At 46.7% G+C, this 64357-nt stretch overlaps 4 protein-coding genes and 1 long non-coding RNA gene across 8 annotated transcripts; 3 read left to right on the forward strand and 2 right to left on the reverse strand.

Moving 5' to 3' along the window:
- Nucleotides 1-1992: 1992 nt before the first annotated feature.
- Nucleotides 1993-30122, forward strand: POU2AF1 (POU class 2 homeobox associating factor 1). 3 transcript variants are annotated; one of them, XM_054223191.1, is made up of 11 exons: nucleotides 1993-2125; nucleotides 13406-13533; nucleotides 14238-14280; nucleotides 14371-14642; nucleotides 16092-16363; nucleotides 19553-19658; nucleotides 20277-20423; nucleotides 23207-23373; nucleotides 23724-23840; nucleotides 27629-27793; nucleotides 28222-30122. In XM_054223191.1, exons 1-8 carry the CDS (start codon nucleotides 2110-2112, stop codon nucleotides 23276-23278), a joined length of 1056 nt encoding a protein of 351 aa, XP_054079166.1. In that variant the 5' UTR covers nucleotides 1993-2109; the 3' UTR covers nucleotides 23279-23373; nucleotides 23724-23840; nucleotides 27629-27793; nucleotides 28222-30122. The 3 variants fall into 3 exon arrangements, with proteins under 3 accessions (XP_054079166.1, XP_054079168.1, XP_054079167.1); XM_054223192.1 differs by lacking the exon at nucleotides 13406-13533 and having other exon boundaries at nucleotides 2024-2125; XM_054223193.1 differs by lacking the exons at nucleotides 19553-19658; nucleotides 20277-20423; nucleotides 23207-23373; ... (1 more) ...; nucleotides 27629-27793; nucleotides 28222-30122 and having other exon boundaries at nucleotides 16092-18803.
- A 3354-nt stretch (nucleotides 30123-33476) lies between these two features.
- Nucleotides 33477-42231, reverse strand: POU2AF3 (POU class 2 homeobox associating factor 3). The gene is made up of 5 exons (XM_054223267.1): nucleotides 42138-42231; nucleotides 39891-39985; nucleotides 37479-37530; nucleotides 35712-35938; nucleotides 33477-35195 (listed from the first exon to the last, which is right to left on the reverse strand). The coding sequence occupies exons 1-5, from the start codon at nucleotides 42142-42144 to the stop codon at nucleotides 34857-34859; spliced, it is 720 nt and encodes a 239-aa protein (XP_054079242.1). The 5' UTR covers nucleotides 42145-42231; the 3' UTR covers nucleotides 33477-34856.
- Nucleotides 36493-40498, forward strand: LOC128918711 (uncharacterized). The gene is made up of 3 exons (XR_008469669.1): nucleotides 36493-37602; nucleotides 37982-38598; nucleotides 39662-40498. It is a non-coding gene; the product is annotated as an uncharacterized LOC128918711 (long non-coding RNA).
- A 3737-nt stretch (nucleotides 42232-45968) lies between the features above and the next one.
- On the reverse strand, nucleotides 45969-55097 carry POU2AF2 (POU class 2 homeobox associating factor 2). Its single transcript, XM_054223274.1, has 6 exons — nucleotides 55088-55097; nucleotides 53255-53315; nucleotides 52282-52441; nucleotides 48036-48078; nucleotides 46986-47284; nucleotides 45969-46361 (listed from the first exon to the last, which is right to left on the reverse strand). The coding sequence occupies exons 1-6, from the start codon at nucleotides 55095-55097 to the stop codon at nucleotides 45969-45971; spliced, it is 966 nt and encodes a 321-aa protein (XP_054079249.1).
- A 2968-nt stretch (nucleotides 55098-58065) lies between these two features.
- Nucleotides 58066-63227, forward strand: HINFP (histone H4 transcription factor). Of its 2 annotated transcripts, XM_054223052.1 has the most exons (9): nucleotides 58066-58438; nucleotides 58641-58867; nucleotides 59062-59173; nucleotides 59468-59620; nucleotides 60226-60303; nucleotides 60395-60515; nucleotides 60627-60765; nucleotides 61063-61187; nucleotides 61879-63227. In XM_054223052.1, the coding sequence occupies exons 1-9, from the start codon at nucleotides 58276-58278 to the stop codon at nucleotides 62399-62401; spliced, it is 1641 nt and encodes a 546-aa protein (XP_054079027.1). In that variant the 5' UTR covers nucleotides 58066-58275; the 3' UTR covers nucleotides 62402-63227. The 2 variants fall into 2 exon arrangements, with proteins under 2 accessions (XP_054079027.1, XP_054079028.1); XM_054223053.1 differs by lacking the exon at nucleotides 59062-59173 and having other exon boundaries at nucleotides 60231-60303.
- The last annotated feature ends 1130 nt before the right edge of the window (nucleotides 63228-64357 follow it).

Below are 64357 nucleotides of genomic sequence, written 5' to 3' on the forward strand. Positions count from 1 at the left end.
ATACTGTGCTTCTGCTACTCTGCAGAGCAGAAATGTACACAGTGTGTGTTCTCATACTTAAAATAAGGTCTTATTCCTGGCAGAAACCTGCCTAAAAACTAAAAACCATGCTGTTTTCCAGTAGCTCTGTGATGTCAGAATTCAGGTATTTCCAGAAGAAAACTGCAACAGAATAGAGTTCTAAAAACTCTCTGACATTGTCTGATGCTGATTTAAGTAAAACTCCAGGAACTTCTCCCAGTATTTCCTGAGATTGCCTTGTGCTGTAAGCTTGAAGAAAATTTAAATATATGATCCGGCCCTGGCTTTCAAAGGACATAATTTGTCAGGAAGAAACTTCCTGTGCATTACAAGCATTTGTCTTAATTCTACAAATTTAAGAGGTTTCTAAAATTAAGTTCCATTAGTTTAAGGAGAAATATAGTAATGCTTTAATGTTGGAGATAGGAGAGTCCACAAAGTCTTCCTGCTTTGGTGTAACTGAAATGCTACTGAAGCCAGTTTCAATATTCTTCCTCTCTTCATCTGGCTGTTTTGGGCTATGAGTTCGACCCTAGCTTACCTGTCCATCTATGAAGTATTAGCTAACAGATCGCCTGCTATTACTAAGCACTTCAACAGCACAGAGGATATTATTCTGTGTGGCTGGAAGTAAGCATTAACGCAGATATGCAAAATGTGGCTAAACAATGCCCTCATGCTTGAGAACTGAGGTGGTGGGTGCTATTTTGGAGGGCAGCAACGTGGAGGTACACATTCCTTATTTCTTTTCACTGTGCTTGCTTTGGGATTTGCTTCTTTGTGGGTTTTTTTTGGCAACTCTTTGAACTAGAGGGAATACAATTAAGCATTCATCTTCATTTGATTAATCTGGGGTTTTCCATTAAATATAATGCTAATGGTATGTTGCAAAATGGTTCACAAAATGGACCTACTCCCAAGAGGTATTTGGCATCCCTTAAGGGAGGAAATTCTTTTAATAGACTCCTGGCCAAAGAACTGACCAGATCCTGCCTTGTTGTTATTATGGGAAGAGAAATTTGTGCCATGGCAATTCAGTGATTAAAAACTGAACAGGAAGATAGGAACGCCAGAATCCTAAACTCACTGTGCAGCCTCCACCAAATATTTCTCTGGGAATGAAGCTCCGAAGTCAGTGTTACTTGTGAAAATTCATCATGATGGTCTGATTTTTAGAGGAAAGAATGTTAAGAGGTTATGTTCATGCAATGGTGTGAATAGGTAAGATGTAATGGTGCTGTTATTAATGATAAGAACTTATATGAACGCCTACGGTAAGTATCTCTCAGCCTTCTTTTGGCTTTGCAAGCTATTTTTGAAGGGCTGTCTCTTCTTTAGTAGGAAGTGTTGTATTTTGATAAAAACAAAACAGAAAAAGGGTTTCTTTTTTAAATGAAGGACGTCCTCGTTTAATGAGGCTTGAAGTGTTTACAGGTGTTTCCTCATAAGTTCAAATTTAGTGGCCCCAGGGAGTTGAGATTCTCATAAGGCAGGAGCAAACACTCAAGTTTTGTATTTTAAGTGTTGCACATTTAAAGGGCCAGGCAGACATGGCGTGTGGGCTGGTTCAGTCTAGCTGAAGTGTTTGGAGACAATAGTTAGGCCATCTGGAGCAGCAGAACGCTGTCTTATGTGAAACCAGACCATCATTAGTGCCACAGAAAGTAAAAATCTTACTAAAAGAACCTGTGATTTTTTTCCTGCTTTACGACATTTTGACCTAATTTGTAAATCTATGGTAAAAGCTCCTGCGTGTCAGGTTCCAGGTTTGATTGTTTGTTCAAATACATTTTGGTGATATCGAATGCCTTTCTGTGCATAATATCTTCCAGAGTTCAGTGCTCTTGGAGGAACCGTATAGCATTATGAAGAATAACATAGAGCAAGGGAAAATATAGAAGTGGTTGTGGTTGGAGGATGTGATGACATCACAGGGTTCAGCGGGAACATGGGGCTTTTAAAAAGCTGAAAGAAACATCCTGACAGTCAGTTATCACATCCCCGTAAAGGAGTCAAACACACGTTAGCTATTAAAAAGCCAAGCAATCTTCATCAAAGAGAAAAAAGGACTCCGTCCTGACACAGAATATGCACTGGCAAAAATGTAAGTGAGCTCCGATTTGTTTTTCATAACTGCGATAAAAGCTGAAGATTGTAATCTTATTACGCTAAGTAAACATTAGCATAGCATGGGAGACTACTCATGAAGAGATGCATGGCTCAAGAGAGGCAAATGATAAGGCATGATGCTAATTTTCCAATAGGGATATTAACACAGGGCCGCATTGCTGCTTTGTTGGCATTCATCACTATGAATCAAGTGGAAGACTATGATTCATAAAAACAATAACAGGATGCAGGTATTATATCAAAGGTTACGGTGGTTACATACCAGAAAATTTTCCTTTTTAAAAGTGAAACCTGTGAGAAATCTTATTTCTGTGCCTTTTTTGATACGTAATTTTTTCAACTAATAAAAAAGATAAGGAACAAAGCAGTTGAGGGCAATACAGTTATGACTTTACAGGAAATCAGTTTTCTTGTTTTCAAGATAATTTCACTCCTCTTGGCCCACCTTTGCTCAAATAGTTTACTGATCATAATACAGGTAGGTGTTTGCTTCTTGAAAGATTTTCGTTCTCACTCTTATGGATCTGTAGACGATGCTCATTTTTGCAGCTATGCTGCCATCCTTTGCATTTCACCATGCTGTTCTGTTAACCTGGAATAATACAATATACCTGAATGGAGGAAGCTAATTTCTTAAACGTTTGCCAGTGACTTATCTCATACAGAACTAACATTAATCTTTTATATAATAGTCTGTAGGTTGCTCAGAGGTTAGTTTTCTATGCATACGCCTTTCTGACCTTAGTAGCAATTAAGTCTGTTTTCTCTGTCACACATTTCTCCGGCTTTTTTTCAGTTGAACACTTTGGAAGCTCAAATTTATATTTGTGAAATCATACTGTAGACTGTAACAAGAAGGTCTGACTGCTTATTAAATCGTGTTTCAATTTGTCTGACAAGTATTAAGCAGCAAGCAAGCTGGAGCAGTGTGGCAACACACCTTCTTTCCCCCTTTATCTTGTGCTGTTTTCAGAATCAGCAGGTATATGATGCGGAGCATACTGCAAGTTGATTAGATTCAAATTTTGAATCTAATCTTCCATCTCAGAAGTCCACTGATGGTTTGTTTGTTGGGGGTTTTTTTCCCTGCAATGACAAAGCAATACTAACAACCTGATGTTTTAAGTGGAACAAAATGGGTAACCAAACTGGTATTTTTCCTTTGCGTTTTTTCTTTGACACATGCACCGCTTTCAAAGGTAAGCAGGAATTACAAGTCTGTGTGAGAAGAGAACAAAACCTATCTCTTGATGTCCACCATTGCCTGTTGATAGTTTCTAGACATGACAACTTCTGTCCAATACCTGCCCCTCCATGCCCCCCTGAGCTTCTCAAGATTTGAATCTCCTTGTTAAAACAGTGCTTCCTGGCTGTTCTGAAAGCCTGCATGACGCATAGTAACTGCCTTGATTTGACTTCTGTTGCTGAGGAAGTGCTTTTCACACCGGTCAGATGGAATAGCCAGTGGAGTGGCCAGACTTCTCTCTGACTCCTGGTCTGGTTGCCAGAGCAGCCTGGCATTATGCTTACTAAGACATGGAAGGGGCTGAGGGGAAATTTCTGTAGGTGGCTCCTGGCTGAGTCTGTGCTTGCTGTCGGCATTTGCTGTCTTTGTCTGCTGTGTCCTTGCATGGTTAGGGTTCCTTTTTCCAACATGGAACTGTTATCTTATTAACCCTGCTTCTTTTCTACACCATTACAGTAATGAATTATGTACTTTGGCTTTGAAGGTAGACAGGAAGAGTATTCTGATGACTGGGATGCAGGCGTCTTGGGTGCTATTGCCTGCTCTACTGGAGACCCTCTGTACAACTGTAGGTAGGTTCTCAGGTCAGTATAGGTGTTCAGGTGCCAGGTCCCAAAGGCTTCAGTGGAAGTTAGACTTCTTAGTATCTCTGTGAGTCTCCATTTGGTGTCTCTGGTGCACCTATATTTCCTGTTAGTGTGACCAGCTGTGGCCTCAAGTTTCCTGCACCATCTGGTTCAAACCACCGGTGACCATATGGATGTCCCAGTGCCCACATGTGAGTCATTGGCTTGCTCTAAAGTATAAATTGATGCAGAGGCAGTATGGGTGACCAGGGAACTTGGTGTGTGCTTTCATGAGCCCTAGGCTAATGAGCGCATAAAAGCCCTGCTCTGCTCTGCTCCGCTCCTTACCTAGGAAATAGGAGGAGCTTTCCTCTGCCATGCAGAGAGTTTCAGTACAGTTAAAATCAAAATGAGTTACTCTGGTATTCTGGCAAAAGGGCATCCTGGATAGATGGGCAATAAGTCTGTGGGGAGCTTCTGAGGGGTGGGTGAAGCTGTTGCCCAAGTATGGGAGAAAGCATCCCATATTTGGTGCAGAGACAGATGGCTCTAATTCTGACAAGAGCAACTGTTTTGTTTTGCACACCTGTGGTACTGTGCTGCCAGACAGCTGGGTAATGATACCTAGGCTGACACCGACCCATGCACTCCCAGGAATGGATGTCAGGCTTTGACATTTCTCACCCTGCAGGTAAATTACTTCCCTGTGGTCTAAGCAGTTGTATTATGGAGTAACCAGACTAGAGAGACATATAACCATGTACTGGGGCAAATGTAAAAGAGACCTTTCTCTCGCTTGGGATCTGTCAGAGACAGCAGGGATTCCACAATAACTGAGCCAGAAGGAAGACAAAGGGAGTGCTGGTGAAAGTCAACTGCAGTCAGGCATTTAATTTCCTAAGGCTTCTTTCCAAATTTCATAGTATGGACCTGGTTTCTGGAGGAGACTGGATTAAAAAATAAGACAATTACTAAGTCCAGCTTTACACGCTTAAACAGCAGGATGACTTGGGAATATGAGGATGCAGGTAGATTATGTACCATTATGTTGATGGAGGAAGCAAAGGGCCTACTGGATGCTAAAGCATTCTTACCTTTCTGGTGCAGTAACTTGCCTTGACTTGCGTTAAAATTGTTTTTTAGCAAAATAGGAGGTTTTAGAAGGAATGGTATCGTTTACATACTTTTTCCACAGCTATAAAAATAAAACCCAACAGCGCTGGAAAAACAACCAAAGAACAAAAAACTCTCCTGAACTGAAATCCCAAGAGTGACACAAGAACGCATTTAAATAGGTGTGACCTCACCAGAGGGCATTTCTCATGGGCACCTCCTGAAGGGTAATTTCCCACTTCTTCAGGGGACCCTTCTGTGGAAAGCCTTGCAGGAACAGAAGGAAAGCTAACAGACCTTGCCCTCAGCTGCTATGGTCAGAGGCTCTTGTCCTCCAGGGAGTCTCGCATGGCTGGCCCTGCGCACTGGAAATCATTCCCTCGGGGTCACAGCACAGTGCATTTCTTTGCAGGAGTGGGGCCCTGAGCTTCCGCTGAGCAAAACCCCAGAGAGTGTCTCAGCCTGAAAGCATCCCCTCCCACGGCAGAAGCAAAGTGACTGATTGGGGCTTCCCGGCTTTTGGCAGGATTCTGCTGAATGGAAGCAGGCCCGCTCTGCAGCCCAGCAGCCCCTCAGGGATGGGAAATTTCTAATGGGCAGCACCAGCTACTTTCCTCTTATGTGTCTTTATCCAGACAGTTACCTCGTGTACGTTGAAAACAAAATGAGCGTACCTTTCATGCAAATGGTTTCTGTTATGAGAGGGTATGCAAGCAGGTTGAAATTCTGCAAGAGTTTCACGTGTAGGTGATGCTTTTGGCTAGGTCAAAATGCTTTGGACACTCAACTCCTGTTGCAGTCCAATGTGACTTCTGCACATAAGGCAGACATTCAGCTATTTAGCTATTTCACAGGCTGCTTGGCTTCCCATGCAACTGAGACATGTGAATTTGCACCTTTGAAAACCTCTTCCCGAAGGCTTTTTAAGTGCATAAAGCCTTTTCTACCCACAACAGATGTGGGCCTCTCTACAGCCTTTCTGAAAGTATCAGATAATGAGTCTGAGAGGTGAAACTGCAATATGCTGCACCTTGTGAGTTTTAATTTTGGTAAAGCCCCACTGGGAAAGATGGATAGTATGAAAGTTGAGCCCATCCATGCTTTACAGAGCAGGTGCAAAGCTCTACGAATGACCACATAAGCAATTCAATGGAAAGCTTGCATTACTAAAATGGAAAGAGTATTATGGGCTGGGAGAAATTAGGAGGTGCGGGTGAGACCTATGGTTAAGACACTTTCTGTCTATCTCAGCTTCCCCTTTGTAATAGGGGTTCTCTTGTTCTGAAACATATAATTTTTAGTAGCCCTCGTGGCTACATGGCCAGTGCATCCAACTCTTATTTGGCACTTGGAAACTTTGCTTTTTTCTTTCTTTTTCTTTTTTTGGTGAGAATAATCAAAGCAGCAAGGATTACTATCCAGCCTTTCATGTTGTTTCCCAAGTGTCTTCAGATCTCCGCTTGATTTTGTTTCTGTCCATGTGGAAAAATACTTTGTTTGCCAATCTGCAGCGCCTTCCCAGTGATGGAACAGAATGTGGGTTCTGCACAGTGCTCTCCTAAATTCCACTCATTTAGACCATCTGGAGGTGGGAAGGAGAGCTTTTTTAAAAGGACAGTAGTCAAAAGCATACTGTGTCCCCAAGAATGGCGCAGGCAGGGTACAAGGGCACATGGACCTGCTAGAATCCAAGGCTAATTTGATTCTTGGCAATCTTCCAATGCAGATAAACACCAGAAAATAAAGATACTGGGCATAATTCTGAAATATACTGCTGTCAAACTACTATCTTTCACTGACTTTTGTAGTTATAGTGCTATATAAGAAAGCAGAAAGAGACCTAGTCAAATGCTGCACTGAGTTGTTGGTAAGCAAGCAAAATATGTAGTCTATTGATTTAATTATGCTCAGAACGCTCCTGAGTTCATTTCCTTATGCTGAGCAATGAACCATTGCTCGGCTCTTTTGCTCATGCTCTGACTTCTTCTATTTATTGTAGAGCAGATTCTCTGCCCAGATGTTTGCTTAGTGCTTTGCATTTAACTAAATCTTTATTGAAATACCCACCTGTAGTGCGACAAACAGTACAGACAATAATCCACTCCAGTTTTCCTTGTCAGAGTTGTCTACAAAAAATAATGGTCTTCAAAGGAGATTTGGGATGTGTCAAATGCATAAAAAGAGCTGCACATTCAGCCCTTCAAATTGGCCTTGACATGTAAACCTGGGGCCTTGAGACATATCGTTTCAGATGGAAAGGCTATTGACAAGATAATGAAGCAAGCAATAGCCAAATGGAATACAGATAAACCTTTTCCGAGTTGTTTCATTATTTATTTGGCAATGCTGTACCCATGATTTTGTGTCTGAGCACATTATGGCAGGTTATTCATTCTTGGCGCCAGCCAGAGAATGTATTAGTCAGGTCTGTATTAGTCAGTTTAGGCCAGGTACTAGGGACCTGGTACTTACTAGCCACCCAAGCATGTTACCACCAACACAACTCGCTAAGAGGATCTTGGTAGAAATAGCTGATTTTTTGTTTCTGAGGGCATGAGTTGCAGATGGGTCACTTCGGAGTGTTTCACTTTTGACTGATCGGTTGGATCAGTTAAAAAAGGGACGCACCCTGGACGATGCTGAGGGCTAGGGATGAAGTTGAAATGAATAACTTTTCTCCTGAGTGATTCCCTGTCATATTACTATCTGCGATCTTGGACAGTTAAATGAATTTCAGTGCTTTGTTTCCCTCCCCTTGACTTACCACAAAGCAGAGACACAGAAAGATCACTTTGTTTTTTCACTCTTAGAAACATATTGAGAAAAACTGTGTAAGGACAGAGCTCATCATTTCTGGTTGTGACTGGGGAACCCTCAATCTGCAATGCACTTCAAGCCTCCCACCCAAGCTCCCTATGCTTGAGGGAGCACAGAGACCTGAACAAATATTACACTATTTACTGCCTTGCGTAAATGGGTACTGGTGTTGTGATTACAGTCAAAGCATCCAAGCTCTGGCTGTTGCCATGAGAATGGCTGCAGTTGGATTTCCTTTTCCAGAACCACCTAAATACCTCTGTGGAGACTGGCAGGTTGTTGTCGTAAGAGTGGTACAAACACGAGAAAGCCAAAAGGAATAAGGAGTGTTTTTTCTCCTGGTTGCATAGATTTGTAAAGTTCTGAGTTTTCAAGGGGAATCTAATTGCCTAAGGAATGCAGACCCTCCTTTGCAGGGATTTCTAAAACCACTGAAAAGTGCTTTTGACAGTTCTACTAAAGCATTTATCCTTAGGCAGCTGAATAATTTCAGAGATCTACCAATTCCCTCAACTTTATACAGGGATCCTGGCAGAGCTAAGAATTGGACTTAGATTTCTTCATCTTTCCTTGCTGATCCACTGCTATGAATGGCTGGGTAGACTGGATGTAAATACAAGGGAAGCTGATTAAATAATTCTCATACAAAGAATTGCCTGCCTAGCTGTTAAGAGCTATATTTTATCAATGTGCTTTTCACAGTTATCCATGATGTACTGTGGAGTATTATCAATATCGCAGAAGCAGTCATTTCAGTTCTGATGGCAGCTCTGATCACATGATTCATTTCCAAAGCAGCAACAAACCCAAAATAATTTTACTAGCTTTAATACTTTAAAAAAAAAATATTTTTGAAGGGTTCTGTATCTGAAGTCAATGTAAAATGCAGACAACCATTATGAAAGATTTAATCCCCTGCTAAATGGACATTGATGTCTTATTGTAAAAAGGATTTTATTAGACTGTAAACATCCAAGTAATGTATACAAAGCTAGGCCACTTTTTTCTTTTTATTAGCCAAAGTTCACTGTGTATAATAAAAATGTCAGCAGCTGCCTAATGTAATTTGGTCTTCAGTATCCAACCCAGAAACTCACTAGTTTGTTAATTCAAATCAAAATTCCTCTTCTTATCCAAGAGTTATTGTTTGCTTTTTGGTGTTACTGCAAATAAGAAAAACTTTTCTATTGTGTTTCTTGTCAATTTTTTATTATACTTGGAGGTGAAAGAGGAAAAGAGAAAAATATTTACACTGTTAATGCTGATCAAGTGATAAGCTTATCACATGCCAGTGTGTGAGCAAAAAAACTAGTAAATCTTCTGAAACAGTGACAAGCATGTCATTTGCTGTTGCAGGCAGGCAGTCGTGCAAACTTAAAGATTAGCAGTGTATTTCAAACTGAAAATTGGCCTGATGGGAAATCGTTCTGACTTGTTTCAAGGGATGAAGGTTTAAACTGATCTGCAGTTCATGTGTGTGTGAAGGTTGGTGGTGCTAATATGAAGTTTAGTGATCTGAAACTTGACACGCTTCAATGCTTGCAGTCTTCCAACAGCTGTTTTGCCATTATCTTCCCTCCAATATCTGCAATGGTTAAATAAAAATGTAGCGGAAGATGCATTTTGAAGTTGCTTGGTTTGATTGCTTGGCAATGTCTTGGTATGCTTTCCCTGTCTGATCTTTTACTCAGACCAGCATTTCATGGATGTTATTAAGAAGCAGGCATCTTTAAAAAGATTGTGTCTGCATATAGATACTGTACTGACAAATATCTGGGGATGACAAATACCATGCAGAAATGGGATACTGTTGACTGTTGCACTAGATACTGAGGACATCTCTCAGTTAGGTTCTCCAAAGCACAAACAACTGAAGGCTGGGGTTTATAGGATTACTACCCAACACATTAGTCTGCTCAGCGCTTTGTTCGCCTTGGGCAAAGAGTTGTGTGAAGTGTGTTCCTGAAGCTCTTGTCAGCCTGTGAGCTGGGGTTGGAGCTGCTCCCCAAAAGCCAACAGCAAGATCCCCATTGTCTATGCCTGCTATGTTCAGCACAACTTGGACTCAGCAGAAAAAATTATATTTTTTCCTAGGTGTGAACCAATTGGCAGAAGGATAACCAGTGTGGAGAGATGAGTGTGTTGACCTTAACAGCAGCACTAATGGAGTTGTCAAATCTTTATCCAGAGTCCACTGAAATTGGCAACCTTCAACTCTCTCTGTGCAGTCTGGACGCTTTCAGGCTGAGGTGCAAAGTGGTCTGGAATCAAACATCATTATTGACTTTGTTCCGTTGTCACTTCATACTTAGAGTTAGTAGAACTGCTGCATTTGGTACCTTTTTATTAGCTGTAGTGTTATCCAGCCACTTTGAAAGATTACTCAAAAGTCTTCAATGTTTATGCTAGGCTTTTGTCGATATTTAACAAATACAGTAAGTGATAACATTGATGAAAGGAACCTGAGCGTATACACACATCATGGATTTGTAAGGCTGCCTGACAAAAGTATTGCAATGAGCTAAAATATATTTATGCATAGGAACTATTGCAAAGCTTCCTACAGGTTGGATTAGATTCCTTCTCTTCTTTCTTGGCTTCTGATGCTTCATACGGCTCCAACTTTGGAGAGCTGTTGCAAATCAAGATCCAGTGCCCATTAAGGAACAGCATATGGCTGTTCCACAGTCCTTGAATTGTATGAGACAAGCTGGAACACAGTAGGCACTTGAGCGCTGGAACACACGCACTGCTGTTGCTTTTATTTGTTTGAACGGAATTTGGGCATGCAAACCTTGGTGCATTTGCAGCTCATGAATTAAAAATATAATTGAAACTTGGTCCAAGGCAGGCTTCATAGTTTATTAGGACAACCCTGGTATAAGGAGTAGGAGGCTACTAAATGCAGGTGCTTCCTTTACAAGGATATTTTAATTGTTATTATTTCTCAAAATGCTTTTATTTTTAAATGATCATATTTCTTTTGCTTTATGAGGAATTGTACACTGAAGCCAAAAGTCATTTTGCTGTGGTTCATCTGTAATGCTCAGACCTGGTACACACTTGAACAGTGGAAAAGCAGCTGTGCTATATTATTTTTATTTCTGGAGGTCAGCTTGGGGGAACTGAAATATGTTCTGCAGACTTTGGGTTTTTTTCTTCTTTTTTTTTTTTTTTGGGGGGGGGTTATTCTGCTTACACCGGAAACTGTGAATAGGTATATTTGTCAGCTTTTACAGTAAATTTCTTCTTTCCCATCCCCCAAACCTGGAGTTAGAAACTGACATCCTTCCCCACCCTAATTCTGCCAGGCGGCCCTTTGAAATCAGTGTGATGACTCGGCGGTAAGATACTACTGGAGAGGTACAGTTCTGTCTCTCATGCAATCTGTAGCAGAGCTCCTATTTGCTTTGGTGGAGTTGATGTTTTCACTCAACATAAAGAACAGCAGCAATGTCTGACTCTGAAGAGCTTTTCAGTGAAGTACAGATAAATAAGTTTCAAATGTAAATAAATATAAGACCAAGAAAGCACCTTTGTGATGGTCTTTATTTTGGACCTCCGGTCTAGCATTCAGCTCCTTTTCAGAGATCTCAGCTCAAACCACAGCACTTTTTAGTACTGTCTATTGTTTGCACTCAGATAAATTAATACCAATTACATTTAAAAAGTAAAAGGTGAATTATGTTAAAACCCCTGTGGATGCTTGTATGCAGAATTAAAGTGACCTTAATTCTCTGGGTTAACTGCATTTCCAAAGCCACAGGATTCATGAGAATGCAACCCAATTTAAAGTCCCACAAAGAATGTCCACAATGGAAACTTATCAAGTAGCATATTTACAAATCAAAGTGCAGTAAAAAGGGGCAGGTAACCACTACTGCAATCAGTGGCTTTACAAATATCGGGCCTCCACGAGCTTTGATATATCCTATGGTTTTGTTCTGCTATCAATTGCCTCCAAATACTTCATGTAAAATATGGGTTGATAATATTGGCTTCTGAGAAGAACTGTGCTTTCCTCTACTTTCACTTGTCACAAGGCTTTGTGATAGGCCTTTTTAGTTGGCCGTAAGCTTTACTTTTCAAAACGGAGCAGAGTTTATGGGTATAAACTCTGAGACGTGTTGTCAATATAACTGTCTGCAATACTGTGTCATGTCCCAGCTCACCAAGTTATAAACATCCTGGCCAGGCTATGAGCAAAGCTCTGTTTGGAAGAGAAACGTGATTCTGGTCCAGGATGGCACTTAAGTATACCTGCCTGTTCTCAAAAGCTGAGGTATGCATGTCAAACTAGTGATGAGTTAAATGGCTTTCCAAATGAGGATGCTTTTCTAATTTGGGTTGCATTTATAGCTTGTGTCTAAGTACAGAATACAGTGTATTTCTCTGGAATATCTAATCTCTATTTTTTTATATATCTACCGGCCAGCAATTATGTTATGTCATAGGCTGAATATCTACTAACCAATCTGTATTATGTGCCTGTTGGATATACTCAGTCTGATTTGTCCTTCAGGTGGGTGTAAATCGCTGCACTGCAGATCAGTGGCACTGAAGGAACAGAAAGCAGATACACACAAGTGAAGTCAAGAGGAATAAAATAAACACGCTATTTTTGTGAGAAGCCTGGAGAAAACAGAATTTCAGCCTCAGGGATTAAGGAGGAAAAAAAAAGTAGATCACAATTGACACACTGAAACTTCATTGAAGGCAGCAGAATGAAAGGCTTAGTCTAGAGACAGTTTGAGGAGAATCAGCATACTTAGTGCCTCTCTCTGCTTTTGTTTTTTGTCTACCTGGCTGCTAAGTTTTGAAGAGGGAAGCCCTTTTTCGCCTCCCCTCAGAGTGTGTGGCTCACCATAGGGAGGTGGAGGTCTGTTGATAGCTATTGCTTTTAGGAATGGAGTATTATCCTCTGCATAACAGCAGCAACCCCTTTTCCTTGTACTACATCCTCCCTGGCTTTCATAAATGTCTAGAGCAATATGCCTATTTATTCAACAGAACACGTTCATTACGCCCTGTGCCTGACAGGACGTGGCTTCTGCTGTTTATACCTGCCAGCACGGCAGGGAAACCACCAGCTCTGGCTTCCAGACCATCCTGACTGGAAAGCCTGCGGAAGCTCTTGTGCTGTGAATTATCTACGAATGCTCTTTTGAAAAGAAAAAAAAAAAAAGGAAAAAAAAACGTTTCTCAGTATTGCTGCAGCTATTTAACAGCTGGGGGGAATTGCAATCATACTTATTTCAGATTAGGTTGTCCTTGTGATCAATCTGTGTGATCACAGCATCCAAGCAGCAAAGGCAGAGAGAAAGCCTGTGCCATCTGATGTCATGTATGGGCCAAAAGACATCATTAGTTAAGGAACAAAATGTTTATGAGTCCAGGCTCCAGACACGTTGACTAGTAGAGCCTGCAGACAAGCAGGCTGCTGTGCAGATTTTGTCTCAGAGCAAATGGCAGGAAAGGAAAATAAATGTCACCTGCATTTTTTTGTTCTCAGCTTCTGCTCCAGAACAGCAGCCACAGCCTCGCCCCTATCAAGGTGTCCGTGTGAAAGAGCCAGTGAAGGAGCTATTGAAAAGGAAACGGGGAAATGTTCATAATGCTGCTGCAACGGCAGCTACAACGGTAGGAGAAAAAACAAACACAGGCAGAAAACTCTTCCTCGGTAGCTAAATGATTGACCAGCCCTGGCACCAGCTGGCAAATACTGGATGTTGCTGGCAAGAAATCCTTGTTTCTCTAAAGCATTTTGTAGGCAATGCAGCCTCATTCTACTTGGAGATACCATTAAATATATCTTTACTTTAGGTGGAGTGCCTTTCGGGTGCGGAGCACCTTCAATCACCATTGATTTAATGGAATTGTGAAAGTGCTTTGCACTTGGCAGGATCTAACTCCTAGGAACAGAAAGTGGCTTGGAAGTTAAGCAGCTTGCTCAAGAGAACAAAAAGCGATCAACCAGAGCCATCCTTGGCTATCTGCTTCTTGGTTTCAGCCTACCTGTATCTGTCCTCCCAGGAGGAAACAGACTGACTGGCTCCTCTCTGAAGAGGAATTCCCTCTGCAGCACAAGTTTAAATACTGTTTAAGGCGCCCTTGAGCTGAAGGGACATGTGGACTGTGGCTGGGGTTATGTGTAGTGGCTGCCAGCCTCGGTTCTCCTGGGCCCTCTGTAGAGGCAGGTGGGAACATTCAGGCACCAACATTGAAGTAGTAGCTGATAATCTGCTGAGAATAGCTAATATGTTCTGTCTCTCAGTGCTTCTCAGAGGGGATTGAATTTAATGCTTACAGTCTTAATCCCTGGATGTTTTTCTTCTCTCTTCTAGGTCGTTTTGCCCCATCAGCCGCTTCCTTCCTATTCACCAATGGGTAATGTTTCCCTGACTTTCTAAGTGTTTGTCAGCCCTGCTGCAGGGAAGGCTATGCTGAACCAGGTTTTAATCCTCTCCTGTTTTTTAGGCCAGCCTTGCATTGATACGGATGTTGCTGCCTCTGCCGTGCCTGTCACAGATGAAGGAGCGCTCTGTTCTGGCTGGATCTCCCAGCCCTCTCCCACATCCTTACAGCCTTTAACTCAGTGGACTACTTACCCTGATTATGTGTCTCATGAAGCAGCCAGCTGTCCATACACAGCAGATATGTATGTTCAACCTATGTGTCCCAGTTACACACTGGTTGGACCTTCATCTGTTCTGACTTATACTTCTCAACCGCTGATCACCAATTTTGCAGTAAGTCAAAAATACCTAGGTATAAATGACAGCAAATTCCCCACTTCCTAGGAAGAGCCATAGGGAGTACTGGATGTAATTGGCATATTTTATTTAATTTCTATAATGTTGTGTGTCTTTGCATCCATGCTACGCAGTTGTTCTAGCACTGAACCTGTCTACACTGTGCTGGACATTAGTATGGTTTGAGGAGGACAAAGCGTTGTGGTTGCGCTGAAATCAGGCATGCTTCACTGCCATTTCCCCAGCTCTCTGTGCTCCTCCAGACTTTCCATGTTATTAACTCATATGCTGTTATTTGCTGTTGTCCTGGGAAATGAGTCATCTCTCATCAAGTCATCAGCAGGGCTGCCACTGCCCTGAGTCTGTTCAAGTCTATGAACAGTTATTTACTGTAGGAGAATACTGTTTGCAGCTCAGGGATAATAATGGAGAATGTTACGTTTACTGTTGTCATCACTTCCAACTTGAGGAGCTGTTCTTCAGCTTGGATTTGGAATACCTGAGGAAGCAGAATTAAAGTAGTTCACTGAGTGGATGCACGTTATAGTCAATAAATGCTGTTGTCTAGACAAGTACTTAGGACACAGTCCCACCAGAGATCTGAGCAGTATCCAGGAAGTTCTTCACTTTTTAATTCTAAACTTAAAAAAGAAAAAAAAGTAAATGGGATGCCAGGAAACACATCCACCAGGTGGAGCAGGAAGAATGACTTGGCAATAAATTTCTCAAAAATTGCTATTTGAAGATGGAAGAGCAAGGCCAAAATAGCATGTAAACTGGGCAGAACATTTGGTTTCAGGCTGGACAAAATCTGTTTGGCTGATCCAAGATGATTTTCTCTTCCTTAGAGGAGAAGGGCAGAGAATTCTGTTTCAGTTGAAGTCAAGCAGCTTATTTTCCTTTTAATGTTTCAGTTCAGCTGCTGTAACTGACACACCAAATCAGCAAAGGCCCATGCCTGCATCCTGTGGCCTCACTGGTGAGGAAGGGCTATCATCTCAAATGTGGCTCTGCCTTGGCTGACAGGGGCTGGTCAGGATGGGCTGTCGCAGAGGCCAGAATAAGCTGCCTTCAACCTTGTGGCAGCAAAGTTGTGCCTATGCATTCAGCTTTTGCAAGAGAGACTGTCAAAGACAACAGTTTTCAGCACAGGGTTAACTGTCTCGTGGGCTTACAGTGAGGAGGGTGGGAGTGGGAACAGAAATTCAGAGGGAACTTGACATGAGTGTGAGCTACTGGTAGCAAGCACCTGGGACAGCCACAGTCACCGCTCTCATGGGAGCCAGCGTGGGAAAACTCTCACACTAGTATAAAGCTTTACCAGAGAGACAGGAAAAGGGATGTTAAAAGTGAGACTGAGCATCCTTAGTCTGTTGGTTTGTGTCCTCCCCCCGCCCCATGTGGCCAATTGTTTTATCTTGCTTTATTTCTCTTCTATTTTAACAGCCCCGAAGCACCACGCCTGCTGTAGTGCCTCAGCTTGAGGTGACGGATCAGCAGCCACCTCTCACATACTTCCCATGGGCACAGCCCCTCTCTGCACTGCCAGCCTCCACTTTGCAGTACCAGCCGGCCTCTTCCACTCTTTCCGGGCCGCAGTTTGTGCCCTTGCCAATCTCCATTCCTGAACCAGCCCCCCAGGAGCTGGAGGATGCCAGACGAGTCATTGGCACACTGCCCATTGAGAAGCTGCTTCTAGAAGATGAAGACAATGATACGTATGTTTTAAACCATGCTCTCTCTGTTGAAGGTCTTTAGGTTGCACATCTGGGGCCTGATCCTCACCTACTCAATACTCCACCTGGCACCGCAGTGAGTTTTGAGTACAGAGGAAAAGACAGTGGGGTGGGAACTTTACTTGTGATTTCAGTGTCCACCTCTAGCATGCCATGACTTGTGTATTGTGTGAAACTTGCTTTGTCCTGAGGCCCAGCACAAGATTTCTCTGCTGTTACAGTTCCTGCTGCGTCTCCCAGGCAGGCTTTTCATACTGCATAGTTCTTGTGCTCAGCGTCAGCATGAGGTGACTTTCATCCTCAGACACAGGGCATGGTCTCAAATTGACATACTATAGTGTAGCCATGGCCAACTGTAGCATTTGGTGAGGGTACACTTGCCTCTAAATATTGGCAAGACCTAGTTCAGTAGGACTGATTTCTAGAGCTCAGCATAAATGCCTTGTGAGTGTGTCTTTGTTCTGTCTGTGGAGAAACCTCTACCTGACCTAGGCCACTAGAGAACATTTGGAGGGCCTAAACTGACATTTTTCTTTCCTAAATTGAATTGCTCCTTTGGAAAACTCAAGTGTAGTTTTGTTCTACTGGTGCAGGTATCTGCATTAGTCTGAAAACAGACATCCCTATTTACAGACCATCACAAAGTAGCCTAGATGAAAGGTTTGAGTTCACACAAAGATGTAACTTGAAGGTCTCACCTTGTCTGCCATTGGAAGAGAGCCACGTAGGTGTGGGACAGGAGTTTGGAGTCATGGTCTTTCAGCTGCAGAATATTTTTGGACTCTAAAATATCCACCTTTGAGATGGGGGGCTGATGTTGTGTCTGGCTGCTAATGCTGCATGTTCTACCAATGGACAGATCCTGGTCCCACTGAAGTCACTGGGAGTTTTGCATGAGTCAGGATTGCAAAACATGGCCCTATATCAGGAGATCATTGAGAAGACAGGGTCTGGACTTCAGTCTAACAAGGAATTCATGTCATTACCATTAGCCAGCAATACTTTCGCTTGTTCTGTAGCATTTGAGTGTGAAGTCGGTGATGTCGTGCTGAGCCAAGGAACCTTAGTGACCTCTCTTGTGCCTTACTGCTATGGAAAGTTTCTCTGTGCTGTAGTCTCCCAGACCCACAGGTGCACACATTTTCTTTATAGCTTTCTGATTTTCTTTCCTGGAGAATGAGTAGCTTTACTTTTTCCTCTGATGCAACTGTAAATATTATTGTTGATGCTCAGGAGTGTCGTGCCACAGTCAAATATACTTGCAGGAGATGCATCCCCTTCTAACTCTGTTTATTGCTTTCTTAATAAACAAGGGGCTCTTGGCTGGTGAACACAATTTCTCTGGGTTTTTCTGCTTTCTAAAGCCCAGCATCCGTAGGTGATTTTATTCTTTGCAAGACTAACTGCAAAATAATTTATTGCACTATTACCTGGTGTCCAGCTCTCCAGTTGTCACCCAGGCAATGTTTTAAGTGACCTTACAGTTTATGCCTGAGTGAAGTTTGCAAGCTCAGGTTGAAAGTTTCAAGGACTTCCAAAGCATATTTTGTTATTTAATATTAACAAATCGGGAATACATAAGCAATAGATCATGTAAGTGATCATAAAGTTGTTTGAAAATAGCAGTAGTTCAGGTGCATTGAAATTAGTGGCTTACATTTGCAGAAAAACCCAGCAAAGAAATTAATTACAAGGAGCTTAGTTCACCACTGCTTACTCCAGTTTTATAAGCACAAAGACATTCAGTAGGTAAAACTGGGATAATGCAGTTGTGAATCGAGCCTGTGGTTGCTAAGATTGCTTTTAAATTTCTTTCACTCCAATGTATGTAAATTCTGTGTGTGAATATCAAACAATGATGAACTGTTTCAGAATTTCTTTCTGGGTTGTTCTGGTTAGAAAAAGACATTCTCTTTCAATAAAGATCTACAGTAACTTTCATATGCCTAAAGTGTTTTATTTCCTATCCAAAATGGTAACCCAGCATTGATTTAGCAATCAATTAGTTCAATAACATATGCACAGGCTAGAACCACAGATGAGCTGTTAGAGTTTCTGCTAATTTTGCTCATTAAGGCAGACTAAGGAGGAACTCCATGATCCAGATAGGGGCTGGAGGCACTGTTTTCTCAAGCAGTCCTTACTCACAGAAGCACTCCTGCAGTTCAGATGTTAGTTCAATCACTATTATCCTCTATTGGCATCCATGGGGATGTGTGGGTGTGCACCCACAGCTAATGCTGAGCTTGACTGCAAATCAGACTAGCTGTAAAATCGCATCTCTACTTTGTGAAATTGCAAGGTGTGGCTCTGGGGTACAAAATTACCTGAGGAAAGAAGGGACTGTCTACCACCACCTGACTAAAAAGTATCAAATGGTGCTGTCTGGAGTGAAACAAACCCAGAGGCTGGTACAACTGCCTGTAGGATGGTCTCCTCCTGCGCAAAGGGAAACTGTAAAGCCACATGTGCATGCCTGGTGCACTTGTAAATAGGACCTGGAGGAATGGAAGTGGCGAGCAGCTCTGTTTAATTCTGTCCAGCTCCTGCCATAGAGCCAGGCAACCAAAGTGAAGTGGTAAAGTGTCTTCCCTGTCGCTAAGGGCCGTGTCACCAGCAAGTCCATAACTGCTATGGGTTGTGACAACTCTTGGTCTTATGCACAAGATAAGGACTTGGTCCCTCTCACTAGTAGTTTTTATAAAGAAGTCGAGCTGAACAGGCTGTTTACAAATACACCATTTTGAACAGGCTGTTTGTTATCCCAGCTGGTGACATATCGCCAATGCATACAAGGCCGTATCACTCCAACAAGTGATAAATACACACTATAAGGTACACTGGGCCCCAATGCCAGGCTTTGTGGAGGACTTCAATACCTCCCAGCACAAGGGCAAATCTCACCTGAAAGAAAGTGCTGAAGTGGAAAGGAGAGACAGTATGCCAAAGCTCAAGAGTGCTGAGGGCTCTTGAAAGCTGCAGTTATTTTCAGGTAGGAAGCCCTTTCCATGGGAGTGGGTGCTTGCAAGGTCAAGCCCTTTGGGGCTTATGGCATGGTTTTGTGAAACACTGGGTATAAAACCCCCAAACTGGCTATGCTACTCTGTAAAACTTTGCTCCCAGGGTGGTTCATGGCCAAGCAGTGACCAGTGTCTTTATTTACTGTCTTAGAATTCTACATATTTATGCAGCTAAAGGTATGAGGGCGTATACATTGGCAGCTGCAGAGCGCATGAAATTGCTGCGAAGACTTGATGCCAAGGAACACAGAGGAAAGGTAATATGGACCACTTTCTCTTGCAAACAGCGGTGTTTGGGATGGTTGTGGTCTTTGCATGACTGACAGCCACTGATGCCCTGTGAAACCCAGCTCTGTGTCTCTGTTGCTGCAAAGGAAGCCTTTGGGACTGATATACCTTGCTTAGGTGCTTCTGGCAGGATCCTAAAATTAGAGGGGATGAGATGAGTATGACCACCTTCTCTTTTCAGCCCATGGTTCAGAGAGTGATCTGAAACAACACTGGTCCAGGAGTATACGTATGTGTTGGCAGTAGTGTCTGAGGCCAAAGGTTTTATGAAAACAGATTTATGCTAAGAGGGCTGCACCTGACATAAACAGTGTCTCAAAAATGCCGGACTTGGATTGTCATCCAAATTAGGGCTGAAGAGTACAAGAGGGAGTTTAGCAGGAGCTGGGAAACGCCCCCATCTCCTGACGCTGTGGATACTAATATGTGGGATTCAAAATCTGCCTATGAGCTGTCTTTGGTTTATGCACCACAATCCTTGGGATTCTAGATGCCATTCAGCCCAGACATCCTTTCCCTGTTTCTTGTTTTATGATAGCACCTGCTTCTAGACTCTCACGTTTTATCTGCTGTGCTGCTGTTTTCAGACTCCTCTGCTGGTGGCCGTCACTGCCAGGCAGCCAGCTATTGTCTATGATCTGATCCGGGCAGGAGCAGATGTCAATGCTGTAGACAACAAAGGGCAGTCAGCTTTACATCTTGCTGCAACATACGGGTATACCCAAGTTCTTCAGGTAGGAAAAGCTTTTATGGTTTTAATTGCTAGCAATATAAGCTGACAATAAAATCTCAATATTAGTGTCTTTAAATAACTGTCTCGTAAGACAAGAGGTCAGTAAGCAACAAAGACTGACCAAAGTTTCTTTTTCCATTGTGTTAGGAATCGACTTCCCAGATTATTCCTGTTTTAGATCTATACTTGCACCTAACAGCAGTCTCCTGTTACAGAGGAAATGGCTTTAGCATATCTGGGGGGGGAGAAATAAATTCTTTCTGCAGATCACAGCTCTAAATCTGCTGATGGCAGGCCAGGCAGAGTGAGCTTGCTCTGGCTTGAGCTGCCAGCCTTGTACTGATGCCTGCATTGGAGGGGGTTCCCCAGAGGCTGCAGGCAGCTGTGGGATGTGAGAAGAGGGAGCAATAATACCAGTGTGAAACCCCCTCCCTGATGTCAGCGTCATCCAGACGGCAGAAATGAATTGTGTCCAGACTCAAGCCAGCTGAAGAGAGAGCAGATGTGACCCATCAGACAGAGCCAGCACAGGCACAGCCTTCAAAATTAGACACATTTTTCAGATTTTATGCAAAACCAAGATCCATCAAGAAGATTTTCTAGGGCGTGAGAGACACTAAACATTCCTGTATGGCCAGAATCTACAAAAGCTTTCATGACTTCTATGACCAGATCTTCGCTTCCCTATTGCTTCACACATCTTTCTGTAGACAGGGTCTACATCTAAGTTGTGTGCCAGCCAGACTGTAACAGTCCTTAAGAGCAAATTAGCACACTAGAAAAGGCACTGTGGGAATTTTTGGAAGTGATTACATAGCAGAGAGAAGCATACTGGAATGTGTCTCTTAAACGCTTAGCTATTGGCCATAAAATTGAATTTTTAAAACATGCCTTCCTTGATTCGTGTCATGACCGAGTATAGGCAGCTTCAACGCAGAGTTGTATTGCAGCAGCATGGCTGCTGCTGAGTTTACCTGAAGGCAGGGCGCAGAGTCCTCTGAGAATGAGGGATGTGTCAATGGAAGTGCCAGGGGGTACCTGGCATGCTGGCAGTCCCTCTCCAGTATTCGTTAACTCTGCCTTGCACACGCCCTGTGTTGAGTCATGAGCAGACAGTTAATGTGTAACATTGCAAGTTCTTTGGAAAACAGGTGTTTTCATTCAGTGAGGAAAAGTGTTTTACATCCAGATGATTCCAACAAAGCTTCACAGAGTGCCTTCTGGTGGTTTGTTTGGTGGTTTTGAGGTTTTTTCCCCCTTGACATAAAAAGGGAAAATGCACTCAGGCTTGCCTTTCAGTGCGGCCAAGGCCATGAAATGCTTTATGGTTGGTTGGTTGGTTTGTTTATTTATTTTATTGCTTTTTCTAGTGGATTAACAATCTAATCTTTAATCATGAGGCAGCTCAGAGCTGCTTGTCAGTATTCGACCTCTATATATTATTTTATTGTTATGAAAAGAGGGCGCAAGCCCTAACTGCTCTGGAAAATCTTTCAGCAAAAGGATTCTGTCCTGTGCCTTGTCTACCTTGAAAAGGTTCTAGATGAGTCACTGCACTGCAAAAGTTCTTAGTCAAGATGTGAACAACTTGCTTTATTCAATCAAGAGCAAAAAATACACTATCTGTAATAACATAGGCAAGGAGCTACTTGGCTGCATCACATCGAATCTATAATTTTCTTAAGTTAAATAGTTTTAGAATTTTTGCTCTCTGCTAAATCTGAGCGATGCTTATCTCCAGACCACTATTTCATGCCATTTATAGGCTCTGTCTCCTCATTGCTGCAGCCAAACTGTGGTTTTAAACTGTCACAATGCTGCGTATCTGCTGCACATTACAAAGAAAAAGTAAATAAATCCAGTCTGAGAATTTCCAATGCAGCAAACTTCTAGGTAATAAAGTTTGGCTGTACCTGTCAAGGAGAGATTGTCATTTATCCTTGCTGAGAATAACACAGAATAAATATGAATTGGTGTTATTGGTGCCTTTGCTTAATCCAGGGTGAAAGCAAGGAGGCTAGCACTCTTGAGCTGGGTGCAGTGCCTTAATTTTAGTGTTCTGAACTGAGACTCTAATAGGATACTATACTCAGGAGGGGTTTAGGAAACTAGGTAACACAATCATGTTGTGTAACCCTGAGTGTCCTTGTTAGGAAACAGATTCACAGCACTGAAATCTAGTGTCAGATAAGGGCTTAGTTTGTAGTTAAATGATCATTATCTGATTGTTTGTTTGTTTCTTTTAAAATTTTGTTAGTTTTGACTGATTTTTGGCTTGGATAGTATTCTGCTGATCTGAAGTCTTCTATTTCTCTGTTGCTTCTAGGTTATATTGTCACTAGGTTTCCCTCTTGATTTAGAAATGAAGGATTTTGAAGGTAAAACCCTTTGTACAAATACTGAAATTGTACAAATATGAAAAACTACTGGCTATTTCATTGACTGGTGCTCAGCGGTATTTGGTGGTGTGCTAGGAGGCCAGAGTGGCCTCAGAAACTGCCTGGGCGTGAGTCATCGTTGGGTGCTCAAATGCCACAGAATTCAGTGGTGCTGATGATCCAATGGTGATTCAGTCAATGGCACAATTGGAACTGTGTGCATGCTGGAGTGCCCCAGAAAGTGCCTACACAGCCATATGGTACCTTTGAAACCAGAGAAGGACTTGTGCCTTAACAACTCATGTGCAGAGATGCATACGCTCTCGTGCCAGCCCTCGCTTCCTCTCTGTACATCAATATCTTCATCAGGACTGTCATTATCTTCCTCCCGTACTTGGTTTTCCAGGCCATACCCCACTCCACTGTGCTGTTCTGGCCCACAATGCCCTGCTCCGGGAGCAGGGTTGCCAGACATTGACGGAGGAGCAGCAGAAAGATCTTCGGCACCAGAGTGAAGAGCTGGAGTCCTGTATCCACCTCCTGGTGCAGACAGGAGCCTCCATCTACAGTCGGGTAAGGGATTGGCTCAGTTGTCCCTATGCTGTGTGTTTGTGTGGGAACTCTCCCCTGCCCTGCCTGATCCTTGTGCTATGCTCAAGCTATAGAATTGGAGAAGGAATGAACGGCTGACAGAAGGGCAAAGCCCGTTTCCCTTTTAAGTAACTGCTTGCAGAGTTAGTTGCTGCCTTTTTCTTGCAGCCTGAAGCAAACACTGGACTGTAAGAGGGCCACTGAAGGGGAAGGAGGTGATCCACATCAGCTGCAGACCTGGCCTGGACTTTTCTCTAGTGGGTTTACATAATATCTTCAGGTTGTTCTGCAGAATGTTTCTTATTTTGTTTGTTTTTTCTCTTTTTAAATAGGATGTGAAAAGCAACAAGACAGTTCTTCATTATACGGTCCAGGATGGGAACATCTCCCTGCTAAGATACTTCTTGGAGCTGAATGCTTTCAAGTCCAAGGACTTTGTCAACAACAAGGTGAGTCAGACCATGTGTGGACAGAATTTGTGTGCACATCCACAGGCAGAGCAAATGCCGAGGGCAGTGTGAGACCTGTGCTGCAGTGGGAGGCTGCGTGCAGAGGCATTAGGAGATCTGCGGCGTCCTGCAGAAACCAGTTACCCTCTTCTCACACACGTTTTTTCTGGAGGGGAAGAGCAACAGTTTGAATCTGAAATTTTTTTCCTGAAACTGCATTTTCCAGTAAATAGACACTTCACCTGGAAAACAGTGACTGGCTTGAACTCTGAGTTGTGTAGTGAAGTGCAGGCCCCTCTCCCAGCAGGCAGAAGCTGACAGAATGAGAAAGCGAGATAACCAGGGAAGAGGAAGGACATGGGAGGCGGTTACTTGGGGAGGAACATGAACTTTATTACATTAGGCTGAAGACTGAAAAAAGAGATCTGCAGTGATGCAATGGTTTGCTGTTGGCAGCAACGTAATGCTGAAAGACGGCAGTTTAGGGTAGCCGTGTATGAAGTAATCAAACATGCCATCCATAGGAAGGATGAAGCTTCTATTTCAGTTAAGGGAGACGGTGACTCTTTCTGCCTTAAACATTATTTGCAAGTCTTCTGGCTCTGTTTGCGCCTGGGTACAAAGTGGTTATTGTGATGGCTGCGGGTGAGTTTGAGCCTGGAGTATCAAAATATTCACAGGGTCCACCAAATCCTAGCAGCGGCCAGGAGCAATAACAGAAGACAGACACATGCTACAGACAGCGAAACAGTGGCTCACATTGCCAGGCAGGTGAAGCATGGTGAAACCAGCTCTCTAAAGCTAGGCAGCACCCTTGCTGAGCATGCAGGAGCCTAGGCACTGTGGCAAGTAGACCACCTCTGACTCTGCAGGCTCAAGACCCTGCTTTAGACACTCTATACAGCCCTGCTTACTGAGGTGAAGTTTTGCTCACATTGGTTTCTCAGTGCGGGGTTTCTGGAGGCACAACCATTCCTAGGTTGTATAAAGCAAGCTAGAAACCTTCTCAGTGCTGCTGTTGTGTCACCCATCCCCTTGCTGCCCCATACTTCACCTCCGAGCAGATACCAAGCAGTGACACTATCTTGCAGATATATCAGTTTCACCCATCCTCCTAAGCAAAAATCCTGACATTCCTGTTCCTTAGCTGAGATATCGCTCTGCACCATCAGCCAGAGCTTTGGATCTTGACTAGCTGCCCCCTCTCAGCAGGACCAAGTGGGTGATTCCCATCCCTGGAAGTGTTCAAGGCCAGGCTGGATGAGGCTTTGAACAGCCTGGTATAGTGGGAGATGTCCCTGCCCATGGCAAGGGCATTGGAACTCGATGATCTTTAAGGTCCCTTCCAACCTGAACCATTCTGTGATTCTGGGTGCTTCTGCAGAAGGGTACCCTTGAGCAACAATGGACAGAGAGGGGAGGACAAGATTAGGGATCCCTGTTTTGAGAGGGTCAGTGCATTAGCTTTTCATTTCAACAGTTTCAGTCTCTTACCCTTGCTTGTACTCCCTAGAGCATCCACATGCTTGTGTCCATCATAAAGGAATTGAATGTTTTCTATCAACTGAGTTGCTCACTTTGGAAGCAGGTACTGGGTAGCTTCACTTTTTTTTCCTCCTACAGATGTCTTTTGGACTGGAGGAAACATGTTTTGCTTTGTGTATGTGGGTAATACACTGAGCTTCTGTCTTTATGTACAGCGAAGGGCCTTATGCTGCCTTTTCACTACATTCTTTCTGTATCTTTTAAGATCCATTAGGCAGGTGCTAGCTTGTCCACAGGAGTCTGCTGTTGTCTCTTGATCACAATACTGTGAGAGCTTCCTGCTGTGATAGGATCACTTGAAGTTCTTGGTCTTGTTGGTGAGCTGTCTCGAACAGTGAGAAGTACAATGGGAAGGTTGTCTGATACCCATCCTGGCTTTTTCGCTCTTCCGAGCATGCAGATGACAAGAAAACAGGGATGCTGGATTCCACGTTTTCGCTTACGTGGCTCACCCACTGCTTGCTGTCGTTGTCTCATTCTAAATTCATTTCGTTGTGGTTTTTACAACGAGAAAAGCATCGAGGTCTTTGAGGTATTTTTCACCTGAAGGATTCCTAGAGCCCAGATATTGCTGGTCTGGACCATTGCCTCGCGTAAGCCCTATTAAAGTCAATGGGAGGCTTCAAGATGAGGCATTGTCAGATTGCCTTGTTTTCTTCGCCCCATGCCTGGATTTGGAAGCTACTAAGTGCTTCTGCCACTAAGATGCAGCAAACAAATGCAGATGTTCCCATTTTAACGAGAAGTCCTATAAAGAGCTTGTAACTATCCCTTGACTCTATGGGATGATAAAATTGACAAGGATCTGCTTGTTCAGGGCTTGTAAAAAATGCCTTGTCTGAGAACAGTTGTTAAAATTTTGCTATTTTGTTTTATGCTTCAGTGTCCCTTATGTCTCAGTGTTAAATAGGACCTGAAACTCATATGTATTCCTTTTAACAAGTGGAATACACATTGCAATTTTTGTCCAATCATTCCAAGTTCAGGACAACGTATGATCATTTCTGAGAGAAAAAATATACAGCTGCCTAAATGAGACTTTTTGCAGACTAAAAATACCTTGCCTTATGCATTTGCTTATTAGGTTTTTCTCATTTAAAACCGTTACCAGTCATACCTGACTAGGCAGGGACACAGATTTCTATACGGTCTGGTGATACCGGAGCTTTTCTGCAGCAAATTGCAGTAAGCTCTGTCCTGCGCCCCCACGTGGCTTCACAACAAATTTTGTCTATCGTTTCTGTGCAAATCCTGTTACTGAAAAAGCTGGAGTTAATATATGCTTAAGTAGGCTCTTAACCTCAGGACTCTTCTGAATGACAGTGCCATGAAAATAAAGCCAAGCGTTACCTTCATCACTCTGGGAAGGAACTAGGAGAAGATTTGGAGCCCGACATTATTTATTTTGTCTGCTGCAGAGCCAAGCCACCTGCAGGCCTGTTTGGTCCACAGTACACAAAGTCACTGAGGGACACGGGCTGCTGGAGTCTGGCTTAGCTGGGCCCCCAGGACAGCTTGGTACCTTTCAAAGCACCTCTTCTTAATGCCAGGACTTTGTTGACCTGGGAGGACTCGCACAAAGATGCCTGGTATCCAAGAGAACAGTCTGAGCCTCACATATAACCTATACACTATTGGGTCTGCCTTTCACTTCTGTCAAAGTTTCTTTGCAGCTTTCTGGCACTTGTAAGTGATTGTAAAAGGGAGCAGTGGAGATGTATGGAGCACAAATGGGTCTATTGTTTTTAATGCTTGCATGGCCCGTGTGTGATGGGTAGCACAACATAATGTGCTTTGTGTCCCTTAGTTTGACGTAAATGTTTCCCAGTGTAATAGTTCCTGTTGTTTCTCCTGGGTAAATATGCATGGTACATTGCCTCTATCCTTCTATCTTTCAAAAACCTCATCAGGTCTCTGCTTACGTGAGGGTGCGATTTAGCAGGGGGTTGCAGACTGATTAGGAAAGTTGCTGATACAGGACTATTTAATAGGTGTACCCAAAGCCCCAAAGCCCCCCAATTTGTAGTGCTCTATCAGAGAGAAAAATCTAAACCTACAAATCTCCTGCATGAACAGCCATACATGGGAGAAACAGAGCAGGGATACTTCCTCACCTCTCGGTAAGTAATGGTGTGAAGCTTCTTCAGCTCTTATTTCACAAATCTCCAATTCTGAGTGGGTAGCACAGCTTATCAGGAGGTTTCTCTTTTCTTTTTTTTTTTTTTCTTCTTCTACTACATTAGGCACATGGCAACACAGCTTTGCACATGGCAGCTGCATTGCCTCATGACAAGAATCAGAAAGAAATCGTCCAGTTGCTCCTTGACCACGGGGCAGACCCGAGCATCCGAAACTTAGACAACGATCAGCCAATCCACATGGCTCCTTCTGGAAAAGCTGGGGATCAGGTACATGGTCCACATTGCTGCTGCTTCTGAACACATCTGTGCACACCACAGCTGTCTGTCCTTGCCAGGGGAACAGTGAGGACAAGTCGTGTGACATGGGTCTGATGTTGCAGTGGTGTAGACTTGGGGGTTCCCTGCTTTAGTAAATACATAATTGAGGAACACAAAGCAGGCATTAGCTCATACTCTGAATACATCTGAGGCGGTATCAATGTGTAGTTCTTTCATAATGGCAGCAAATCTCAAGGGATGATCGGGTTTCATGCCTATAGATATGAAAAGGCTTCTGGAGCTCATTGTAGTCTCTGATATGTTTACACGTGTATTTAGTTACACATATACATGTATATAAGTGTGTGTATGTATGTATTAGGGTGTCTGCATGCAGTTTCAGACGGTGCGTTATGAACTACTACATTTTTTTGCAGGTTAGGCATTTGCTGAAGAAAGGGAAAGTTGCATCTGCATTCGTTTCCTGTTGCCGAAATGCCAGATCCTAGGTTGCCTGCAGTTTCTGGAATGGCTTCAACTTCAGCTTGCTAATTGCACAAGGCCTCTTAGAAAAACTGTGAGGGTGATTAACCGACGTCTCCCTGCTCCTAGAGTCTTTCAACCAGGGTGGGATGACAGTGTTTCTCAACCTGTGGACCATGAGTATCATGTAAGATATCAGAAGATGAGCTTTCAAATGGTTGAAAACTTTATTTTGTTATCAAAAAATACTAATAAACCCCAAGTATTGCTTGCAAGCAAGGAGGGAAGCAAAGCAAATGGCTGTTACATAAATAAGTAAATGTTCGAAGTACAGCCAGCCTTTGATTTGGTGGCAACTGAGACGCACGGTGGTGACTGAACACAAGATGGTAGTTTGGCTATGAAAGGTTGAGAAATACTGCTCTTAAGACATGCTTGAACCCTGCCTCTTGTTAGGCTCTGTAGAGAGGTACCGGTTGAAATACTGACGCCTTTGTGATGCGCAATTACCTCCATTGTTCCTGCTAGCCTGGGAATGCAGGAACCTGAGGGAAGGCAAAAGACTGGATGGAAGAGGTCACATCAGCCTGAGGCGTCATCTGTGGCTGTATTTCACTGAGTGAGTGGATATCTGAACTGAAGAGCTCCAAACGAGGGTTCCTGCAAGCTGCTGCTACCCTATTTCTTAGCACTTTGTGAAAGAAAGCTGAAGCAGCTGCTGAAGCAGCATTGCCACAGCCTCTCACCCCACCCCAAGAAAAGAAAACAGATGCTTGTAAGAGCAAGTACACGGGGCAGGTTCTCAGCAGCACAGGTTCGTGTGGCTCCTGAGTGCTTCCCAATGAAGGGATTCCTCTTTGAGGCTTCTGATCCAATCCAAGTCTCCAGCTCTGATGGCAAAGAATAGCTCTGGAAGCACGTCAGAGTGGGGAGCTGAACCCTCACCTGAAGTAATGCTTGTATAGGAGACAGAGGCTTCCTTTGGGTCTTCAACAGCTTTTAGGCATGGACAGGGTAGGAAACCTTTGAGCTGTGTGGGCCTGTACACAGCAGGGTCAGAGTGCAATGTGGTAAGTGCTCTCCTATTCCCATTCATATCTAAGGGGGCGTTTTAATAGATTCTTCTTATTCTTTCAGTGAAATGATTTGTGAATTGCTGTGCAATCAACCAGCAACAGTGTCTCTGCTGGGTCAATAGGGTTGAAATTAGATGCCTGAAGGGAGTGAGAGCCATGTTTTGACAACCCTTTCACACAGGGTGTCTCATCTTCAGTACACATTCTGAATTATAGTCGCTGATTTCTCAATGTTGCACAAGTTATTATTTTCTAACAGGACTGAACAATAAGATGAAGGGCAGATGTCTTAAATCACTGCAGTAACTTCCTTGATCACCCACTAACTCAAAGGGATGGGGTTTTCTAAAGCACTTGTCTGTCTTATAGACCTGGACTGTTTAAACAACTGTTCAGCAGACTTGAACAAAAGCTCCTAAGAAATACAGAGATCGTCTCAACTTTCTCAGCCCTGCTCTCTGCTGTTTTGCTATTGCTCCTCACTACATCATATCTACAAACCTGTCAACATCCGCTGACAAAAAAGTAGATGTGGATTTGCATGTATTTGCATAAATTTGCATATATCTGGGCATAGGCCAGCAAAAGCATGTGCTTTCTTACTTTGAAGGGATGTTATAACAAGCCTTGAATTGAGTGATAACTGCGTTGGTGAGTTAGTACTGTGTGTCAAGATAATATGGCCAATAAAATATCCATTTGTTGAACTTGCTAGCAACAAAACTGTAAAACTGTGATCAGCATGTGGCATGTGATGCACCAGGAAAAATGTAAAGACTTTTGCCATCTAGAAATGTCTATGAGATAACAGAAGTCCTTTTTGCAGCAAGTGAAAAAAATACATGAGCTGTTTTCTAGGGTAGCTTTATCTCTTTATTTTTTCATCTGCCTGCTGTTGGATATTTAATACAGAGCAACACCATCAGTGACTTGCAGTCTGTAAGCATCACCATCTCCAGAATATCAGGGAAAATATCAGTCTGGGGAGGGGTAGATGTGGCTTCATTCAAAGCATTGCCCTGGCAGCCTGTGCTACTCAAGAGCTGATAGATGAGATTTGCAGAGGGAAGATCCCATGACCGACCCAGGAAGGATTCATTCTCTCTACAGGCACATCTGTGTTCAGCTTCCCAAAGCTCATACATTAGAGGCCTTCTCTGAAGCCAGACACAATCAACAAGCTGTTCATATTGTCTTTGGACTGGATCCACGAGACAGTTGGAGGCTGCTGCATGTAAAGCACCTTTCCCTGTCAAGCCAGGCAGTTCCTGGCCTGTGTATCAAGAAAATTCCTTTGAAGGCTCAAAGGTGGCCTGAGTGTTAAGTATTCTGTGCTGGGGTGAATTTCATTGATTTGAGCAGTATCTTAGTTCATGGTTAACCCCTCAATTTTTTATGACTATTTCAGGGGAAATGTATCTTTTATAACCTTTATAACCTTAGCGGTACTGGCAGTGTGTGATACCCCTTTATTTGCACAGTTTATCTCTTCCTACCTGTGGCTTTGGATAAGTTGTTAATAACAAAGGCTTGTTATCGCCAAACAAATGTTCAGAGTGGCACCATAGAAAAGTCACTAGTCGGTTGGCAAGGAAAACCTTTTGATCAAATACTCTGTGCAACTGGTAGACAATGTGAAAATAAGAACCTTTTATTTTCTCTGTAACTGCGTGTTACTTCTGGAGTTATTCATGGCTTTTGTAAGAATGGGGTGATCCTCACTTTTGTGTAAACATAGGTTTATATAGGCTGGCAGAACTTCACCTGGCAGGGACTGATGAGTGCCAGTGTTTAGTGCAGTGCCCGCACTGTTGGAGTTATGACCCAAGCTACTTTCCTTTAACCCCCGCCTTTTTTTTTTGGGGGGGGGGGGGGGGGGGGGCGGGGGAAGGAAGAGAGGAGAGGGGTAAAAGAAGGAAAGATTATGTTCCTCATAGCCAGAAAATGCACAATCAACCTTTGAATAGTCCTCCTCTGTTGTTTTTTTTTTCCTTGCTTGTGTCCACAAGACATCATTGTGTCAACAGTCAGCAAGCTTTTACTTGCATTGCATGTGTCACCTGGAGCTATTGACATGGAGTTGGGGAACGGTGTCTAAAACACGTTTGCAGTCCCTGGCATGGGGGATTGCAAAACAACTGGAGAAAGAGTAGCAGAGAAATAGGAAGAGGCTGCAAGGAATGGAGGACAGCGCTGCTTACTTAATGGACTTACTTAATGGACCCTAACACAGACCCCAGCGCACAGAAACGTTTTGCTGGAAATATCCTTGTCCCAGCAGAGCGGTTGGTAATTTCAGAGCAGCTGGTCCCATGCACCATGAGGCCAACAGCTGTTAAATATCTGCTGTCTTTGAGAACACACTGCGTGCTCCCATCTCAGGACCTCAGCCACCTGTGAGCCCTGGAGTGTGGAGGCTCAGTGGCAAGACCAGCCCAGCACTTCAAGAGACAGTTCCCCCCACTGGAGGGGTGCTTTTTTTTTGCCTGAGTCTGACAACATCCAAGGAACAGGAATAAGAATGGGATGTAGGGTGGTTTGTAGTGCTTGTGCTCACACTGCCATTCCTAAGTGGTCATGCCTAAACAGCAGCCATAGGTTCAATGATGTGCACAACCCCTCCACAGCACACCAGTGTGCACACAGCAGTCCTTTTTGGAGATGCAGTATAACCACTGATAGCTGTACAGAGCTATGCCACAATATACTGATAAATGTGCAATCTGCTGGTAATGTATTAGATTTATATATCTGCCTGATATGGAGGTGAGAGATATGTTGTTAGACTGTAATACTTGACTTCCTTGCTGGCACTGTTGTGTAGACCAGGATACTACTAACCTTGCTGTAAAATGTGTTAATACGAGCACTCTCCTTGTTGAATGCTTACTTAGCATTTTCACATGCTCTTTCCTTTGCTACATGAGAATACCTCTTCTTGGCTCTGTTAGGCTCAGGCCAACGTTGCCAACCCACGGGGAGGATGTGGTCACCCAATTTCCACTAGAAGCCCCAAATATCTTGCCTCAACCTTATCTTCTTGTGGCTCTTTCATGTTGGTAATAAAGGGCTTTGACACATGGCTGAAGGTGTGCCCATTCCTCAAGCAGGTGGCAGGAGTAGCCAGCACTAAGCAATCTGCGAAGCAGGCTGGGACAGTAGAAGTGTAACCCTCCAGTGAGATAACACTCTGGGGCTGAAGCACTGCTGAAATGACAGAGTGTCTCTTTGCAGGGGTAATCACAGCTTTAACTGCAGCAAAGACACAGCTGTTATCTCCTGTTTATAAGCTTTCTGTGACTGAAGGCATTTATCACTTGGGCCAACTCTGAGATTAATCAGGTAACAATAGGGGAGAGAGGAAGATATTATTTAAAGTTGTTGAAGTACTTTAAAGCAAATTTTGGCAAAACAGCTGCTGCCTTGCATAAGGTAAAGGAATTGGATGTTGAAAAGGTATGGTTATCTCTGTGTAATCTCCTTGTCTAGCATGACAGAAATGAAACATCCTGTCCAGGGACCTGGATTGGACATGGGGAAAAAAAGCCATTTTTAGCTCATACGGAATTTAAGTGATGAGAACCCTGTAGGCTGCATGGGATAGAAGGTTGACATAACTGGTATTATATAAAGTCTCATTAAAAAATGTTACCCTTAGTTCTTCATAGATTTCACAGGGTGAAGAAATATTGGTTGTTGGTTTTTGGGTTTTTTTTTGGTAGAATGAAGGAAACCTCTCTATTTGCCAGCCACATACGTGTGTCTGTTGCATCCTCGGCCATATGGGTAATTTCAGCTCTGGGGAGAAGAAAGCTTTTCAGCTAACTGTAGAAGTGTCTGGAGAAGAAGGTGAGGATACTGCTAGTTAAATTATGTATTTGTCTTTACAGGCGAGTTATTTTTTTCATTTGTGTTGGATTTAATATGGAGAGATGCCTCTTTCTTTCCAGTCTAGGTGCTCAGCTGAGAAACTGGGGTCTTGGCAGTCTCCCTCACCAAGTGGTATTAAAAGGAGGTGAGGGACAGTCTTAGAAAGGTCTGGGTTTATGCAAGAAACAGGGAATACCTCAGGTGTGATACCTGTGAGAAATAAGTTCCGGTCCAAATGAAATAGGCTCAGGCAGAATCCTCTGTGAAGCACACTTTTATTCACGTTCTTGCAAGAGCGGGTGACCTAGCAAGGAGGCACACTTTCAGTTCTTGAAACACACCTTTTTATTTCCTAATCCCGACCGAATTTTTCCCTCCCCTGTTTCCCATTGGTTGGGTACTCCAGGGTTCACAGTCTGTCCCAGGCGCCTAAAATTCTTCCCGCATGTCCCGCCTCTGTTTACTTCTCTTCATGCTACACCTAAAGGGATTGTCTGACTAGTTTATTTCTTTCCTTTTTGGTAAAAGATTGCTCAATGCCATTAGCCCTGGTTAAATGTTTGACTGCCCTTCTAGACACTAATCCAGTAGGAATCAGTTTGTCCTTTTGTCTGTGTGATAAGAGATGTTCTACAAGCCTTTGCTGGAGCCTCTTTGTCTTGGTCATTCCCTTGTTATGCCACCACTGATGGGAAGGCTTTTCTCCTCTGCAAAAGCAATACCTGCCTTTCTTACATAACTTCCCCATTATCCACTTTAAAAAAATAATCATTTATCTCCTGTTCAGTTGATTATGCTGAAAGGTGGAGAAAACCTGCTATCAACGGACCAAACTATACAAAGGGCTACTGAACTACATCAGCCTCGCACTGAAACTCTGCCTTCACGGGGAAGCTGGTGTTGAGCAGCAGCCAAAGAAGTCTGGCACTGGATTCACCCTCCGTGCAGGCCCGAGAGGCCTTTCTGGCGCATGGCTCAGGGGCTAAGCCCTGAGCTCGCATGGAAAACAGTGGTTTTCCTTTTCTGCAAGAACCGCTACAGAGTATCATCATGGCAGCCTGAGCAGAAGCAGTGTCTAAGAAGGTGCAGATCCATCTCAGAGCAGGGTGCTGCACAGCTTCCTCTCTGAATAGTGTGCTGCGTGCTGAGATGCAAAAATACTTTTTATCTGCTGGAAATGGTAAGCAAGAGCTTTCATACTGCTGAGTAGTTGCTCCTTGTATAGGTTGCTGAGAGTCTCTCTGCCTCACCTTTGTGAGAACAGGGCCAGGATCCTAGACTGTTAGCAGAAGAGAAAAGCACTGACATTTAGCACGTGAGGAATGAAGAGGCTTCAGCATGCATACCAAGTTATTTATTTGTATCAAAAAGAGCTGGTTTAATGACATGTGTTTGGTAAGGCAGTTTAGGATTTTTTAAAAACAACAACAAAAACAAACGGGAAAAAACACCCAAACCACCACCACAACAACAAAACACGCTTGACCATACAAGACAGGAGGATTAATGTAGTGAAAACATCATGTAGAAAATATGTGAGTAGTGAAGAATAAACTGGACTGTGTTAGGCAGCGCAACTTTGCATAGTTCATGGGCAATTAATCTGATTTGGATACAGTGGATGTGTAAAACCACAGTCCCCATTAGCTATAGCAGATGTCACAGTTCCTATCCCTTCTGAAGAAGTCGTCGGCCATGGCCATGGGCAGTAGGTAGTCCGTGCAGTCCGTGCTGGGGCAGGGGAAGTACTGCGGGACCCCGTCATCCACATGCTGGGAGCCACAGGCGGTGCAGCAGCAGGCGGAGGTGGTGTATGGGGAGGGGGTATGGCAGGACCACTCCTCTGCAGGGTAGTCATAGGTCTTGGCGTCCAGAGCAGAGGGTGGGCTGTGGGTCAGCGGGGTGAAAGGAGATAGCTGAGGAGGAGAGCAGCTATAGTTTAATGTGCTGGAGAGATCAGCTGAATTGGGGGATCCAGAAGCCTAGAGTTAGAGAGAAGAAAAAAAAAAAAAGGCAACAAAACCCAGGATGTTTCAGGGTGTCATTTGGGGAAATGTGGACAGCAGCCAAAATTTCCATGCCATTGCCTTTCTCAGGAGGGTCTGGCTACCCAGGGAGATCATTCGGCCCTTGGAAGGCTAAACCCAAGAGGCAGTCCTGTGACATTAGTGTTAATAGGGAACATCTCTTCAAGTTAGACAATCACTAGCAGGAGCTGGGCTATTTTTTGCAGGAAGTCTACAGGGTCTGTAGAAGGGACATTCCCTATTCTGCAGCCTGTCTCTAGGTTTGCCTGGGCCTCCCTGTCCTCTGCTTCCAATGGGAAACCATGCAGAAGTCCACACAAGCAGCCTGCATTGCTGTGGCTGTACCCCATGCCCCTAAAAGCAACCACATTTCCAAATCAATTTGCTGCTGTTCTGACCCAGGATGTGACTCCCTTCCCCATCTTCCCTCAGAGTGCGCCTGTGGCTGTTCCCCTGGGACACAAAGCTTACCAGGCCCTGGTTAAAGCACAGTGGGACTGGCTGGAAGGCATCTGAGGTGTAGTGTGAGGATGTCTGGAAAGCACTGAAGGCTGGGTCTAAGGGCACATCTGTCTGAAGACAGGAATCTACCAGCTGCTCCAAATAGCTAGGGCTTTCTTCGCAGGAGAGGCAATTCGAAAACTGCCACGATGGACAATAGTTGGGAGCGGAAGAGATGGGTTCTGCATCAAAAGGTGCTAGAAGAGAAGGTAAACCAGACAGTAGCAGATTATTCAGTATCTGATCTCACAAAGGGTGAGTGTTGCCCTAGGTCAGGTTTCAGTACTCTCATGTGTTCAGTAGCCCTGTGGATTTAGACAAGAAAAGATGTCCTTCAAGTTCAGGATGAATTTTCTAGGCAAGCAGACACCAGGAGAGAGAGGCCTAAAAGCATGCAATTAACTTGAGAACTTTGGTCCCCTTGCAAAGCTCCAAAGCTCTTTAAATACTACTGGAAACATTTTGGGCTCCAGCCATTTTGGACAGGGATCCAGCTGGAAACTCCCTCAGGCTCTTGACCCTCTGGCCTCCCTTCAAACGTCAACTGTTTACAGACCTAGAAGCTTGCCATGCAGTGATTTATGCTTCACAGCTTGGCAGATGGCCTGTGCCTTTGCCTCACCCAGTCTGCAGGTGCAGGGTATCTACATCTGCAGGAAGAAGGGGATAACAGAGGAATAATTTGCTCTGTTATCCCCCAAAGAGACAGATAGGAGACAAACTTCTGAGCTGACAAAATGGACGACACGGCATTGCGTCCACATACCATTATTGGCGAAAGTGCAAGTTCCTAGAGAATCTGGCCCCACAGTTTCACCGCGAGTCTGACTTTTCAGAATTATTATCCTTTCATGCTGTGTTCAAATATGGTTAAAAGCAAAAGCCCTGTGCACCTAGAGGGGCACAGGTATGAAGGCAATGGAACTGCACATGGGTAGAGTCACTTAGTCATCATTGTTTGCAGGTTCAAGGTGGCAGTGTTTAGCTGGATGTGGGGAGGAAGTGAGAAGCACACAAAATACATAAGCAGATGGAGACTTTCCAGACGAAAAAGCTTTGGTATGTCTCATGTTTCTGTGTTAACATAAGGAAATTGATTCCTAAATATTGATGATTTAATAATTTCCCTGTCCATACAATGTATATATTCACACCTGTCCAACCTTTTAGGTCTCTCTGCTTTGGCTGCGGAATAATTGAAGGACCTGTGAGCCCAAAGTGCTATTGCCCCCACCCCTTCCCCTGTTCCTTGGATGTTCACATTAGGAGGAAGGAACTCTTTGTATTGTTGAAAACCTGATACTCCTCTCACTCCTACAGATGCTGCCAGGAGAGTCAGAGCAGCCAACTCTGCTGGAGCTCAGCAACGTGCTCCAGAGCGACCTGGCCCTCTAACTCCAATCGGACCCACAGACTGCAGCTTGGAGAAGGTGACGCCAGCAGTGTTGCTCCTTAGGGGATGAGCATCCCTTCCTGAAGGGGATCTTGCTCCTTGCTGTGGGAAAAATAAACTGCACAAATGAGAGCATGTGAGCATGCTCCTGGATGGCGTTATATGTACCCTGCTGGCCTCACGGCATTCTCATCTGCATTTCGTGGGCTCCTTTCAGGTGCTGATTGGCCGCATTGCCAGTTATCTGGCAGTGCCTGCCTCAGCCAAGGGCTGGAAAGACTGTGCGCTGTGGGAAAAAATGGGAAGGGGGTGGGAAGGAACATGTGGATGGGCTTTGTACCAACCTGGGTGAGGAGACACAGACTCTGAAAACTGGATGCTGCTGCCCCAAGAAACCTGACCAAAGAGAAGGGAAGAAAAGGAATTGTATACACTGTAACACAGGGGAGCATTTTTCTGCATGCTAAGGTAAGTCAGGATTTTGCTTCAGCCTATTTATGTAAACCTTATTTACCTCATGGCTGTGACATAGAAAACTTCCCTAGCATTGGCAGAACAAGATTAGCATGCGTAACATGATTTTTCCCTGAGCCTACAACGGCACTGGAGGAGCACAACACCAACCTGGTGTAAAGCCCTTGATACAGCACCTTCTGGTGCGCTCGTCCTACTTCATTATTACTGTTAATTCAGCAGAGATTGTGGCAGCCTTTGAAACATAACATCTGTTAATTTCTAGGATCGTGAATTCCACAGTGAGGGGATCCCAAAGAATTTGTAGGCATAAATATGATTGAGAATGAGTAATTAATAAATTGTAAGCAATAACTCTTGAAACGTGACTAAGACAATTGCAGGTATCCCCATGGCTGGGCATCGGACTGGGTCGCCGTGCTTGGTGTTGATGTCACTTGAGAACCAGCTCTGAACATCGCTCCCCACTCTAACACAGCTATGTGCCTCTATGAAAATGGACAGTCTTATTTTCTGAGGGATGCTGGAAGCTGAAGCGGACAGATCAATCTGCTCTAGCAGCCTGACCTGCCGGAGGAGAGAAATCCACCCCAAAAGCAACAGGAGTTTTGATGCTTGTTGTTTGGGACAAGGATTTTTCTCTGCAACTACAAATACTGGTTTTTTTCCTCAGTTTTAATTCATACAGACTTCTTCATTTCCTTTATTCAAAATGCTCTCGAGTTAGTGGATCATTTCCCAAGCAACAACTTCCCACCACGTTCTTGTGCATTTAATTCATTAAATACTGGCTATTCTGGGCTGAAAGAGCCTGTAGGACTACCCCTTTTCTCTTTGGCTGCAGATGTGTAACAAGGCAGACAGAGCCATACTGCCGGCAGCAGAAGTTTTCAGGTTCGGCTTTTTTCAGTGCACAGAGGCAGTTTATCCTGCCGGCCCTGACCTCTGGGGCCTCTCCGGGACAATGCGTACCTTTTGCAGATGACAAAGGTAACCTCCTGCACTGCCACTTTTCACTTTTTCCTGTGTGGGCAAAACAAGCACTGTGTAAACTCGCTGTGGGAAGCGAAAACCAGTTCTGCGCAGCCCTGTGACACCTGGCTGTGATGAAGAGGCTGCTTCCGTTAGGGCTGGAGGGGAGGAGTGACCCAGCGTTTCCAAAGCCCAGCAGTTTTGTGCACTGTCCACCCAGGCCTCCCTGCCCATGGCTTGCAGGCTGAGCAGCTTTTTGTGCAATCAGCTGCAACAAGGAACAGGAGGTGGGAGATGAAATCTGAAAACCATCCAAACCTGTAAAGTCATGAATCAGGAAGAAGTAATGATTTACCAACCTCTTTATGCAAATCCCTAGGGTGGCTGGAGCTAGAGAACTCCTACAAAGACTGGAAGAGTGAGTGAGAGAGAGAGTAGATGTGTGTGTGTACACACACAGAGACCTCTGTCCCCCCCTTTAGAAGGGATGGGGCTAGAAGCTGCCCAGGTGACACGAAAAACATTGGAGACCTGAATTCAGTCAAGCACACTTGTATATTATGCTACAGAGCCCTAATGGAGCAGGATGGAGCTCTGCTTAAGGGCTCTTTGCCCACGCCTTGTGTTCTTCCTTTCTGCTAGCCAAAATTTGGGGCTGTTGCTAAGTCCCAAATTCCCAGATGCTCTCCACTGCCTGGGAGGTGCTGTAGGCACTGGACCTCTGGTGCCTTCATTTCCTGGACAAGAGAAAGCCTCCAGGGGCAGGGGGGGGACAGCTGGAAGCAGCTTCCTGAGGGGCTGAGACTTGTGGAAAAGGGGGAAGTTAGGGGAGCTTTAGTGTGACAGAGCTTTGCACTGGTTGCTCCTCAAAGCTGCACAGGTCGGGTCGAAGGCACGCGCTGGGGATATCCTTCACCTGATGCTGCAAAAGAGTTTTGTGCACGCTTCAGCCTGGCCGGGCCACGTTTTAAATGGGGGCAGTGACCATGGCCTGCCTTGCTCATCCAGCATAATGATTCTGGAGTTGCTGTGATAACTGTAAGTTGGACTGAAATTTGTCTATGTGATTCTTCCATCCTAGAGCGAGTTACGTTTTGGACACCAGCTCTGCTTTCGCCCTGTTCTAATGGCTTGGACCGTCACCTGTTTAGATCACTGCTGCAGTTACTGTGGCTGAATGTTCTCCCCCATCCTCACAGCCTGCTACACTCAGACTTTGGCACTCTCCTTGGTCCAGAGACTACAGTCTTAGCAAAAAAAGATGAAGAGAGAAGAGACAAAGCAGACACCAAAAGATTTTTTTTACTTACCGCTGCACCAGTTGCTGCTTGTCGTGCTCTCCTCTGCTGCAGTAACTCCTTAACCGTAATCTTTACTCTAACACCTTGATACACCTTGGGCTTTCCTGAAAGAATTTGTGGAAATTTACAAGATGGGAGACTTTCAGAGCATACAGCAAATCCAGAATGTTTTCAGGCACACTCTACTCAGAGTCTACTTGAGTAAACAGATGATTAACTAGTTCACTGTTAAGTCACTTGTAATCACAGTTTATAGCCCTTTTTAACGCTTGCTAGTCAAGCTTGTAACAAGCAGACATTTATGAAAAAGTTGTCATTGATTATATTTAGAAATCATATGTGTTTTATTCTTTACTATCTGCTTCTTCCCTGCCCCTCTCCAGGTGTCCTAATACCAAGCTCCATCTGGTGCTATTGTTGAATTTATTTAAATTCCTACCATATTTGCCACTCTTAGGACCTGAAAATAAATGTGTGGATGAAGACCAGGAATAAAACAATGGAAATATGTGGGCAGTTATTCATAGGGCTGAACAAAACACAAATAAAATGAGTGCTTTCATGAATCACTTCTTGCAAAACCTAGATTATCTCTTTAGTTTGCTCATTCTGTACAACTCCCATTTATTTCAAACAAACATGTAGAATGTCTTTAATCCAACAAAACCAATCAGCAATCATCAGTCACTACCTGATGAGGGATTTTTAGTAGAGGAAATGGTAAAAGTATTTACCTATTCTGAAAAATCACTTTCACTTGCTGTACTCACGCTAAAATACTTAAAGCCTCTGGCAGTTCTGTTTCTGACCTAACTTTCTGCTATTATTTTCATCCTACAAACACAAGTGTTGTCTCATGCTGCAGTCAGCTGTTCCCCAGTGGAGGCAGCTGGTTGAAGGTTCCCTGTCCTATTGCTGCTGCGTGCAGCAATAAGCAACAGCGCTGGATTAAGGGTTCCACCCGCATATCCAAGAAATCCCACACTGTATGCACTGTCCTTTTCTGCTATAGCGTCTCTCCATTGCTGATGGCTGTACAGCATCTTCAGCCTCCTGTCTGCCCACTCCCAGCCCTCCTGCTGCCCCCTTGGTGCTCTGGTTGAGGATGTGCTGTAACAGGCATAAAGGTTCCTCCAGGGGACCTTGAGAGGTTTGCAGAGCTGTGGTCTCAGCATCTGGGGAATATTCATCTCATACTTTTCTGTTTTGTTTCTATTCAACAAACTGAAGATGGGGAAAATGCGGGGAGGGAAGGGTTCAATTTAAAGAAACACCTTGTTACCAGGCCTCCCTATAGCCAGGGAGGGCCCTGAGCTAGCAGCCCCTTCTGCAAGTTTGGGTTCGTGCTGCATACAGCCTCTTAGCTCTGGTCTGCACAGGTAGCTGGGCAGGGCTAGGGGCTATACTATAAGCAACTTAAAGACAAACTAGCAGGGGAGGTATGGACACATCTATAACCCAGGGGCTGGCTGTCAGGCAGCCAACACCCCCGACTCCCATGGCAGGGCATCGTGCCCCCAGGATCCTGCTTTTCTAGCACCGCGAGACCCCAGCGTGGTCTGGGTGTAGTTGAAGCATCGAGAGCAGGGCTACCGGCGGCCAGCTCTCCTGAACTGGCCGGGCTGTGGGCGGAAGGGGCAGAGTGATGCGTCTGGGGCTGGGGGTCAGTAGCAGGGTGGCGAGGGTGGGCTGGGGGTCAGGAGCAGGGTGACGGGGGCAGGCTGGGGGTCACGAAGCGGGGCGGTCAGGGCAAGGCGAGAGCAGCGTGGCGAGGGCAGACCGTGCGGGGAGCGCACGAAGAGGTGGGGGACAAGGCTGGGGGGCGGAAGCGCATCTCCCACCCCGCCGCAGGGGCTCGGGACCGGCAGCGCTCCCGCCGGGAGCCGCGGGGATGGCCGCCGGAGGGCGAGCGGCTCCGGGGCGGGCCGAGCCGGCTCTGCGGCACCCCGGCTCCCCCCGCCGGCCGTCGGCCCCGGGCCGGCCCTGCCCGCTCCCGCTGCGCTCCGCTGCGCCCCGGCCCCGCCGGCGCCCCCGCGGCGGCGCCCCCGCGGCCGGCCGGGGCTGGCACTTGGCGGGCAGGAGCCCTTCCCTTCGTTCCCTTCCCTGTCTCCTCCTTCCCTCCTCCCTGCCCTCCCCGGTTCCTCCTCGCTTGGGAGGCGAGGTTACTTGGCTCGCGAAATGACCCCGACGAACCCCGAAACTGCCCCAAATTGGGGTGGCGAGGGGAAGAAGGGTGGGAGGCGCGGCGGGGCTTACCGGACATCCTGAGCAGCAGCGGGCAGCACCTCACCGGGCACCCGGTGCAGCGGCAGCAGTAGCCCTGGCCCCAGAGCAGGTGAAGGGGGCGAGAGGCGACAGGCTTAAAATTTGGGGGCGAAGGGACCTGCTTGCCTGGTGGCAATGCCAGGTGGATCCTGACAATATTATTGTTTTATCCCTACGGGTATATGTTTGAGTTTTTCTCTCCTAATGCCAAGTATTTAAAACCTCTAGAAACCAATGATTTGACAATCAATGATTGCGCGATACTTTCAATTTGAATATTCAAAGGCTCCACAAAATGGGCTATCTTTTTGTGAAACTGAGCACATCCCCATGTAGCAGAGGGTCTAGGGGAATAAGATTTGGCAGGGCCACCCTTCCCACCCTTTGCTTTTGGGACATTTGCAGGGTTTTATCCATCTTTCCCTGAACGAAGCAGATGCCTCAAAACCAGCTCAGTATTTTCCCCTCAAACACACAGGCTGGGCTCCAGCCCTCTCATATTTCATTTGCTACCTGCAGAGAGGACTCTGCAAGGGACTGAGCTACTTTTTGCACTATTTTTCACATTTTAAAGCTAAATACTAAGTTTTTTGAGCCAAAATGGCAGTGGGCGGGTGTGGCGTAACAACGAGGCTGCCCTGGGCACCCAGGTCACTGAAGCTACCCGAACCCCATTTCTTTCCACAACACTCCCTTCCCTCTGCCCAGATGCTGGCCTTATATTGGAGTTTATTTGCGCTTTCCCCTAACTCAGACTATTTGCTCTTGCTGCACAAACTGGCCTCTCTCTTCCTATATGCTTCAGAGCTGGCCTGCCCCGTGCGCCGCAAGTGGTGGGGTTTCAGTGTGTGATAGGATGACACAGTTTTTGGATAACTCTCCATCACTATACAATACTGACGTAGCTGGGGTTTTTTTAGGTTGCGTTACAAATTTTCCCTGGGCACCGCAGTCTCTGCCATACCCTAGGAACAACTGACTGCAGCAGAAAGCAGGCCAGGCTGTTAATAATCTACTAGCGGTTCTGTTTGGCTATTGTTGCAGCTGAATCTTTTCTTTTCCTTTAAGTTGAACAAATACACTTGATTTCTGTGGGGAGTGGTCGCAGCGGCGATGCCATTCCTTGCTCTGAAATGTGCCTCTGCAGCTCCTGGTAAGGCCAAGCCTTGCTTGGGGCAGCTCTGCAGGGATGCTCCCCGCAGGCCCCTCTGGAGAGGAGCCCAGATGCAGCAAAATGGAGCATGCTGGGCTGGGGGAGTTGCAGAAGGGGGAGGGTCGCAGGGGAGTACACAGACCTGCCCAGGCTTAGCAGTTTGGGAACTGAAGCCCTCGTGTTACTGTGGGTTCCTTTCCGATGAAGCATCGGTGGTGGGTGGGTAGAGCCCAGTGAGGCCGCGGGCGCTGTGCGGGGGAGCCGGCACTCCCGGGAGCTGCGGTAATGTTTACCTCTGTAACCAGAGACCACGGAGCAGAGCGTGCAGGCTGCTCAGCTCCAGTCGTGTCAGAGCTGCACACCTTAAGGAAACATGAAGCACCCGTGTTTGGGGTGTTCCTGCATCTCCGGGGCTTCAGAGCATTTCCAGGCTGACAGAGGCCCTGCCTTGGTTAAGATCCAAATGCCAGAGTGCGTCAAACGCTTACAAGACAGCTAAAAAACTTTCTGTCCCTGCTGCTGCCTCAGAGCCTGGTGGGAATGCAGCCAGGCTGAGCCTGGTATCCCTGTCCATGCAAGGTCCTTGAAGAAGGTACAGCTGAGATAGCTGATGGTGACTGCTTTGCCACTTTGCCAAACTGCAGCTACAGACAGCAGTTCAACCTGGTGATGTTCGGTTGTGGTGTGGAATAAGGCTGCAGGCTCATGCAGGCTCAGATTTGGGGGCACAGGGGCTGGGTGCAGGGCAAGGAGACCTGCATACACCCCAAGAGGCTCTGGGGCTCCTTGCCTTGGCCTGGCCCGTGGTCGGGGGAGCCGCTCTGGCTGAGCAGGTGCCACTCTGGGATGCTCCACACCTGCCTGTGGTACCCACGGACCAAACGGGGAGGCAGCCAGGCTCACCTCACCCCACGCTTAGCACGTGTGCAGAGGAGCCCTAGCTGCTGGCTCTTTCCCTGGGCTGAGCTTTCCCTCTCTCTCCGGGGCTCAACTAGCAAAAAGAAGGGCCCAGCCCGTGGGTGGCTGGAGGTGAGATTTGAGGCACAGAGGGCCGCTGGAGTTTGCTTTTCAGAGCAGGTCTGAACAAGGCTGGGGAGTCAGGAAGCATCGAGAGAGACCCAAGCGCTGCCAGGACCAGAGCTCGGGGGTCTGGCTACAGACCCCAGTGGTGTAGAAGCAGGGGCTGCAGTGAGCCCCTGAAGACATAACTGAGCTCTGCCAGGCATGTTGCAGCAGCAGTGCTGGTGCTCTGGCTCTCACAGCTGCTTCTCAGCTGCAAGGGGTCGGGGGGAGAAGTCTGTCCAGGTGCAGCCCGTGCAGAGCCTTCACTTTTGGGGCAGCTGCCAAGATCCCTGGGAGCATTCGTTCCATCCTTTGATGCCAGAACATACCCTGGATGGTTTGCGGGTGCCTAAACAGCTAGGGAGGTGGTGTCTGCCAGGTGCGGGCTGAGCAAGGGGCTTGTATGGCTGCTGTGTGCACACTGAGGTGCAGGGACAATCCTGGGCTACAGGATTAGGAGTGTCAGGGATAGTGCTAGGTGATACACCTGTAAAAGAAAAGGCTTTGTGTAGAACGACTGGCGTGGTCTGCTTGGCAGCTCTCTGCAGTGTTGCTTACAGGGGCCCCGTATTGTTGCCTGTTTCTCAGTTCAGTGCTGTGTCCCCAGTCCACATGCCCCCGCAGAGAGGTGCCTGCAGGATCCATGGCATGAAGCAATGCACTGGTCCCGATCCTGTGACCCTGGTGCCATGTATGATCCCTGGAGGGTGCTGAGAAGGCTCCAAATGCCCCATCAGCCCCAGGATTTGAAGAGAAAAAGCTAGGAGAGGGCCTTAAAGCATCCCGTCACTACACACTCTCAGGGCCTGGAAAGCCACTGTTCTTCCTCAGTGAGGCTTTTGTTGCTGCTTCTGTGGGTGCCAGGCTGGGGGACAGGATGGCACAAAGGGGGCAGCCTCCGCCGGGCATGGAGGCAGCAGGCGGGACTGGCCGCATCTGTGCGGGCTGCACAGGACTCCTGTGTGTGTGTGTTTGTGTGTGCAGAGCTACCTCTAGCGGCCATGGGGCCCGGCCAGGCACTGGGACTTCAAATCAGCCTTGTTTCCCAGTTCCAGCCCTAGGAGGGTGCCTCTGGGTACTCTGGCCATAACTGTTGTCCAAGACAATGCCACGTTCACAGCATGTTAGCGTTAGGCACGTACATTTATGCTGCTAGGTAACAGATACCATTATACAGACTCTGTGCTGTTAAGGAGGGCTTCCCCCAGCTCCTCCCTTGCTTCCCAGCCTTCCCAAATCTCTTCTGGTAACGTTGCTCTGTAGAGGTAGTTTAAGGTTTAGAGCAATCTGTTTTCTCAGCATCTGAAAAGAAGTACCTGAGATCCTTGTTTGTAGAAAAGGCCCATAGAGTGCAGATATTTTTCAAGCTGTGTATTTCACTTGTAGCACAGAGGGACTGTGAGCAACAACTTTCATAAGGCACTAGAAGGCACCACTGTAAGCTTCATGTGTTATTTCCAAGTGATTGTATTTCTAAACAGAGCATAAAGCATTGCATGTTATTAGCATCCTCTGTTTGAAGGACCAACTTCAGGAAAAAAGCATACAAGTAATTAATTTACTTCAATAATGGTCCATTTTTCTTTTCCTCTAGTTCTTATCTCTCATCAGTAAGTTCTCCGCCCTTCGTAAGTCCCCCAGATGGGACTTCCATCCTCTTTTGCCCAGGCAGAGTTATCATGAAGGGGCGGCGTCTCCAAGGACTGCTCTGGTGAGAGCTGGCTCATTCTGGAGGTAAGCTCATTTGCCACAGTCATGAATGGTGAGGAGTAAGATGAGGTGGCAGCGTAGCTGGGGGAGTAGTGGACATCTTCAAGAGGATGCAGAGGCTGGGCTCCGGGGATGGCTGGGGTCCAACCTGTGCTTCGGTATGGGGAAATGCCTCCGGACTCATGTGCAGAGAGGCAGCTGGCGCTGGCAGGCAGTGCTTGCAGAGGGTCTGAGCACGCGCCATCCAACGGGCCGAGACTGTCAGGTGAGGTCTGCTCCCAGGGCTCTCTCTGCGTGGAAGTGGGGAGAGAAGGCAGGAAAGACCCTTAAGAATAAAAGTTTGTCCTGGAGGTAATGGCCTATCTAGCTTGGCTTCACCAAGCCAAGCTATCTCCAGATCCTAGCTGGGAACACTCACAAGGGTTTCTGTTGCTCTGGAGCAGTATTTGGTGCTAAAACCATTGAAAGGAAACATCCATGCTGTCAATAGTGGGGAAGGCCTGGAATAGGTTCCCGTGGGACTGATCAGCTGTGACCCTGCATGGCCCAGGAGCTCTACCCTGGGAGGGGGGGTGTGAATGGAGCCAGCAGCAGGGATGGGGACAGGCAACAGCTTGGAGCTGACAAAGGCTATTTCTAGAAATTTAAGGACCTTAATGGAGTAGTTTTTTGGGGGAGCAGGGAAGGTTGTTAATTTAGGAGGTTGTCTCCAACAGGAAGAGGGGACAATTAAACAGAGGACAGGAACAAAGAGAAAAACCATTCCCTCTCAGCCCTGCCCCATCTGCTGTGTGCTCTGCTGTGGCTGTCTCCTATGACAGCCACATCCTTCCCACATGAGTCCCCCTGTCTTAACCCCAGCTTTAAATTGGGTAATCTTTCATTGGGTGGCTGAGAACGGTAGACTCACTCACTAGTAGGAAGTGCGCTGTGTCATTAGGGAAAGATGGCAGGAGAGGGGGCACAGAAGAAGGGCTGAAGAAGGAGCTGGTACCAGCTGTAAGGGGAGTAGCACGGTAATCCCCATGTTGGTCGGTGAGATATGGGTCCAGAAGTGCCGGGTAGCCCTGAGCAGCAGAGGAATCGCACGAGAAGGGCTTGGACCCTAGAGGAGATGGGTAGATGTCACTGACAAACTGCTTTGTGTTGTGGAAATCCAACTCAGTTGTGAAGGATCTCCTGACGCCGTAGTAACCAGCCACGGTAGATGAGCCTGTGGTAGTCAGAAAAAAAAAGGGTTGGCTAAAGGGAAACCATAATAGCAGCACCTGGGGAGCCATGGACAGCTCTACAGGTGCAAAGTAGAGCCCATTTCTCTTTGTCATCACCCAGGGCAGGAGTCAATCCTGTCTTGAAACAGGTGTGTTAGCCCAAGTGCTTTTAGCACCTTGGGCTGCCCTGATCCAGTTGATGACCTCCATCTGCAGCAAACCCAATGTGCTTTGGGAAGCTTCAAGTGTGAGGCCAGGAGGAGTGAGGTTAGTTTTGCCAGCCTTTGCTTCTTCCTTGCTCTGCTGCAGCCCTTGGGGAGGAGGATGGGCTTACAGTTGCAAAACCGCCAGCCTCTGTTGCAGCCTCAGTCCCCTTTCCCTGCCCAAGAGCTCAAGGGACAAAACAGGTCAGCTCCTGGTTTTGTACCTTCGCTCTCCAGCTCCAGGGAAAACTAGAAGACGCAGAGGGAAAAGAAGGGGTTCTACATGGCACCTCTATCAAGAGAGGTGGGAACTGCTTTCATTTCCTCTCTTTCCTTTCTTTAGGAATTTCATGCAAGATTACAGGGGCCTTTCTTTTATTCTCATTGCTCCTATTTTGACTCTTTTGATTACTTTCCTCCTGGGGTCTCTCTGAGGGGTGGCCCTGCTCCAGTGCTCCTTTGCTCACTTAATGTCCTTTGGAGGAGGAGAGACAGGAGCAGTGTCAACTGGTATTTATCAAAGGTATTTATCAGTGGATGAAAACCTCACCTGGCATTTGCACATATGGTGACTGTGGTGTGCTGGTGCTGCCCTGCAAAAGATAAAGATATGTTAAAAAATGTTTTTTCAAAGCAAGGCAGCTCTCTAAGCATGTAGTTTGGGAAGGTGTTGGCATAATTCAGATGCACAATTTGAGCCTTGGTGCTGTCAGTATGAAGAGCTTAACTACAAGATTTCAAGCCTGGGGCCTCTGAAGTATTAGCAGATGTAGGCTAAGAGATTTTGAAGGTCTTGTGTAGAGCTGATAACAGTAGAAATATCAAGATAACTGGCTTCTTTCTCATTTACTGCAGGGTCCCTTAATGCAGGCATAATGCTGAGCAGTTATTTTGATGTTGGCACAAAACAGGTCTTAACAAGTTGGTATCTAAGCCCTTGGCTGGTGAAAACAGGCAGATTCTGTGCTGTCCATGTTCTAGCCCAGCTCTCCTGTGCTGTGTCTACCTGCCATGGAGCCGCTTTAGCTGGCTCTTCCTAGCAGAATGAGCAGGCTGTGTGTAGAAGGCAGTTGTTTCTATCCCCTCTTTGGGTGCTACAGCAATACTGATAATAGTAATCTTTCTTGGTCCCTAGATAAGGGAAAATTAGCCCTGAGTGAACCTGGTGCTCATGGCGGGAAATTCCTTACAAAGCACTGGGCAAAGGCATCTGTTCTGAGCAGACCTCATACATGGAGTTTCATTGAGTTCTGTCTCTGGACCTCCAAAACTATAGAGCAGAAATACAGTGCCCATGGCTGCATTTACTTCAGCTGTGCTGTCACCCTGGCCAGTGATGGTGGCATGCTATTTTCAGTTTGCATAGCGCAAACAAGAGGTTCCTGCCATAGCAAGCAACCAAATTTAGAGGTTTAGATTTGAATTAAATTTGCCAGTGCTAGGACTTCCTTTTACTGCTGAGGGAGGCTTGCAGCTGCTCCCTGCTCCATCATGAAAATGAGCTCTGAGCCCATGCAAGTCACATGGGCTGCAGGAGTGATAGGAGGTGTCAGGAAGGAGTCCTTTGGCTTGTGGGCAGATGAGAGTGTTCACATTGCAGGGTCAGGGCTGGGGCTTGCACCTGTCTCCAGCTGGGCCATTTCTGGCTGCAGACCTCAGTGAAGATCATAGCCGCTAACGCGCACTGCCCTGCGAAGCTAAAGCCTCCACATGCAAATCTGGTCTTAGCAGACACCCCTCTCTCAGCATCCATCTCACTTTGGTAATACCTTCTCCTGCTTCAGGGGTTTTCCCCACCACCTCCTCTCCCTGCCCATGGCTTTTGTACCCTGCAGCCAGTTTGTGTCTGCATTCACTGGGGAGGAATCTCTTTGAAAGTAATGGTGCAGGCCTCTGCACTAGTGTTTAGACCCCAGTCTCAACACCCCACTGGGAAGTAGTCTAGTACTATCATCAGGCATCCCTAATGCTGTGTTTGAGGAAAAAGTTGAGTTAGGAGGTACAGGCAGTGCAGATGCTGCCTACAGATCAAAGGGCTGCAGTGATGAAAGCTGGGATGCTTTGCTGGGGAGACAGGAAGGTCCTGGGCACAGCTGCCAGCCCAGCATTTCAAATTTGGAGCATTTCAAATTACTAGTGCACCTAAGTTCATCTTTGATCCTGTCTGGCTAACAGCCACTGAAACTATCCAACTGTGTGCCATAGGCAGCAGGTCCTCTTGCAAACACCTATGATGGATGGCCACCGAGCTGACATTTGCTGCAAGGGCTTTACCTGCCTTAAGTCAATTGCAAGAGCCTGCAGCAGCCCATCTTTGGCCTTCATCATAGGAGGCACCCACATGCTTGTAGAGACCTACATTTCACTTGTCTCCTGGCTCCTTATTAGGCGATGAATGGCTTGGCTTAATTGAAGCCCATTAGTTCATTTCCTCCCTGCATTATTTCCTTTTAGTGCTGTGGGACTGGGGTAGCTGGATCTCCTGCAACACATCAGTGTGTCTGTTTAGCATCACTTGAGCCCATAGCATATTCAGCTGTTGATAAGCCCGGTCTCAACCTGCCTCGCACGTGACCAGGCAGAGATACTGGCTGTGTTGTTTCACTGCCTTGGTAACCCAGGAGCATTGCTCAGCTACAAGGCTGCATTGGGGGGACTAAATGTAAAGGATCTGGGTCAATATAATGAACTGGTCCTGCAATGGGGACCTATGGTGCCCTTTGACCTTGCTTTGGCTTCAGCATGTCTTCTTTCTGGGCCAAATCTGTAGTACAGCAGCTGAAGTAATAAAAATCAATAAAAGCAAAGGTTAGTCTGGGCAGGGCACCTCACTGGTTTGCTGACAGCAAGATTGCTGAATGATCTATCCCTGGCCTCTGAGTGCTGCTGGGCATAGTGCTTCATCTGCATACCTACCAGTTTCCCCACTTAAGAAAAGAGGGTAATCCTTTTATCATGCAGAGGGTAACTGCTTGTTCATGCCTACATAGTGGACAAGCCAAAGGAAAAAAGTCAGACCCTTCCTAAAGCCCAGGACCAAGCCCTTCTGCCCTGCAGCTGATGGGAATTCAGAAGTCGAAATCGTGCTGTTTTCATCACAGTACACACTAGTTTCCTATCATTTGATGTGTGCAGGGCCTGGCTGTCATGAAATTGTTGCTGCCTCAGTAAGCAGCCCAGCAGCTCACCTCTGATGAGCAACGACCTTTCCTTAGCAGCACAGATCTCCTCCATAGACCTCCCCTTGCACAACAAAGGCTTACTGATTTTGGAGAAAAGATCATGTTCAAACAAAAGATGCAGCTAAATCACGCTGCATCATAAATATACAAAAGGGTGTTCAAGTATCTGCCGTTTGCTTTGATTCTGGATTATATTATGTCAGATAAACAGAGCTGCATTTACAGCTGTACTTTTCATGATATGTTTGAGGAAATGCGGATGTTTGCCCTGCACAATAATTTTTCATCTCTTGTAGGGAATAAGCAACAGGCCTGATTTTGCATTAGATAGACGCACAACTGCTAAGCTTTGGAATACAAAGCAAAGGGCAATAAGGCAAGCAGCAAGCATTTTACAGTTCCCAGGGCTTTTGATTGCAGCCGTTGAAGCTGCTGCCTCCAGAAGGGGAGCAGATAAAGCATGATAGTCATCAACCAGGAGCTGTTTTCTCAGTGAGTGCAAACACAGCCGTTGCTTCCTGCTGCTCCCCAAAGCAGTTTTCGTAAATGCCTGCCTTGTGGGAGCATGTTTCCCAGTGACTGTCCATGGCTGGGAGGGTGTCTTCTGCCTTTCTGCATTAGCTGAAGGCTGTGAAGAGGTCTATGGCTAGATCTTGCTTTGGTTGGTAATGCCTGTGCTGTTTTTCTGCCTGTTTTGTTACACAAGCATGAAAGTAACAGCAAGAAATATACTTGCAAGTCACTTTGAGGTCTCTTTGTTTTCCTAAAGGCAAAAAGCCTGAGGCGAATGGCTCACGGGGGAAGAAACTCAAAACTACTAATGTGTGTCTTCCGCTGCCAGTAATTCAGGTCTCTGCTCCCACTGTTTCCTTCCAGGACACAGTTTCAACAGCTTGGCTGCATCCCCTCATCTCTCAGGGGCCCCGTTGCTCCCAGTCAGCCTGGAAGTGAAGTGCTGCTGCTCGGTAAAGGTGAGTCTTGAGAGCACACAGGGAATGTCTTATTGTGGCACGGGATGCCACATGCTGGCACCTGCAATATTCTGTCCTCTTCTGGGGACAGCATTGCTTTTTTGGTGAGTAATTGAGAAAAAACAATGTAGTGTACTATAATTTGACTTAGGTCTCCTGTTGCCGTAGAACCACTTTAAGAAGAAATCATCTTTTACAAACTGATGCTTGGCTTCTTTCCAGACCATAACATCACTGCATCTCCCCTGGCGCTCTAGTATGCCAGAGAGGAGCTGAAAGGAGCACAACATTCAGGGAAGAACATCTATTTTTGTGGCACTGAGTTGCTCAAGTGTAGCTAGTGAGAAAGGAATCTGACTTGAAAAGGTGTCATATGCAGGATGTGAAAGGACTGAGAAATTTAGCATTACTGATTTGCTTAAAAAAAATAAGACTTTAATCCTCAAAGATTCAGCGATGTAAAAAATCAAGGAGACACCTGTGATCTTTTAGGGAAAATGTTAGTGTTGCAAATGTTTTTGCTATTCCCTGTCAATACTGGAAGTGCCCTGAACTCAACACAAATGCTCTTTAAACCAGAGGATTACATGCCGTGACTTTTCTAGCTTAAAAAAAAAAGGGGGGTAGGGGGGAAGTGACTTACACTGAAGCGGGAGCCACTGCTCTGCCTGGATCGTTTTTCAGCAAGAAGATCTTTGACTGTGTGTTTCACTCGCACTCCTTGGTACACCCTTTTGCCAAAATCTGTAGGGACTGAGGGAATGAAACGAGCATTAGAGGAGTTCAGTGAAAGTGTAAAGCAGCTAGAAGAGGTTATTACAGAAGAAGGAAATTCATTGCCTCTGTACACCAAGTTTGGAAAGAAGCATATAAGGTTGATATTATTAATACAAAATCATCCCTTAGGAGCCCAACAGTGAGGGCTGCTCATTTGCAGAGAACAAAGACTAAGGTGCCCTACCCTGTATTTTAGCACTGGGTGCCATGTGGTTTCCTTGCGGCTCCCTCTGTGCCAGATATGGCTGGCTGATGGGTTTTGCCTTTTGTTTTTCCGAAGAGAGCTCTGGGGGATCCTGCATTTCCCCTTTGGGTCAGCAAAATTTGGTTTAACTGTACAGCCCCTAATGCTTTCTGCAGAGATGCTGTGATTTAACCCCTCCTTGCCCTTCTGGAGTTGCTGGCTTTCAGCATGTCCCTCTGTGAGCTTTGATCTCAGTACTGCAATGGTGGAAGTACCCCAGACGGTTGGAGTGGCTCCTCTGAATGGGGTAGTGAATTACAGTGTAGATCTCGGGAAAGGAAAAGGAGCTGACTGCTCAGTCTGCTTTGTATCCACAGCAAATACAGACAGGTACTTGGGGACTCTGTTGTTTTATCGAGGTTATCGATGAAGGCACAAAGAGGGGTCCAGTGTCTCAGCCATGTCACCCAAGAGGCTGATGGCAGGCCTGGCTCTGTTTTCTTGACCTGCCTGGAATACAGCACAACCTGTCCATAGGGTCTGTGGGACTTGGTGTGAGGCATCTGTCCTCTTCCTCTGCCTGGATAAAGCTTTGTGAGATCTGTGTCGTGTACAGGTGTTTTGGCACAAGTGAGGGCAGATGGGTAGGAGGTACAATGCCATGGACAGCTCTTTTATCTTGGCCAGCAGGCTGTGCCTGAACAGAGAGCTCACACCTGTGGGGCCAGGGAGGAGTGTCCACATGGGCTTTTATCAAAATCTTCCAGAGAATAACTTAACTTTGAAGCTAATCCCTTGGAAAACAGACAGCTGTGTTTTCCCGAGGGTACACAAACAGCCATTCCACAGCTGATATGTTCGATCTCTAAAATCGTGATTTATATTTTGCCCTTCTGCTTTTCAGGATGTGTCATTTGGCTCCATTTATCACTTTCATTCATGTGGTGTTGTGTCCCCAGGTGCACATACGCATGGAAAGATTAGAAAGGCAAGAGCAGAGGGTTTAAAGAACACAGCATCATAAGTGCTAGCTTGGGATTACCCCAAATGTTTTCTGTTGGGCCATGGCAATTGCAGTTTTGGGCAACTGCAGTTTGGTTTTGGTGTTTGAGTACTAACCAGAGAGACTTCAGCCAAGACTGGGAACAAGGCAAACACATTGCAAGAGACAGTGCCCCAAAAAGCTTATGATCAAAATAGTCAAAATAGAGGTGAATGCCATGTCTGCATATCAACCAGTGGGTATCTGTGGAGAAGCCAGGACACAACCAGAAATGGATATCAACTCTTGCAGCTGAAAGGAAACTGCATACTGAGGCTGGCTCTTTTCCATGGCCCAAGGAAGAAATCTCCCTCACGCAGTTCCTGTTGAGGGCTGTTTTACTGAAAGCAGTTGGAAGTACCTGATGCGCACATGTAGCTGGAGCTCAAAAGCTGTGGCAGAGCAGGTATAACTGGAAGAAACAGCTATACTTTTTGGCATCGGAAACTATGTATCTTTGCATGAGAGTTCCTTTAGAGATAACAGCATTGCAATTTGATGGAAAAGTCTGAACTGTATAGCACAGTTCATTGAGCTCCATCATGGTTTGATACCTGCGATAACTCATGCAGCCTTCGCTAGCTGCATCTGGTTGAAGATTCAGACCTTGATTCAGCACTGAACTTCTGGAGGGACTGAAGCCAAGCAGACAGTCTTATGTTTAATTTTCAGAATGGGCATACTTATAAAATAGCACCACTGTAAAAGCTGTGAGCAGCTTTTATTATTTTATTCTGCAGTCTGATACTGCACAATCCTACAACCTCTTTGTGTTAAATGATCTTATTTCTCTGTGACTGTTTCTAGCAAGTGTCTGATGTTCTGCGCTTCTGCAGTCCTGTTTTCCAAATGCCTTTACTATGGTCTACAGACATTAGAAAAACACTTCCACACCTTCTTACTTATACACATGGGTGCTGGTGCTATTGAAGTTCACTCGTATACTCACAGTTATTCCCCTGCTCAAATGCTTATAAGTAAGCAATGTAATGGCTCTCCTCTACCCCTCTGTTTAACGTAGCAGTCTAGCCTCACATAACTAAACCTGTTGCTTTCAGTGAGTTATTCAGCAGGATCTGATGATGAGCTATTAAAACTCCAGATAACTCTGCTATTGGCAGCATCAGGGAAGGGAATGCTAATTTAGGCCCGAGTTTATATAATTTTCAAGCAAATTGAATCATATTTCACAGCACTTTGATCTAACTGCCTTTTGGAAAAATATTGCATTGTGAAGGAATATAAATTCAGTCTAGAGAAGGCAGAGCATGCTAATAGATACTGTAAAATTCTCGAGACATTAAAGATGCCACACATTGATTTTAGACAATCCTTTCTGCCTTTTTTTTTTTTAATATGCTGAGGACAGCATGGTGTGTTCTTTCCCTGATATTTCCATGAAGATGCATCTTTACGCTTGTGAAAAGTCAAGGTGCTGAAACTCACCTGTTTCCATTGTCGTCACTGCTGACAAGTCCCAGCTCTCAGATTCTGTAGGACTTTGCAGAAGGGCTGTCTGTCATGAGCTTCCAAGACCAGAGTGAAGTCAGTGCTCATACTCCACTGGTGAAGTTCCAGCTGACCTTGACGGAAATGTTTTCTAAAATTTAGTGATGTCTCCACAATAGCTTGTTTGGGATTTGCTTAAATGCAAATCTCTTGATGCATTTTCCACTCCAATTTGCATGGTCAGTGTGGATCATTCCCAAAGAGTCTCTTTCCTGTCTGAGCTGACATTTCATGGATGAAAACTGAGCTGAGGTTTAGGGACAGAAAAATCTTGGGTTAAAGAGAAAGGCTGGTAAGTCTTGCAGTGACGAGCCATCTCCTTACAGGTGAGGAACCTGGCTGAAAAAACAAGGCTTGGGACAAGAGCATCTTCTTGTGTGTAAGTGTGAGATACCCGTGTGCTGTTGAAGATGCACACAGCAGGCCTTACTTGGGGAGTAGTACTGTCTGTTTTCTCAGTGTGTTAAGGAAATCATTTTCACAGCCTAGAGCATTTTTATCTCAGTGCTTTTCCACACACGCTCTCCCACAGGCAACCTTTTGGGTACCTGGTGCCTGGGTGACCTTCCTCCACCTCCTTCAGGCTGCTCCCTCCTTCCCACGTCATCTCCACTGACCAATGCCTCTGGGACCCCACAGGCTAGCTCGTGCATTGCACAATTAAAACTGGCATCCACTAGCACCTGTGGGGAGAAGAGTAATGCTCAGCCAGGGACAGCAGGCTCATGGGGCTGTCAGGAATATCATTTAGCAAGCCCACATGCTTCTAGGGGGAAAGCCAGGGTTTGGTTCTCTGTTATCAAGCACAGAGTCCCCTTTCTGAAGGTCTCACCTCCAGTGAGGTGCCAGGAGGGGAAAGAGCAGCCAGAAAAGGACGTGTTCTTACACTGCTGCTGGACCCAGATTAAAGGGACCTTTGGCCAGGCCTCCTATAGCCATTCCTCTGTTCCCAGCCTCTGGATGGTAGCAAGCCAGTTTCTGCAATATCTGAACCAAGAAGCAGAATTAAGCCTTTCATTCAATTCTTCTTAGCACTGTAGCTTATATCCTAGTTCTGAAACATATCCACATTTGCTCCGAGAGAGCCATTTTCCTGCAACATGGCTAGCAGAACCTGTCAATATGGTGAGGACAGGCTGTGGTGAGGCAGATGATCTCTAGAGTGTTTTGTGTACAAGAAGAGTGGGCTGGTGTGCAGTATTGCTGTGCTCATCTTACATGAGCAGGACAAGACTGGCGCCAATACGTTCTGTAATTAAATATTTCTCCTTTTGTGGAGTCTGCTGCCAGCTTGCGGGTCTATTAGGTAATATCCATCCCTCTTCGTAATCCCATGCGCTTTCCCCAGCACTGGCCTGGAGATTAATTTGGCCTGTTACGTGAACTGCTTTCCTGGGGAAGGCTATTGGGTTTTCAAGTGTAATTGTTCTTCAGAAGAAAAATAAAAGACAAAGAGCAGCAGCTGGCAAAGGCTGCATCTGTTCAGGCCATCGAAGCAACTGGGGAAGGCAGTGCTGAAATAACATCCTGAATAATTCCCAACATTCTTAACTTGCAGAACAACTTTGGTATTCTGCCTGCTCAGACACAGAGCTCAGGACCAAGAGGACATCACACAATCAAGCTCATGGAAGACTTCAGCTCCTGTGTACAGAATCTTTCACCACGTATGTAAGCTTTCTTATATAAGATGGGTCTTATTTTGCCCCATCCATTTCTGGCCACCTCCTCCTGGTACCCACAGGTGTCTCGGATTTGGCTGACAGGTAATAGAATGGGCAGGAAGCACCATGTGGGTCAGGGGAGAATGCGCAGATGTAAAGTTGCAACAGAAGAGGGCTGTCTTTGCTTTGTCAGCAATAGGCTTGGTTTGCCACCTGCCTCCTGGCAGGCTTCCCAGGTAGTTTTGTCTCCTGTGCCGGATGTTTATATACTTTGGTCAGGATATACAAGCTAAATCCCAGCCCCATTCAAGCTAATAGCTTTGCACTGTCTAACCAGTCCAGGTGTTTTCTGTACTGATTAAAAAGTAATTGCATTGAAAACAACAGATCCTGCAGAAAACAAACAAACAGAGATAAAAGCTCAGCCAGCCTTCTTTTAGATGAGATCCATCTCTTACTTTACATTTTCATTTGAAAAAGCATCAGGCACAGATTTTCTGTACGGTTTAGTGAATTTGGGCACGTGCTTTCCATTCACACCAGAGAGGAGAGCCAGTGTGTATGACAGGAGTTACAGAAGCAACGGTGTATTGGCGAGGCATGCTTTGTGGCACATTTTATACAATCCCATTTGGTTTTAGCGTGGCATTTACCTGTGCCAAAGCAAACTTTCTGACAATTGTATCTGTGTTTTGTCTTACAAAAGCCTGGAACAGCAGATGTAGTAGTCAATGTATGTTTGTTTGATTCAATCTGTCTTCTCCTTAGTGAGTAAAGAGAATTATGTTGCATTATCTCACAGCATGAACTGCAATACCGATGGGTTTTGTATCCGACGCTTGGCTGGGATGCCCAGTTGTGTGGCTTTTGACCGCTGCGAGGACTTTCTCGTTTGGGTGAGGGATGATTCTGGAGGCACCGGGAATTGACATATGTGGCAGCAGAAAACCCTGTTCCACCACGGCAAAGCCAGGTCCCGTGCCAAATCTTAACGTAAGAAAGGCGGTACCGGCTCCCGGGAATAGGGATTTCCCCGGACCGCACTCGAGTTATTCCCGCGGGTGTCGGAGAGGGGTGCCCCGGTCTCCTGCCGGTCGGCCCCCAGCGGTCTGGGAACCTTTGTGCGCCGGCGCCGCTTCCCGGCGGGCCCGCTCCGCCGCTGCACAGGCGCGGCCTCCTCCTTGCGCGGTGATTGGTCGGCGGTCCGACGGGGGCGGCTGCTATTGGGCGGGCGCGGTCCGTTGGGTTCCGGCGCCCCCCGGCGGGGCGGGCCGAGGGTGAGTGGGGCCGGGCGCCCGCTTCGCCCCGCTCTGCCTGGCGTTCCCCCATCCTGCCTCGCCGCGGTGGCTCAGCCTCCGGCTTCCCTGCCCTGGCCGAGGCCTGCCGGACAGCGTCCGGGCCGATTTCGGGCAGTTGGGTGGCCGCCACGGTGAGGGAAGCCCCCGGCGTCCGCGGCCGGCCATGCCGCCCGCCAAGGCCGGCGGCAAGGAGGCCTTGGTGCTGCAGTGCGAGTGGCAGGTGTGCACCTACGTGGCCTCGAAGATGGAGGAGTTCTGCGAGCATGTGGCCCAGCACCTGCAGCAGCACCTTCCTGGCGAAGAGCGGGACGAGATGGACCCTCTCGGTAAGGAGCTGCCCTCCCTCCTCTCTGAGGTAGTTCACTGTCAGACAGTCTTTCTTTCCCAGAGGAGAGCAGCGCAGCCTGTTGCAGGACTGGACTCTCATGAAAAAAGCCGTGGTGTTCCTCTCTCTGGGGGAACCTGAGCTTTAGTTGAAGAGTTTCCATCAGATCGTTATGGCCTGTATACCTCCTGTTTGTGTTGCAGAGGAATACACGTGTTTGTGGCAGGAATGCGGTTTCTGTTCTCCAGAGAGCTCAGCTGACCTCATTCGCCATGTCTATTTCCACTGCTACCACACCAAGCTGAAGCAGTGGGGGCTGCGGGCCCTGCAGAGCCAGTCAGATGTGAGCCATTGCCAGCTGGACTTCCAGAGCCGCAATATCATCCCTGAAATCCAGGAGAACTTTATGTGTCTGTGGGAGTACTGTGAGGTGAGAACAGGGGATCCAGTTTCACTTTCCTATGTGTTATCTGTGATGTGGTGGGAGAGCTGCTTCTGTCCTGCAGCTCACCTGCATGCCTCCCTCTTGGCTGTGTTTGTACCTTTGCGAAAGCTTCTGTTGTGCTATGGCTGAGCTCATGCTGATCTTTTCAGCCTGTTTTGTCTGCCCCTGCTCCCCAACAGAGATCATTTGATAATCCCGAGTGGTTCTATCGGCATGTGGAGGATCACAGCTTCTGTTCGGAGTACAAGGCAGCAGGGAAGGAGAACCATGTGGTTCTCTGTGGATGGAAAGGTTAGTGGGTGCTTAATATTGAGCTTTTCATTTATATTTAATTGGTACCTAGTAGAAAATGCTGCGGTTTAATTTTTTCAATAATTTTTCTCTGCAGTGATTGCAGGGAGGGGGACCCATGCCAGTTGAACACTAGTGATCTCACCCTGCTGTGACCCTGGTCCGTGGGCTTTTTGGAGCAGGGAGTTGATCCTTGCTAGTCAAAACAGAAGCAAGAAGCCTGCCATTTAGTCACATTGTGGATCATAGCTTATGTGTGAAGGATCTTAATGGCATTCTGTTGTTTCTGTTTAGACTGCGATTGTACCTTCAAGGGACGCTGCAAACTGCGGGAACACTTGCGCAGCCACACGCAGGAGAAGGTGGTGGCCTGTCCTACCTGTGGGGGGATGTTCGCCAACAACACCAAGTTCTTTGACCATATCCGCCGTCAGACTGCGCTGGACCGTAAGCTCCTGCGGGCGTGGGAGGAGTGGGTTGTGAGCAGTCCTCTGGCTGGGACGCTTGGTTTGCTAGAGCTGCCTGTTCTCTGTGAGCAAAGGGCATGAGTGAGCTTGGCAACAGCCTGGCTTCTCTGATGACTGGGAACTCAGATACTGATGAATCTCTGGGAAGTGTCTTGCAGAGGCAGGAGGGTTGGAGGCTGACAAGGTTGCACAGGGCTCACACTGCTGCAGCCAGAGCTGTTCCTTCTGCAGGGACCCAGGACTGAAGTCAAAGGCAGCAGCTGGGCACTTGCAGCAGCACTGGGATTTGCTTGTTGAGTTCCCTTGTGCTGTGCTGGTGATGTGTATGCGTGTGATGGTTGCTCCCCAGTTCCTGCAATGGCAGCACAAGGAGGCTGTGCAAAGGGGAGGCAGGTTGGCCTTTGCGGGTGTTGGGGTTTTTTTTGGCTTTGGAGTCAGTGTCTGGTATCTCTGCGTGGAGAGAAGGGTTCCCAGCTTCACTGTAACTACCTCTTTTTCTCACTTGCTGCTCTTTGCGCTGTTCTCTCTGCTTTGATCTCTTTTCTCACCACCCCCTCCCCTTTCTCCCTGACCCCGATGCTGCAGAGCAGAGGTTTCAGTGTTCTCACTGCTCCAAGAGATTTGCCACCGAGAGGCTGCTCCGTGACCATATGAGGAACCATGGTGAGTAAAGGCTCCTTCTCCCAACTGAGGCTCTGAAGAGTGTGTGCTCTCCCTTGCTTTGTGGTAATGTTTTTTCCATTCTTTCACACAGTGAACCATTACAAGTGCCCTCTGTGTGACATGACCTGCCCGCTGCCCTCCTCCCTCCGCAATCACATTCGATTTCGGCACAGTGAGGAGCGGCCATTCAAATGTGACTACTGTGACTACAGGTGAGGATCAGGGCTTTCCATCTTCTAAGACTGGTGATGGAGAAGCACACAGAGGCACGTGTGTATATGTTCACGTGCATTCAGCTTTGTTCCCTTATAATTTCCTTTTAGCTGCAAGAATCTCATTGACTTGAGGAAACACCTGGACACACACAGCAAAGAGCCAGCCTATCGCTGTGAGTTTGAGGCTTGCAGCTTCACTGCACGTTCCCTCTGCTCCATCAAGCTGCACTACCGGAAAGTCCATGAGGTAGGAAGGGAGCAGAGGGCTATTCTGCTGTGTATTTTCTCCCAACGAGGCTAAGAACTGCTAAGTGCAACATGCTGTAGAGAAACATGAGGAAAAAAGCTAAAGTCGTGTGAAGTGCCCCAGGCTGACCAGGGGCGTAGGAATGTGAGGTCAGGTTGCATTCCTTTCTCACTGCTGCAATGATATGTCATGTCAGTCTTCTCAGGGAACCTGATTCCTCCTTCCATGTATGTGTGTGGGTACTAGGCCCTCTCATCAGGCTCGTGGGGTATTCACATCCTTCTTTTTGCCCTTCAGGGTGACTCAGAGCCCCGGTACAAGTGCCATGTCTGTGACAAGTGCTTCACACGTGGAAACAACCTCACTGTCCACCTCAGGAAGAAACACCAGTTCAAATGGCCCTCAGGGCATCCTCGATTCAGGTACTTTCCATCCTTAGCTCCTCGCTACCTGCTCTCTAGTGCAAAAGACAGCTGGAGCTGCATTCTGTCTCTTGCTGGAGCAGAGACCTAGCAGTGACGGGGCTCTGATGTTTGCCTGTAATGGGCTCAAGACCCGTTTCCCAGCAGCTGGGAGGCAGTGGGCTGCAAGCATCTGGTGGGATCTGGCACAGTGACAGAGCAGTGCTGGGTGGCAGCTCCAGCAGTCAGTCAGAGATTAGGGGCAAGGGCAGCTGCATCTGGTGGGATGCTTCTGAGCCTGGCAGGGGCCAGGTCCAGGTGTCCCGCTCTAGAGGGAGCTGTTGCAGATCAGTCTCTTGACCGATGCTTCTCCTGCATCCTCTAGGAAAACCCAAAGCATTTCCAGAGCCTAAAAGCTGGTAGGGGAAGAGGATGGACTTCAAATGCTCCCAGCGAAGCAGAGCGGTGGAAGAAGATGGGCTTGGGTTGTGATAGAGGCCTGGCAGAAAGCTCAGAATCTGCCACATAGATGTGCTTTTAGGGGTAGGGGCTGAAGGGTTTTTATTTTACTTGCCTGGTATCATCTATGTAGTGCTGGGCATTGGAACCTAGAATATAGTACCCTTTCCTTGGCTGCTGCTTTGGGCTGCTACCTATGTCTTGGGAGGGGCTTGCATGACCGGCTTCATTACCCCTGCCTATCTTTGCTCAGGTACAAGGAACATGAGGATGGCTACATGAGGCTGCAGCTGGTGCGTTATGAGAGCGTGGAGCTGACAGAGCAGCTACTGAAAGACAGAGAGAAACAAGGGGAGGCACTGGATGGCCCAACTGAGTGTGTGATGCTGTCTGAGGGTGAGGGCAACCTGCAGGGCATTGTTCTGGAGGCCCCGGCAGAGGCTCCCCTGGTAGAGAACAGTGTTGCTGAGCTGCAAGTGGCCCCACTGTGGCCGGCACCTTGCTCTGCAGACAACCCTGAGTCAGCACGGCCGAGTGCCTTCCCAGGAGCAGGGCTGTCATCGGACCAAGAGCCCAGCACCCCAGCCAATCCCATCATCCATGTGGTGAACCGGACCAACGAGCACGGGGAGAGTGAGACTGTGTATTACGTCATGGCCAGCACATCCTCAGAGGAGCAGGTGGCAGCACCCAGTGGACTGGCTATGGAGCTGGAGGAGAATGTCATGGACCGTCTGCAGAAAACAGCTGAGGAGCTGGGCATCCAGATCGTGTGAGGTGCTCACCTGCCACTCTGCACGTGGAAAACTTGGGGTTCCACGGGTTGTGCTGCTGGGGAAGGTTGGGAAGTGCTTGGGGGCTACGACTGAGCTTGTCTTCACCTACCTGGAGCTGGCTAACTTCCCCCTCTGCTGGCCCAGCCTCACTGGCTGCTGGTTCTGGTCAGCATTGGGGAGGGGGGGAAGGACAGGTCTCTCTCAGTTCTGGGTCAAGTGATCTGAGCTGGAAAGAGCTGTCTGTCTTCTGCTTTTGGGGTAAGGGACTAGCAAGCTTCTCCTACCGTTCCAGGAGGTTTGGCCTTAGCCTGACATAAGCCTTCCCCTCTTGGTTACTCACTGGTGATGTGGTCCCTGCTGCTGTGCAGCTAAGTCGTCAGCCCTTGCTGAGCCTGGTCCTTGGCTAGGATCTCCCCAGGCAGGATGGTATGCTGAACAGATGCTGCGACTGAAGCCTCTTCCCTGGGGAGATGTGTGGCCCTTAGCAGGCTTGTTCTCCCCTATCCATACTTTGGTCTCAAAGGGATGGCACGCTCTACTTCTGCCTTCATCAGCACTTTCCTGTGCGTCATCTTTCCTAGGCCATTCAGCTGGTGCTGTTGGTGGTGTTTACACCACTGATCCTGTTACACTGCACTGATCTCTGTGAGGAGAGGGCTGGAGGTGCTGTCCTTTGCAGGCTACTGCTGCCCTGCAGCACTGGGGGATTGGGAGCTTCTTACTGCTTTTGTCCTTCCCTGGGTTTCCTCCCCACATTGGGGTTTGGGCTCCCGGTTGGGCAAAGTGGACTTTGGCAAGACAAATAAAAGTTAGACTGCCAAGCCAACCAGTGTCTGGTGTCTGTTTCAGCCCCGTCCCTGCCAGCCGTGGCATGTTGTGGTGAGAGGATGAGACTGAGTTGCCTAAACCCTGGAGTGTGGGGAAGTGGGCGCTGAAAAGCCACAGGGATCTCTTGACATGTCCTATGTGCTGCCCCTTGGTGCGGCTGGTGACTTGCCTTGGAGAGTGTGTTGTTCCACATCCCCAGAGGTGTCACTGGAAGGCCAGGATTAGCTCTGGCACTCTTGTTCCCTGCTGTCCTCATGTGGGTTTGATTTTTGCAGCCTTCTTCAGGGCGTGAATGTCAGCTGACTGCAATGTTATTTTTTGAATATAGGCAGTAGCCTGAGCCTGTGAGCAGAGCCAGCTTGGCCTTTGTCGAGTGATTTGGATGAGGATAGCGTGAGGCTGGTGTCCCTGGAACGACACTCAGGCCCTCACCACCCTGTGTGTGGAGATGATGGGCCCAGATGGAGGCAAGGAGGCTGCTGATCTCCTAGGCTGGACAAGGACTTTTTCCCCTCGCTTCCTTTCTCAAGCAGTTCAGCAAGAGCTGTTGGAATTCCAGGTTAATGAAGGAAATCACTTTATGCTAAATCCTTAGCCATCTGCTCGCTTTCTAATTACAAACACTGTGGGTGTGATTCGTGGCTGTGCCCTTGGGTTGGGGTGATGAGAGCAACCCCTATGCCCTGGATGAGGGGCTGGAATGAAGGGTGCAGAGCTGCCTGCTGCAGGCTGTGTGGGAAGGTTTCCTGGGGCTTGATCCATGTGTGAAGGCCAATGTGCACCCCTGCCCCCCAAAACTGCTTTCACCAAGGGCATGCATGCAGAGTGCCTCCCATGGGCCAGTGAAACGCATTTAGGGCCATGCACTGGGCGCATTGTTGTTGGGCTGAGGCAGGGTGGGAGGCAGCTGGCTGTCCTAGCAGTCCTGCAAGCATCTGCAGGAGGATGCTTGTGGCCCTGGGGAGGGTATCCCTGGGCTGCCAGCATACAATGTGGCCAGGCCTTGCCCAGCCTTCCCTGCCCATGCCTGGCCCTCGCTCCCTGGTACTTGGCAGAGCTGGGCTGAGGGTACCTTCGAGAGAAGGGCCTCCTGCCAGGTTTGCTTTCGCAGCACTTCCAGCTTGGCCC

The sequence above is a fragment of the Rissa tridactyla genome, chromosome 17, assembly GCF_028500815.1.
Source record: "Rissa tridactyla isolate bRisTri1 chromosome 17, bRisTri1.patW.cur.20221130, whole genome shotgun sequence".
NCBI classification, from domain to species: Eukaryota; Metazoa; Chordata; class Aves; order Charadriiformes; family Laridae; genus Rissa; species Rissa tridactyla.

Excerpts from the sequence above, each read along its gene's own strand:
- HINFP (XM_054223052.1), top strand. The coding sequence starts at position 58,276 with ATGCCGCCCGCCAAGGCCGGCGGCAAGGAGGCCTTGGTGCTGCAGTGC. Across the intron at positions 59,621-60,225 it reads CCGTCAGACTGCGCTGGACC|AGCAGAGGTTTCAGTGTTCT; the intron begins GTAAGCTCCTGC and ends CCGATGCTGCAG. Across the intron at positions 60,516-60,626 it reads TGTGACTACTGTGACTACAG|CTGCAAGAATCTCATTGACT; the intron begins GTGAGGATCAGG and ends ATTTCCTTTTAG.
- POU2AF3 (XM_054223267.1), bottom strand. Across the intron at positions 35,939-37,478 it reads GTCTGTGTCTCCTCACCCAG|CACCTTTTGATGCAGAACCC; the intron begins GTTGGTACAAAG and ends CTTCTCTTCTAG. Across the intron at positions 35,196-35,711 it reads TGTGCTTTAACCAGGGCCTG|GCTTCTGGATCCCCCAATTC; the intron begins GTAAGCTTTGTG and ends CTCTAACTCTAG.
- POU2AF1 (XM_054223191.1), top strand. Across the intron at positions 14,281-14,370 it reads TCCTTCCTATTCACCAATGG|GCCAGCCTTGCATTGATACG; the intron begins GTAATGTTTCCC and ends CCTGTTTTTTAG. Across the intron at positions 16,364-19,552 it reads GAAGATGAAGACAATGATAC|AATTCTACATATTTATGCAG; the intron begins GTATGTTTTAAA and ends TTACTGTCTTAG.
- POU2AF2 (XM_054223274.1), bottom strand. Across the intron at positions 52,442-53,254 it reads AAAGAGCTGTCCATGGCATT|CTGCTTTACACTTTCACTGA; the intron begins GTACCTCCTACC and ends AACCTCTTCTAG. Across the intron at positions 47,285-48,035 it reads ACCATATGTGCAAATGCCAG|GCTCATCTACCGTGGCTGGT; the intron begins GTGAGGTTTTCA and ends TGACTACCACAG.